At 50.0% G+C, this 72,089-nt stretch overlaps 1 protein-coding gene across 1 annotated transcript; it reads right to left on the bottom strand.

Annotated features, from left to right (window-relative positions):
* Positions 1-4,070: 4,070 nt before the first annotated feature.
* Positions 4,071-57,695, bottom strand: LOC147984498 (uncharacterized). Its single transcript, XM_087541127.1, has 9 exons — positions 57,573-57,695; positions 57,304-57,418; positions 7,388-7,497; positions 6,875-7,174; positions 6,313-6,348; positions 5,954-6,195; positions 5,430-5,880; positions 4,798-5,074; positions 4,071-4,714 (listed from the first exon to the last, which is right to left on the bottom strand). The coding sequence occupies exons 1-9, from the start codon at positions 57,693-57,695 to the stop codon at positions 4,071-4,073; spliced, it is 2,298 nt and encodes a 765-aa protein (XP_087397253.1).
* Between the last annotated feature and the right edge of the window lie 14,394 nt (positions 57,696-72,089).

Here is a 72,089-nt window from a genome sequence, read left to right on the forward strand (position 1 = left end):
CGATGAGATCGCCCGGGCCAGGGAAACCTTAGCAGCTGAAGATACTAGATTAGCCACAGAGCGGGCGGCTTTGGACATACGGGCGCAGCAACTTCAGGCAGAGGCCTTTCAGCTCACGTTGAGCTTGAACGCATCTAATGAGGTAATGAGGAGGAGGCATCAGAAAACTCAGTCCCGTTTAACTCAGATTTATGATCCTCGGAATCTCTTTGCTACACCCGGGGCCGGCCCAAGTAACCCGCTAGGTGCAAATCAGTTTATGAGATCCGGAGTGGGAGGTCCAGTCCAGCCTCCGGTAACGGCGCCTCTTCACGGCAATATGGCACCGCCCCATTACGTACCAATACCACAGGGTCACTTCTCCAACCCCATGGAGAACTTAATCGCAGCATCAACACGTTTGGCGGCTCTCCCAGTAGATGGTGATGATCCGACAGCGGTGGAAACCCGGAGGATTAGGGAACTTGTCCAAACAGCCCTGGCTCAGCAAGAGACCTACTCCTATAGCCGGGACATGATTCACTCAACTCCTCCACCCTGGTTAGCTCCGCCTCGTCAAAACCGGAGACTGAGTTACAGTAGACACATGGAGTTAGAGGCCTTGTCAAGTAGCGCTCAGCGCCGGAACCAGCCCGGCGGGTATAACCCGGTTCAGGATCGGATACATCAGGAGGACGAGCGGGCGGCTCAGCTAGCAGCCCAACAAGACTCACCGGCTTATCCAACGACTTCCGTTGAGGCGGGTGTTGCTACTAGAACCGGAGGAGTTCCTTGTCTGGTACTGGCTCTACGTAATGTACGTCTGCCCAAGGATTTCAAGGGACCTCGAAAGGTGCCGAATTATACGGCCGATTTGCAGCCTGGGGCGTGGATTGAAAGTTACGAGATGGCCATGGAGCTGCTGGAGGTTAGTGATGAAGCGATGGCTAAATACTTCACCATGATGTTGGACGGAACGACCCGTTCTTGGTTAAAGGGTTTGCCACCCAATTCCATTGGTTCATGGGCGGAGCTAAAGGCCCGTTTCATCCAGAACTTCAAGGACACTTGCAAGCAGTCTATGTCGATTGTGGACCTGACAAATTGTAAGCAGGAGGAAGGTGAATCTACGACTCATTGGGTGCGCCGGGTCAAAGGTATAATACATTCGTCTGACAAGATGGATGCCGGCTCAGCAGTTCTCATGCTGGAGAAAAATTGCCGCTTTGAGCCTCTGAGACAGAAACTGGGGCGCCTTAAGCGTGATTGCAACGATATGGGGACGCTGATGGCGGCTTTAGTCAAGTATGCCGATTCTGATAGTACCAAGGATCCCGCGTCTGATGAGGAAAAGACAGTTGGAAGGCTCGGGGCTGGAGTCGTGTTAACTTCCCCTCGAGGTGACACATTTTGTTATGTGCTCCAGCTTATGTTTCCTTGTACTAACAATGCAGCTGAGTACGAGGCCCTACTCCATGGTCTCCGGATGGCCAAGGAGATGAACTTGAGCCGGGTAAGATGCTTGGGAGACTCAGACCTTGTGGCTCAACAGGTGTCAGGCAAGTGGGACTCTAAAGATCCCCTTATGGCGGCTTACCGTCGTGAAGTCGATGCTGTGGCTGGACATTTCAAGGGTTATGTGGTGGAACACATTGATCGAAGGAAGAACGAGGCGGCTGATGCCTTAAGCCGGCTGGGGTCTCAGCGTAAGCCGGTGCCGCCTAACACCTTTCTGGATGTTTTGCATAATCCTTCTGTTAAGTTACCTACAGAGGAAGATCTAGCAATACCAGACCCGGAGGCACAGCTGGTGGCGGCTCTCCACGTTATCCCGGATTGGACAGTGCCTTATTTGGCTTACATGACCCAGGGAGAGTTGCCTGAAGATGAGACCTTGGCAAGACAAATCGTCCGGCGGTCCAAGTCCATGACAATTGTCAATGGCGAGTTACATCACTGCAGCGTCACTGGAGCATTTCAATGCTGTGTGTCACCTACAGAGGGTCAGGAGATCCTTCGTGAGATTCATGAAGGAGATTGTGGTCATCATGCCGGCTCAAAATCTCTTGTGGCCAAAGCTTTTCGTCATGGGTTTTATTGGCTGACGGCTCATGCTGATGCAGAAGACCTGGTCAGTAAATGTGACGGATGTCAGAAATTCTCATGACGAGCCCATGTGTCGGCTCAAGAATTGAGGATGATTCCAATTACTTGGCCGTTTGCAGTCTAGGGGCTTGATATGGTCGGGCCTTTCAAAAGGTCTAAGGATAAAAGGACGCACCTCTTGGTGGCGGTTGACAAGTTCACAAAGTGGGTGGAGGCGGAGCCAGTCAGTAAGTGTGATGCAGCCACGGCGGTCCAGTTTATGAAAAAGGTGGTTTTTCGCTTTGGTTTTCCACACAACATTATAACTGATAATGGCACTAACCTTTCCAAAGGAGCTATGGAAGAGTTCTGTCAACGAGAGCATATCCGGCTTGACGTTTCAGCTGTGGCTCACCCTCAATCCAATGGTCAAGCAAAACGAGCTAATCAAGAAATCTTGAGGGGTATCAAGCCCCGACTCTTGGTCCCCTTGCAGCGGACGCCGGGTTGTTGGGTGGAGGAGTTACCTTCTGTACTTTGGAGCATCAATACTACACCTAACAGATCTACGGGTTACACGCCTTTCTTTATGGTGTATGGAGCAGAGGCGGTCCTGCCAAGTGACATCCGTCATGACTCACCCCGTGTGTCGGCTTATGTTGAGGAAGACAATGAAAAAGCTCGGCAAGACACACTTGACCTGTTGGATGAAGAGCGAGACTTGGCAATAGCCCGCTCGGCGATTTACCAGCAAGACCTGCGCCGCTACCACAACCGCCGGGTTAGGTCCAGAACCTTTCAGGAAGGCGACTTAGTGCTCCGACTCATCCAGGATCAATCTGACATGCACAAGCTATCCCCTCCTTGGGAAGGACCCTTTGTGGTCAGCAAGAATCTGAACAACGGATCATACTACCTTATCGACGTTCGGGAGCATAAAGACTCACGTAAGTTAGAGGAGGAGACCCGTCGGCCATGGAATATCGCTCATCTTCGGCCTTATTATACTTGAGCCATCGGCTCTAATGTGTATATACTTATACTATGTATATTACATAAAGCAATAAAGCAGGACCTCTATCCTTTTTTCCACTTCCAAAAAAGGTTTATGTGTTTTCTTTGTCAGGTGGTGGAGATAACCAAGGAGAAGCGGATCATATCTGAATCCGGCTTTCCTTTGGTCTGGCTTATGATCATATCTGAATCCAGCCGTGATCACTTGGGGGCTTCCTGTTCAAACATAGGTCGTATTCGAACCAAAGAGAACATAGCTGTCGATACCCACTTGATCGGCATACTGCCAAACCCACTTGGGGGCTTCTTGATCATATTTGAATCATAGCTTAACCCCTTTGGGTCTGACATGGATCGTATTCGAATCAGCGTCATTAAACAACTCTTATGGTCACTTGGGGGCTTCCTGTTCAAACATAGGTCGTATTCGAACCAAAGAGAACATAGCTGTCGATACCCACTTGATCGGCATCGCCACAGCCACTGGGGGCTAACAGATCGTATCCGAATCTTAGCTCAACCCCTTTGGGACGGTTCACTGATCGTATTCGAATCAGAAACCCTTGAATTTTGTTCATCATATTTTACAAGTATCAACATTGGATATCTTGCGACCCTCTTGAAAATACAATGGAATACATTGCAATCCTCCAGGATTAATATTGGTTACATCAGGTTGTTAAGTACAAGGTGAGCTTTTATGTGCCAATTTTCAGGAGTTAAACTTACCCTCAGGGGTTGGTTTATATAAGCCGGAAAAGCATCCGTAAGCATCCTAGAGCAATGCAAGACATTTCTACAAAGGACATAACAGATTCATATAAACTACAAAGTGCATAGTGACGGCGGCTTATGCAAGTATTAAGGGCCATAAGCATGCGCAAAGGCATAGCAAAACTCAAAGTATTTTCTACTCTGTTACAAGACTCCCCGAGTCTGAATGATGCGGCATTGTTTTTCTACAACGACATAAGCAGGTGGCGCCTGGCAATCTACTCTTGGGGTTGACTTGAAGCCTCCAGGTTATCCTTCTCTGCCTCTCCGCCGGCTGCTTTGTCCTGGAAGGATGATGAGGCCCAGTCAATGCCACTCAAGGCCTCAAACTCAGCTTCATCATCTATTAACCCGGTCGGGTCGACTTCAGGGGCAAAGGTGTGCTTACGGATTGGAGGGATCAAGCTGACATCATCATAATGCGGCGTGGGGATTCTCCGATTCTCCTTGTCATAACCCGGCTGACACTTGGTGAGGTCAGTGTCGTTCCCAATTTGAGTGGCCACAGGGCGTATATCCCTCACGTAGGTGGTGAAATCCTTTTCATCAAATGGAGTACCATCCTCCTTTAAACTTGGATACCCAAGAGCGATGTCGGCCGGGTCTAGCTCTGGCAACCAGGCTTTGGCCCGACTCAAAGCGGCTATTGCTCCGGCTCTTGCTTGGGCCCGTCTCAACTCTTGAATTCGCTGAGGAAGTACAGCAAGCCATTGTAACACATCTTGCAAGAGGTGGGGCACATCATTTGATAAGGCTATAACGGCCAAGGCACGTTGTGACCCGATGTACAGTTGCTCTACTAGAGTATACACCGCCTTCAGTTTGATGAGCATATTCTGCTTGAGGTTTGTGCTCCTGGGGCCTGTATTGGTAAGTATAAGGTAAACCTCAGGTAACAATTGAAGGAATATTTATAATATTTAATGCTTGCTTAAGATAACTTACCAAAGATCACTGAGACCATCCGAGATATCTGGCATTGTAAGCCGGTCAGTTCGGCTGTTACGTTTGCCAGCGACGCCTCTGCTGTCTCGGCCCGGGTCACCAGTCCGGCCTTTTCGTCAGTCCAAATTTTCTTCTCCGACTCAAAATTTTTCTTCAGCTTCTCTTGTTCAGAGACGCTGAATTCAAATTTGGAGTTGGCCTTTTGAAGTTCAATCTCCTGGGCTGCCAGGCGGTTCTTCAAGTCAGCGATCTCCGATTCAAATTGACTTATGGTGGCCTGCATTGCACCGGATAGTAGTCAAGATTACGGTAAATAATATTAAGTCCCAAGCACTTTGCAAGCAAAGATACTTAACGCTTGGGGGCTAATGCATAGAGAAGCTTTCTAAATTATTAAGCCGGTCCTGGATATTAAGTCCCAAATACTTTGCAAGCAAAGATACTTGGCACTTGGGGGCTAATGTGTATCGCAAGTTAAAGGTATTGTGTTACATCCAGTTTAAATATTTTTCTTTAAGCCAGACAAGCAGCTCTAACAATTTTTCTAAGTCTACAGCATATTTATTCATAAGCAATAGACTTGGGGGCTGGTACAGTAAGTATGATTGAAAGTAAAGAAGCATAAGTCATACCTCAGATTTTTGCTGTATTTGCTTCACCATGTCAACTTCCAGGTCACGGCTGCTTTGCACCTGGTTGATATAGCCTGAGACGATCTCTCCAATACTCAAATGAGTATAGTCGGTGATATCCATCTTGGCTTTACGGCGTTCTAGCAGCTCCTCTTTAGCCGAGCATTTGGCAAGGACGGTGGGCCTGGCCGGCTCAACGAATTGAGCCTTGAGAAATTCCACTTTTGGGTCAGCCGTTTTGACTAGGCTAGGTGCCTCCGGGTTAACAGAATCATCAGGAATATCTTCAGCAGGCGAGTCAGAAGTTGGTGCTGCAATGTCTTGAGCCGGCTCAGGCGGCGGTTGATGTGTGGAGGAGTCGAGAGTAGCTATACCCTGTTCCGGTTCAGTCACCACAGGGGTTTGGGCCGGTTTATCCTTCTTGGTTTTCTTCCTGGGCTTAACCTGCACGCTGTGGGCAAAGCAAAGAAATAAGTAAAGAAACATGAAGAAAGAAAAACATAAGGTGAATAAATTGATATTACCCAGGGGCAGTCTTAAAAGCCGGCATGTTTGATTGCATCGACTCGCCGGATGAAGGAGAGGTATCCTGGTAATTGGAGTCAGAGGAATTGAGAGGTTGACGGATTAGACCCGCCAAAGGTAAAAAAGGGTCTAAGTTGGAGATAACCTCAGTCCGACGCTTCCGGGTTGTGTCAGGCAAGCCGGAGGATAGCTCTGCATCCTTGCTGGTCCGGGTCTGCCTCCGGTTTTCAAATTGTTGTTGCTTCAAAAGAAAGTCAGGATCTTGGTAAGCCAAAGGGTGTGAAAATCTTACTTTCTGGGTTACTCTTCGAATTTTCTGACGTGGCTGAAGCTCGGAGTCGGAGGAGATTATAATTACCTCTTCCTCGATGGGTTGGCTGTTGCCCGTGTCTTCCTGAAAGAAGGTTAATATCAGTAAGGTAGTGATAAAGGAGAAAGGGAAATTAAAAAGTTACCTCTTCCTCGTTATCATCAGTATCATCAAGCTGAAACAGCTCAGAAGCGCTTGGCTTCCTTTTCCTTGAAGTGGTGGGCTTGGCGGGTTTCCTTTCGGCTCTCTTGGCCGCCCTGGCTTTCTTGGCCGCCTCATGATCATATTGGATTTTCCAGAAGTTATCATTTGTGTGCAAAAGGTTATAAAGGGTTATGCATAAGAATACAGTATAACATGATAAAAAATAACTGGACGGCTGGAAACTTACTGCAGGGGCCGGGTTCTTCTTGCAAAAACGTAGTAAGCCGAAAGCGTTACTATTCACTGTGCCCTCTTTCAACAAAGTCTGAGTTGTAGCTTCCACTACGTCATCTGGTAAGTCGTCAGGACTATGACGCTGAGGGTCATCTTTCTCGCCTGAATAATCACACATTAAGCTGGGGCGGCGGCTTAACGGAATTATTCTCCAAGCAACCCAGACTCGGACCAGGTCAATGCCATCTAAGCTGTTCCCTAAAAGAGCTTTAATCTTCTTGATCTTGGGGGTGAGTGGCAGACGTTCAACAGCAGTCAATTTATCCGGCAGCGGGTGAGTAGGTTCAAGGCGCAATGCACGGAAGCCGGGCAGTGGGTTTTCACCGGCCGAAGAAGTATCTTGGCAGTAGAACCATGTCTGGTTCCAGTCCTTTGGATGACTCGGCAATTCAGCATAAGGGAACAGGCAGTCTCTCCGCCTTTGAATCGATATGCCACCAAGCTCCAGACTGGGCCCGTTGGCCCGCTCATTCTGTCGGTTTAAATAGAACAATTCCCTGAACAAAGGTAGGCTGGGTTCTTCTCCAAGGTAGACCTCACAGAAAACTTGGAAATTGCAGATATTTGACACGGAATTGGGCCCGATGTCTTGAGGTCTTAAGTTAAAGAAGTGCAAAACGTCTCTAAAGAATTTTGAATCGGGAGGAGCAAATCCCCGGCTCATGTGATCGGTAAAAATGATCACCTCCCCTTCCTTGGGTTGAGGTTTCTCTTCAGATGGGTCAGGAGCATGATAAGACATGACATCCTTCTTGGGCAGATGGCCAGACTTTACAAACTCGGACAGTTTTCTCTCTGTAACAATGGATGGGACCCAGTTGCAGGTAACCGGAGGTTTAACAGCTTTGGGTGCCATTGGGTAAATTGAAGCCTACAAAAAGATAAAGGAAATTCTCTGGTTTATTATAACCCGGAGAATAAACATTATTGGGTTATTTAAGATGGCGGCTTAAGAAGGGGCCTAATGACATACAGGTAACTATGTGATAATGTTTAACAGCTGCAGGTATTAAAGATGATTAAGGTTTTCTTAAGTCACCAGAGGCAAGCGGTGCTGACAGCCGGTATTATCTTAAACCGGTTGCACGGACTACTATGGCTGAAACAGAGTCAACAGACACAGTTTTTGGCTAAGTGTGGAGCAATCAGGTTTCACAAATTGCAATTATTATTTTGGATCAAACGATGCTCTGGAAAGGAAAAATTTCTAGACCTAAAACAGTACAGGGAAGTTCATATGCTCAAGGAGGGTTTCCAAAACAAGGAAATGAGATCTGTTTTCATACGGAATAAGCACACAACATCCTCCGCAACAGTTCTATGTGGTTTTTATGATTTGAACAAGGTATTAGAGGTAAGAACTAATGGAGGTTGCGTCGGGCGACAATGAACGTTGACGAACTCAAGACAGTACTAATGCAAATTTGAGAAAGGGGGGAAAGAAAACTCACCGATGTGGAAGAACTGCGGAGGGTTGCCGTTGTTTCTCTGGTAAAAAATAGGGTGATGCAGCGGCCTGAGTCGGTGAAGACGAGGTTTCCGACGGTGGCGGCGGCGGAGCTCAAGCGGCAGAAGAGGGAGTGCGAGGAAGAAGACGACCGGAGGAAATGGAAAAGACCTAGGTCGCGCCTATTTATAAGGAGGACCGACTGAGACGGCGTGAGAAACAAGGAGACCAAGACATCATTATCCAGCGGCCCCGACGCCTCGATTTTCGGGAGGATCAGTAAAGGCAAAGATCCGTTGGAGATATGATGGATTAAAATATAAGTTTTATTGAAAATGACGTCACGATGATTTAACCCGGAGCCAGAGGATGACGTCACGGCGGGTTACAATTTTCATGCAAGACAGAAGACTAAAGGCCAGTTCATAAGGTTTTCAAAGATTGACATGAACCGGTTCAAATCAATCTAGGGCCTAATGTTGGGGATATGAATATTTGTGTAAGCCATCCAGGAGGGGCCGGGTTACGCAAATAGAGGTTCATCAGAAGCCCAAGACCAAGGCATGAAGATGGCGGTTCACTAAAAGGCTTAAAGGCCCACATGCGACTCTGAGGCCCGTAAAGATAAACCGCCATGATGGTATAACTTGTACTGTAAGGTAGAAGTAACTAGTCGCCGAGCCAGACACTGTTTATGAGCCGGCCGGGACTTTGTATGCCGCAGGGCGTCAACCCGTGTATATAAGGGGACGACCCGCCAGCGGCTTAGGGTAGAAAACAACTAATCGAGAGCCAGGCATAGCGTATCTCGCTCCCTGGTCATCGAAACCTCAAGCAATTCCAACCCAACTAGACGTAGGCCTTCCTTCACCGTAAGGGGCTGAACTAGTATAAACCTCATGTGTCCTTGTCCCGATTAACCCCTTTAAGCTTCCTAGTTGCGATGGCTCCATGACTAAGTCCTTGCAAAAGGACATCTGCCATGACAATTCCACGACACAAAGTGTTCCTCCGGTAATCGGCAGTTGCATAATCTCATAGTCATAGGAACATGTATAAGTCATGAAGAAAGCAATAGCAGTATACTAAAACAATCAAGTGCTAAGCTAACGGAATGGGTCAAGTCAATCACATCATTCTCCTAATGATGTGATCCCGTTTATCAAATGACAACTCATGTCTATGGTTAGGAAACATAACCATCTTTGACCAACAAGCTAGTCAAGTAGAGGCATACTAGTGACACTTTGTTTGTCTAGCTATTCACACATGTACTAAGTTTCCGGTTAATACAATTCTAGCATGAATAATAAACATTTATCATGATATAAGGAAATAAATAATAACTTTATTATTGCCTCTAGGGCATATTTCCTTCAAGTAGGAGGGTTGATGTTGTATTTGTGCGGCACCTTAGATGGGAGGTCGCAGTGATGATGTGGGCTTCAGGTGTGAGGGTTCATGATGAATCCTTAGAGAGGTCTGGGTGAGAGACCAGAGCTGGGGTTGTACATGCGGGCTCCGGAGCATGCTCAAGAGCCGTGTCAAATGCTCGTAGAAGTGGTGGGACGTGAAGGCGGATGTTTTTTGTCGAGGTCGATGATGAACTCGAGGCTTCCGAAGAAGAGGGTTCGGAAGGGGGTGGGCAGCGGGCTGATATAGAGATGACTCGCCTAGTCTGTGAGGAGGTTGAGGGAGCCAAAGGTGAAACTTTGGCTCAGTTCGAAGATTTTGTCTTGAAGTCGATATCCGATCTGGGTTAGATCTTCAATCGGCCTAGCCCCTGCCTAGTGCGCCAACTAACGGTACTGAAAACCATCGGTAGTCCTGATATGGTAGTGTGTAGGACCAAAAGTACCCGAGGGAATAACGCGTGGGAAGTGTACCCAAGTTCAGGCCCTCATAATGGAGATAATACCCTACTCCTACTTTGTATTTAATTGATGGGGGAAAATGCCTGATATGAAGGGGGGGGGGTTACAATGTATGTGGCGATAATGCTATCAAGACTATGATGATGATGCCAGATGGCTTGAACTACCCCATGGCCTCGCCCCATAAAGGAGGATGAGGCCTAGGGTTACATGTTTTGCTAACTGACCTAGAGTTCAGATCGGGCGAGGGGGGGGGGGGCTTCTTGACTTGCACACCAAGATGAGAGTCTTCTGAAAGGATGCCTTCTTGCGGGGCGAGGGGCCTTGGACTTTTGGGCCATGAGGCTATCCTAGTGACTGACTTCCTAGCTGATATGTCGCCCCCGGCATAGTACTCCGTTAATCATGGGCCACAATGCCCCTTCTTAGGATTGTATCGGCTACTCTTTGGATGAGCGTCTTCATCATTTGATGGATTGATGTTGTTCATACCAGACCCAGGGGATCCCTCTCTGGGGTTGGATAAGGTTGACATTTGAGTCGGCCCGATCTCGTGACGAGAGTGTGTCCTTCGCTTGTTGATTGTTTCTTCTCCCTAGGATCCAACTTCTTCTCTATAGGGATTCTTTAACTACAAGGTGGGCTTGTTCTTTCTCTTTCGAATATGTGCTTTTTTATTGATGTTTGTAGTTGTTTTATTAGCACCATGTACCTTCTCATCTGTTTGGGGCTTTGTTAATTTGAAGCCAAGCATTTATGCATTTTGCCTATGAAAAATATGTGTAGCAATGTTGCCTCCTTCACCTTCTGCAATGATGGTGCCGGGAATAGAAACCCTAGAGAAATCATGACTAATCTCCTCTTCTTATTGGCACAAGATATTGGTTAGAGATGACGGCAACAACGAAACCTCTAACGGAAATGGTGGTAGACATAGTGATCACTAGTAGGCCCTAAAGAGGGTCTTTGTGCGAGAGGTGGAGATGCATGTTAATCGTTTGTTATTGATGGTGATGAACTGATTATTATTGCATGCCACGGTTTGATGATGAATATTACTGAAACATGAGAAAATTTTACCCTACTCTAGTTTTTATGTCCGTTTTTTCCGAGAAAGAGGATAACCCACGGCCTCTGCATTGAGCGATGCATACAACCATATTTATTATATTATTCAACAAAGTCTTACAAAATAAATACATTAATTGACCCAAATCCACCTTTCTGGCGACCATTGTCGCCCTACCTATAAAGTTGATGATGTGTTCTGACCTCTTTCCAACACACACCATGAGAACCGGTGGCCTCACCAGCCCGCCCGCTGGCTAGCCGGGAGCACCAACCGGTGAAGTAGACCTCAGCGCCCACCGCCTGTGCATGCTCTAGAATCCGTCGTCGCCACCTTCCGATGTCCCATCTTCAGGCGTGATCCATGCATTGATCTTGCCAGACCCTTATACCGTACCACCACGGCACCAGACAGCGTCACCCTCCTGCGCGCGCCCATGAAACGGTGTCTAGCGACATGACCGCGTTGCACCATGCTGCCCAGACTCGCTGTCGTCGATATCGTAGATGCCACGCCGCTCCACCTTGGTCACTGCACTAGACACGTGAAGACCTGCGCCCAGCCACCGAAGCCAAACACTTGTCCCTCCAGTCGATGCATGGCTCCAAAGATGATGCCCCCATGGGGGTGACGAAGCAGGAACATCGCCATCATCCGATCTGCAAAACCAGATCTGGGGTTTCCCTTGGAGCACACTGAAGGAAATATGCCCTAGAAGCAATAATAAAGTTGTTATTTATATTTCCTTATATCATGATAAATGTTTATTATTCATGCTAGAATTGTATTAACCGGAAACTTGGTACATGTGTGAATACATACACAAACAGAGTGTCCCTAGTATGCCTCTACTTGACTAGCTCGTTAATCAAAGATGGTTAAGTTTCCTAGCCATGGACATGTGTTATCATTTGATGAATGGGATCACATCATTAGAGAATGATGTGATGGACAAGACCCATCCATTAGCTTAGCATAATGATCGTTCAGATTTATTGCTACTGCTTTCTTCATGACTTATACATGTTCCTTTGACTATGAGATTATGCAAATACCAGAGGAACACCTAGTGTGCTATCAAACGTCACAACGTAACTGGGTGATTATAAAGATGCTCTACAGGTGTCTCCAATGGTGTTTGTTGAGTTGGCATAGATTGAGATTAGGATTTGTCACTCCGTCTATCGGAGAGGTATCTCTGGGCCCTCTCGGTAAAGCACATCACGCCTTGCAAGCAATGTGACTAATGAGTTAGTTGCAGGATGATGCATTACGGAACGAGTAAAGAGACTTGCTGGTAACGAGATTGAACTAGGTATTGAGATATCGATGATCGAATCTCGGGCAAGTAACATACCAATGACAAAGGGAACAACGTATGTTGTTATGCAGTTTGACCGATAAAGATCTTCGTAGAATATGTAGGAGCCAATATGAGCATCCGGGTCCTCTATTGGTTATTGACCGGAGATGTATTTCGGTTATGTCTACATAGTTCTCAAACCCGTAGGGTCCGCACGCTTAACATTCGATGATGATTTGTATTACGAGTTATGTGATTTGATGCACCGAAGGTTGTTCGGAGTCTCGGATGAGATCACGGACATGAAGAGGAGTCTCGAAATGGTCAAGACGTAAAGATCGATATATTGGAAGGCTATATTCCGACATCGTAAAGGTTCCGAGTGATTCGGGTATTTTTCGGAGTACCGGAGAGTTACGAGAATTCGCCGGGGAAGTAATGGGCCTTAATGGGCCATACGGGAAAGGAGAGAAGGGCCTCAAGGGGTGGCTGCACGCCCCCCCATGGGCTGGTCCGAATTGGACTAGGGAGGGGGCGGCGCCCCCTCTTTCCTTCTCTCCCTCTTCCCCTTCCTTCTTCTCCTACTCCAACTAGGTAAGGGGGGAAACCTACTCCTACTAGGAGTAGGAATCCCCCTTGGAGCGCGCCATAGAGAGGGCCGACCCTCCCCCTCCTCCACTCCTTTATATACGGGGGAGGGGGACACCCCATGGACACACAAGTTGATCATTGATCTCTTAGCCATGTGCGGTGCCCCCCTCCACCATAATCCACCTTGGTCATATCGTCGTAGTGCTTAGGTGAAGCCCTGCGCCGGTAGCTTCATCATCACCATCATCACGCCGTCGTGCTGACGAAGCTCTCCCTCGACACTCAGCTGGATCAAGAGTTCATGGGACGTCATCGAGCCGAACGTGTGCAGATCGCGCAGGTGCCGTACTTTTGGTACTAGGATCGGTCGGATCGTGAAGACGTACGACTACATCAATCGCGTTGTCATAATGCTTCCGCTTATGGTCTACGAGGGTACGTGGACAACACTCATCACCATGATAGATCTTGCGTGTGCGTAGGAATTTTTTGGAATATTACTACGTTCCCCAATAGTGGCATACGAGCCAGGTCTATGCATAAATGTTATATGCACGAGTAGAACACAAAGGAGTTGTGGGCGTGGGTATATACATATTGCTTGCCGTCACTGTTGGGGATCGTAGCAGAAATTTAAAATTTTCTACGCATCACCAAGATCAATCTATGGAGTCATCTAGCACCGAGAGAGAGGAGTGCATCTACATACCCTTGTAGATCGCGAGCGGAAGCGTTCAAGAGAACGGGGTTGATGGAGTCGTACTCGTCGTGATCCAAATCACCGATGATCCTAGCGCCGAACGGACGGCACCTCCGCGTTCAACACACGTACGGAGCGGAGACGTCTCCTCCTTCTTGATCCAGCAAGGGGGGAGGAGAAGTTGATGGAGATCTAGCAGCATGACGACGTGGTGGTGGAAGTAGAGGGATTCCAGCAGGGCTTCGCCAAGCGCTACTGGAGGAGGAAGAGGTGTCACGGGAGGGAGAGGGAGGCGCCAGGGCTTAGGGTGCGGCTGCCCTCCCTCCTCTCCACTATATATAGGGGCTAGGGGGCGCATGCCCCCCTTGGAGATCCCATCTAGAGGGAGGGGGCCTCGGGGGGCAACGGCCCCCTTAGGGTTTCCAACCAGGGGGCGCATGCCCCCTCGGGGGGGGGCAACGGCCCCCTAGGGCTTCCAACCCTAGGCGCCTTGGGCCCTTGGGTGGGGCGCACCAGCCCACGAGGGGCTGGTTCCCATGCTACTTCAGCCCATGGGGCCTGAGGGAGTCCTGGATTAGGGGGTCTCCGGACAGCCGGACTATATCCTTTGGCCAAACTGTTGGACTATGAAGATACAAGATTGAAGACTTCGTCTCGTGTCCGGATGGGACTCTACTTGGCGTGGAAGGCAAGCTAGGCAGTACGGATATGGATATCTCCTTCTTTGTAACCGACCTTGTGTAACCCTAACCCCCTCCGGTGTCTATATAAACCGGAGGGTTTTAGTCCGTAGGACAACATACAATCATACCATAGGCTAGCTTCTAGGGTTTAGCCTCTCCGATCTCGTGGTAGATCAACTCTTGTAATACTCATATCATCAAGAATAAATCAAGCAGGGCGTAGGGTTTTACCTCCATCAAGAGGGCCCGAACCTGGGTAAAACATCGTGTCCCCTGCCTCCTGTTACCATCCGCCTTAGACGCACAGTTCAGGACCCCCTACCCGAGATCCGCCGGTTTTGACACCGACATTGGTGCTTTCATTGAGAGCTCCTCTGTGTCGTCGCTGTTAGGCTTGATGGCTCCTACGATCATCAATAGCGATGTAGTCCAGGGTGAGACTTTTCTCCCCGGACAGATCTTTGTGTTTGGCGGCTTCGCACTACGGGCCAACTCGCTTGGCCATCTGGAGCAGATCGAAAGTTACGCCCCTGGCCACCAGGTCAGGTTTGGAAGCTTAAACTACACGACCGATATCCGCGGAGACTTGATCTTCGACGAATTCGAGCCCCTGCCTTGTGCGCCACGCGGTCATGATGAGTACGATTTAGCTCTACCATCGGACCGTATTTAGGAGATCGCACCGGCAGCCGCCCCGAGCCTCAATTCGGAGCCAATCGCGCCATCCATGGACGGGTGGATAGACCCCGTCACGGAGGCCGTATCCTCAGCGGCGATCGAGCCGAATATCGACCTTACCCTTCACGAGAGCCGTGTTGCCAAACTGCCGGATCCTTCTCCGGCCACGGACTCCGAACCGCCTGCGCCCGTTCCTATCGAATCCGATTGGGCACCGATCATGGAGTTTACCTCCGCGGATATTTTTCAGCACTCGCCCTTCGGCGACATACTGAACTCATTAAGGTCTCTCTCCTTGTCAGGAGGATCCTGGCCGAACTATGTCCGGCAGGATTGGGATGCGGATGACGAAGAAATTCACCGCCCACCCACCACCCACTTAGTAGCCACTGTTGACGACTTAACCGACATGCTCGACTTCGACTCCGAAGACATCTATGGTATGGACGAAGATGCGGGAGACGAAGAGGAACCACTGCCCATAGGGCACTGGACAGCCACCTCATCATACGATATATACATGGTGGACACACCCAAAGAAGGCAATGGCGACGAGACAACGGAGGATGACCCCTCCAAGAAGCAACCCAAGCGCCGGCGTCAGCGGCGCCGCTCTAAGTCCCGCCAAGGCAAAAATGGTGATACCGGCACAGGAGATAATGGCACTCTGGACAGTGCCGAAGACGGCAACAATCCCCTCCAGCAAGATTTAGGGAGGGAGGATGGAGAAGCCAGCCCTCCAGAGAGAGCGGCAGATGGAGAGGCGGAGGATGATAATTACATGCCTCCCTCCGAAGACGAGGCAAGCCTCGACGATGACGAATTCGTCGTGCCTGAGGATCCCGTCGAACAAGAGCGCTTCAAGCGCCGACTTATAGCCACGGCAAATAGCCTTAAGAAAAAGCAGCAGCAGCTTCAAGCTGATCAAGATTTGCTAGCTGACAGATGGACTGAAGTCCTGGCGGCCGAGGAATATAAACTCGAACGCCCCTCCAAGATTTACCCAAAGTGCAGGTTGCTACCCCGACTGGAGGAGGAAGCACCGAAACCTACATCCCCGGCGTATGACGCGGCTGATCGGCCACCTCGTGGCCACGACAGAAAGACATTCTAGCCAAAAGCTTAGCCCGCACCCCGATGCCATTCAAATAAAAAGGCATGGGGAAATACGCCAGACCTACGAGACGTATTGGAGGACAAAGAAAAACATGCAAGATCGATCTACGGATCACGAGGGCGCACCACTATGCGAGACGATAATCGTCACGCCGGATATAGTAAAAGTAAGTCCGGCCGAGCCGAACACAGCGGGCAGGACTCATTCGAGCTGCGTCACGACATAGCCCAGTACAGAGGCGCCGCACACCCCTTATGCTTCACAGATGAAGTAATGGATCATCAAATCCCAGAGGGTTTCAAACCCGTAAATATAGAATCATATGACGGCACAACAGATCCTGCGGTATGGATCGAGGGTTTCCTCCTGCACATCCACATGGCCTGCGGTGATGACCTACATGCCATAAAATACCTCCCACTCAAACTCAAAGGACTAGATCGGCATTGGCTCAACAGCTTGCCAGCAGAGTCCATTGGTTGTTGGGAAGATCTGGAAGCCACATTCCTCGACAACTTCCAGGGCACTTACGTGCGACCCCCAGATGTCGATGACTTGAGCCACATAATTCAGCAGCCAGAGGAATCGGCCAGGCAATTCTGGACACAGTTCCTAACAAAGAAAAATCAAATCGTCGATTGTCCGGATGCAGAGTCCCTAGCAGCTTTTAAGCACAACATCCGCGACGAGTGGCTCGCCCGGCACCTTGGCCAGGAAAAGCTGAAATCTATGGCAGCCCTCATGACACTCATGACCCGCTTTTGTGCGGGAGAAGATAGCTGGCTGGCTCGCAGCAATAACATATCAAATAACCATGGTACTTCGGATACCAAGGATGGCAATGGCAGGTCACGTCGCAACAAACATAAGTGCCGAATTAATAGCGACAATACTGAGGATACGACAGTCAATGCCGGATTCAAAGGCTCTAAACCCGGTCAGCGGAAAAAGCCATTCAAAAGAAGCACTCAGGGCCCGTCTAGTTTGGACCGTATACTCGATCGCTTGTGCCAAATACACGGCACCCCCGACAAGCCATCCAACCACACCAACAGGGATTGTTGGGTGTTCAAGTAGGACGGCAAGTTAAATGCCGAAAAAAAGATAAGGGGCCACATAGCGATGACGAGGAGGAGCCCCGGCAGCCGAACACCGGAGGACAGAAGAGGTTCCCCCCACAAGTGCGGACGGTGAACATGATATACGCAACCCACATCCCCAAGAGGGAGCGGAAGCGTGCGCTAAGGGACGTATATGCGTTGGAGCCAGTCCCCCCAAAGTTCAACCCATGGTCCTCCTGTCCGATCACCTTCGATCGCAGGGACCACCCCACTAGTATCCGTCATGGCGGATTCGCCGCACTGGTCCTAGACCCAATCATTGACGGATTTCACCTCACTCGAGTCCTAATGGATGTCCGCAGCAGCCTGAACCTGCTTTATCAGGACACAGTGTGCAAAATGGGTATAGACCCCTCAAGGATCAAACCCACAAAAACGACCTTTAAAGGTGTCATACCAGGTGTAGAGGCCCATTGCACAGGCTCAGTCACACTGGAAGTGGTCTTCGGATCCCCGGATAACTTCCGAAGCGAAGAGTTAATCTTCGACATAGTCCCGTTCCACAGTGGCTACCATGCACTGTCGGGCGAACCGCATTCGCGAGATTCAATGCGGTACCGCATTATGCATATCTCAAGCTCAAGATGCCAGGACCTCGGGGGGTCATAACAGACAATGGAAACATAGAGCGCTCTCTCCGCACGGAGGAGCACACTGCGGCCCTCGCAGCAGAAGCGCAAAGCAGCCTCTTAAGGCAATCCACTAGTTCGGCGACTAAGGACCCAGACACCTTCAAGCGCGCCCGGAGTAATCGGCAACAGGACCGCCTGGCACGTTCCGAGCTCGCATAGCAATGCGGCTCCACCCCGGTCCCAGCCAAACGGCGAAATCCGTGCCACGCGTACATAATTACGCATTAAAAATACCATGGTCACAGGTGGGGAGGGGGGCACAACTACGGCACGCCCCAAGACGCGGCTTAAACCGCACTGGGGGCTTCCCGCTTTGTTATTTTTCTCTTTCAGGACTTTAATATCTGGAAACCCTATTCGACAGCATGATTGCCGAACACATGATGCAGCAACCAAGGAGGCAGAGAGCTACGTCACACCACGGAACTCCCAGGTGGATTACGATAACGAGTGAAATACTTGCTTTAATATTGTTCCTCAGCTCGCCCTTGGAAGGGACATGTCAAATAGTCCTACTTTTTTGCTTATTGCACTACTTCTATCATTCTGCTTTAACGCACCTTTTTGAATAAACAATGCATATCATTAAGACTATTATTGCATTCTTCCTTTCTATATATATGTGTTCATTCATGACATCTAACCCCCGTACACTCTGGTACGACCAATACGCCAGGGGCTTAAGCATACCCCATAATGCACGTGAGAAGTCCGAACACTTTCGACAGTGCGGCACCCCGAACTTATAGCATTATATGCATCAGCTCCGAATCATGTCTTGGGTCAATAGTTGGGTTTGCCCGGCTCCCATGTTTTGGTACCTTACGTTCCGCTATATCGGCTAAGGTAGCAGTGGGAGAACTACTGCGATTGTGCCCCGGTTCTGCTGGGCTAAGCACCTCAGTAGAGAAAGCTAAAACTGACTGTCATGATAAGGCGAGAGACTGGTCGCTGTTCGAGAGGTTTCGAGTCCCTAAAGACTTATGCCGCTTAGAGCGAGGAGTCAGCCCTGTCCGGCTTAAGGCATGTATAGCGCCCCGAATTTGGCCTTCCGAATACTAGGGGCTTTGCCGAAATTTAAAATTATAGAATTCTATGGCTAAGTGAGAGTGATAACGCATTATAGTCCAATTACCTTGTTCGTTGTGCTGAGCACCTCCCTCGAAGGACCCAAAAATAGGAACAAGAGTGCTCAGGTTTATCCCGAACACCCCAGCACTCGTGGCGTGGGGCAGAAGCCGACAACTAGCCATCTCTCAGATTTGATAAATAGCCGAACAAAAGGCAATATTTTAAATTCAAACAAGCATTGCATAGCACATATGAACAAGTTTTCATACTACAGGATTACACAAGCAAGTTTACTCAAATATTACATCTTTCGTACACTCGTCCGCTACGAGACGGGCACCCTTCAGGACACCCTCATAGTACATCTCGGGGTGGCGATGCTCCTTGCCCTGCGGCGGCCCCTCCTTCACCAGCTTCACAGCGTCCATCTTAGCCCAGTGCACCTTCGCACGGGCGAAAGCCCGGCGTGCACCTTCGATGCAGACGGACCGCTTGATGACTTCCAGCCGTGGGCAGGCATCCACAGGCCGCCTCACCAGGCCGAAGTAGCTGTTGGGAAGGGCGTCGCCAGGCTACATCTGGACTATAAAGCCCTTCATGGCCTGTTCGGCCGCCTTGTGCAGCTCGACCAGTTGCTTCAGCTTGTCGCTCAGAGGCATCGGGTGTTCGGTCCCAGTATACTGAGACTAGAACAGCTTCTCCATTGAGCTTCCCTCCTCGGCCTGGTAAAATTGTGCGGCATCCGGCACGCTACGAGGCAATTCTGCGAATGCTCCTGGAGAGCTCCGGACTCGGGTAAGTAACAAGTAATTTACTTTCACATGCTTGCTTTGCATATTGAATGCCTTACGCGCAGCTATCTTCTTCATCGCATCAATCTCCTGGAGGGCCTTTTGGGCCTCAGCCTTGGCATTCTTTGCACTCTCGAGGGCCGCGGCAAGCTCGGACTCTCGCGTCTTCAAGTCAAGCTCCAACGCCTCGTGCTTCGTCATGAGAGCGTGGAGCTCTTGCTGCACCTCGCCCACCTGTGCCTCATGCCTTTCCCGCTTGGTGCGCTCCTTGGCCGCTTTGTTTTCGGCCTCGGATAGCGCTTGCTTCAGGGTCGCCACCTCGGTCGTGGCCCCTGGCAAATTTATGATGATCCTATCATTTTGCAATCGCATTCTTTTTATATATATATATCCATAGACTAGGTATTACTTACCTTTGTTCTCCTCGAGCTGCCTCTTGGCAAGGCCGAGCTCTTTCTTGGACCCTTTGAGGTCCTGCTTCAGTGCGGCGACCTCCGCAGTCAGTGCGGCAGAGGCCAGCAGCGAAGCCTGCATACGCATATAGACATACTTATATTAGACTCCTGCCATATTGTTTGATCCTCTATTCGGCTTTTCTTTGTGAACACCGAACAGAGCATCAGAGGCTACTGTCTATGCATTAATATTTTTCCTATATTTCAAATACTTACCTCAAAGCCTGTTAGAAGGCTGGCATAGGCTTCAGTCAATCCGCTCTTGGTGGACTGAACCTTCTGGATCGCCGCACTCATAATAGTGCGGTGCTCTTCGTCGATGGAAGCGCTGCGAAGCGCTCCCAGCAGATTGTCCGGTGCCTCTGGATGGACAGAGGTCACCGGAACAGGCGTCTTGCCCCTTTTGGAAGGAGGCCGCCTGCCTGAGTCCGGAACCACTGGAGGTTCCGGCGCGGTGTTCGGCTGAAGGCCGAACTCGGAGCCCTCGGGAGCCTCCCTCCCTTTGCTTCTGGAGTCTGGAAGGTCACCTTGAGGCGCCCCCAGGATTGTCTCCCCTCGACCTGGTGCCTCTTGAGACAATACCTCGGCATTGTCCGTAGGGCAAGGGGAGGTGGCGGTCGGAAGTGGATCGCTATCCATATCCGACGAGTCCAAGGAGCCACCCGACGAAGATACGTCGATACGGGCTTGGGGCGGTCTGCATAATCATATTCGACGTTAGGAGAAGCAGTGCGTCAAAGGTATGCTATGAGTTACTCTGGTATCCGAATACTTACGACTTCGCCAGGGGCTTGGCCTTGAGCAGCCACTCGTCCTCGTCTTCGGCGGCGGTGGTGGAGCAGTTCGGAAGGAGAGTCCTTCCCTTCTTGGACTCTTCGCCCCCACGGTTGGGGCGGCCTTCCTTTTCTTGTCTCCCCTGGCTGAAGGGGGACCATCTTCATCTTCCTCCTCGTCTTCGGGGGAGGAGTGCGTCGCGGAGTCATTGGACGATGAGCCTGATAACACCTGGCGCCGGGAACTCTTTCGGGTTCCCTTGGCCTTCTTGGTCTTCTCCGGCACCTTGTAAGGAGCTGGAGTCAGCATCTCTGTCAGGAGAGCGTCCGCAGTGTCTTCGGGCAGAGGGGCCGGACAGTTAATCTGCCCCGACGTCCCCACCCAGTCCTGTCAAAGGCATGGAGCTCAGACCCCACACATGGTTAAGCTAGGGGAAATAAATATCCTACCGGATGTATAGAACTCACCGAATGCACTAGGCGCTTCACGCTTAGCCCGCGGTCCTCGGTGAGAGAGGGAGGGACCTCGGCGCCCTTGAACAACACCCTCCAGACGTCCTTGTGCGTCGTGTCGAAGAGCTCGCTCAGAGTCTGGTGCTGGGCCGGGTCGAACTCCCACAAGTTGAAATCCTGTTGTTGACACGGGAGGATCCGGCGGATGAGCATGACCTGGACTATGTTGACAAGCTTGGGCTTCTTGCTTGCCATATTCTGGATACATTTCTAGAGTCCGTCCAGCTCCACTGATGAACCCCAAGATAGGCCCTTCTCTTTCCAGGAGGTGAGCCGTGTGGGGATTCCAGATCGAAACTCGGGGGCCACCACCCAGTTGGTGTCGCGCGGCTCGGTGATGTAGACCCACGCCGATTGCCACCCCTTTATGGTCTCCACGAAGGAGCCTTCAAGCCATGTAACATTGGGCATCTTGCCCACCATGGCTCCGCCGCATTCCGCTTGTTGGCCTCCCACCACCTTTGGCTTGATATTGAAGGTCTTTAACCACAAGCCGAAGTAGGGCCGGATGCGGAGGAAAGCCTCACACACGACGATGAACGCCGAAATGTTGAGGATGAAGTTCGGGGCCAGATCATGGAAGTCCAGCCCGTAGTAGAACATGAGACCGTAGACGAATGGATGGAGGGGAAACTCCAGTCCGCGGAGGAAGTGGTGGAGGAAAACTACCCTCTCGTGAGGTTCCGGGGTAGGAACGATCTGCCCCGTAGTGGGCAGCCGATGCGCGATATTCGCGGCTAAGTATCCGGCTCCGCGCAGCTTCTTGATGTGTCCCTCCGTAACGGAGGAAGCCATCCATTTGCCTCCCGCTCCGGACATGTTTGGAGAAGGCTGAGGGGAAGGATGTGGACTTGGGCGTTGGAGCTCGAGTGCGCAAGAATGGATGAGCAAGGAGGAAGAAGGCGTGGGTAGAAAAAGGTTAAACCTTATCCCCTTATAAGGGCGGCCGAAACTATGCGCCCCCACTAGCCTGGTAAAACTCGCTTATCCCCCAAGCGCCGTAATTGATGGCGCGGTTGGGTTACCCACACCTGTATTGATGAGAATCCCGTAATAAGGGGGACACAATCTCTGCTTTGACAAGACGTGTCAAGAAACTGCCTCACGTTATGTGCGGGGCTAGTTAAAGGAAACGGTTCGAATAATCACCGGGTCATGGCATAATGTCATGTTGCCAAAACATGTCAGCAGATTAGATTTGTGGAAATATCATTCTCTCTGCGGTGGTATGTGGAACTTATTTTGCAGGGTCGGACACTATCCTTTTATTCAAACTCTTCTGTGGTGAATCCGGAGGAGGAACCCGTCTTGCAATGCCGAAGACAACACTGCGCGCCGGACTCATCGTCATTGAAGCCTGGTTCAGGGGCTACTGACGGAGTCCTGGATTAGGGGGTCTCCGGACAGCCGGACTATATCCTTTGGCCGGACTGTTGGGCTATGAAAATACAAGATTGAAGACTTCATATCATGTCCGGATGGGACTCTACTTGGCGTGGAAGGCAAGCTAGGCAGTACGGATATGGATATCTCCTCCTTTGTAACCGACCTTGTGTAACCCTAACCCCCTCCGGTGTCTATATAAACCAGAGGGTTTTAGTCCATAGGACAACATACAATCATACCATAGGCTAGCTTCTAGGGTTTAGCCTCTCCGATCTCGTGGTAGATCAACTCTTGTAATACTCATATCATCAAGAATAAATCAAGCAGGACGTAGGGTTTTACCTCCATCAAGAGGGCCCGAACCTGGGTAAAACATCGTGTCCCCTGCCTCCTGTTACCATCCACCTTAGACGCACAGTTCAGGACCCCCTACCCGAGATCCGCCGGTTTTGACACCAACAGGGCCCTCCAGGATAGGTGGCCCCACCCAGTGGACCCCCCGGACCCTTTCGGTGGTCCCGGTACAATACCGATGACCCCCGAAACTCTCCCGGTGGCCGAAAGTGGACTTCCTATATATAAATATTTACCTTCGGACCATTCCGGAACTCCTCGTGACGTCCGGGATCTCATCCTGGACTCCGAACAACTTTCGGTTAACCGCATACTAATATCTCTACAACTCTAGCGTCACCGAACCTTAAGTGTGTAGAACCTACGGGTTCGGGAGACACGTAGACATGACCGAGACAACTCTTCGGTCAATAACCAACAACGGGATCTGGATACCCATGTTGGCTCCCACATGCTCCACGATAATCTCATTGGATGAACCACGATGTCGAGGATTCAATCAATCCCGTATACAATTCCCTTTGTCTATCGGTACGATACTTGCCCGAGATTCGATTGTCGGTATACCGATACCTTGTTCAATCTCGTTACGGCAAGTCTCTTTACTCGTTCCCGTAACACACCATCCCGTGAACAACTCCTTGATCACATTGAGCTCATTATGATGATGTCCTACCGAGTGGGCCCAGAGATATCTCTCTGTCATACGGAGTGACAAATCCCAGTCTCGATTCGTGCCAACCCAACAGATACTTTCGGGGATACCCGTAGTGTACCTTTATAGCCACCCAGTTACGTTGTGACGTTTGGCACACCCAAAGTACCCTTACGGTATCCGGGAGTTGCACAATCTCATGGTCTAAGGAAAGGATACTCGACATTAGAAAAGCTTTAGCAGATGAACTACACGATCTTGTGCTATGCTTAGGATTGGGTCTTGTCCATCACATCATTATCCTAATGATGTGATCCCATTATCAATGACATCCTATGTCCATGGTTAGGAAACCGTAACCATCTATTGATCAATGAGCTAGTCAACTAGAGGCTCACTAGGGACATGTTGTGGTCTATGTATTCACACATGTATTACGATTTCTGGATAACACAATTATAGCATGAACAATAGACATTATCATGAACAAGGAAATATAATAATAATCATTTTATTATTGCCTCTAGGGCATATTTCCAATAGTCACTAGTTGATTCTTGATTCGACGGTATTGTTGGATGAAGCGGCTCAGACCGACATTACGCGTACGCTTACGCGAGTCTGGTTCTACTGACGTGCTTCGCATATAGGTGGCTAGTGGGTTTCTGTTTCTCCAACTTTAGTTGAATCGGATTCAATGAACATGGTTCTTTCTGAAGATCAAAAAGCAATCACTACACCGCGTTGTGGTTTTTTTGATGCGTAGGTAAGAACGGTTCTTGCTCAGCCCGTAGCAGCCACGTAAAACTTGCAACAACAAAGTAGAGGACGTCTAACTTGTTTTTGCAGGGCATGTTGTGATGTGATATGGTCAAGACGTGATGAGATATAAATTGTTGTATGATGATCATGTTTTTTTAAGTTATCGGCAACTGGCAGGAGCCTTATGGTTGTCTCTTTATTGCATAAGATGCAAGCGCCATATAATTGCTTTACTTTATCGCTATGCGATTGTAATAATTGCAAAAGCAATAGTTGGTGAGACGACCATCTAACGACACATTGATAGAGATCAAGATGATGGAGATCATGGCGTCATGCCAGTGACGATAGAGATCATGACGGTGTTTTGGAGATGGATATCAAAGGCACAAGATGATGATGGCTATATCATGTCACATATTTTTATTGCATGTGATGTTTATCCTCTATGTATCTTATTTTGCTTAGTTCGGCGGTAGCATTATAATATGATCTCTCACTAAATTTCAAGGTATAAGTGTTCTCCCTGAGTATGCACCGTTGAGACAGTTCGTCGTGTCGAGACACCACGTGATGATCGAGTGTGATAAGCTCTACGTTCACATACAACGGGTGCAAGCCAGTTTTGCACACGCGGAATACTCGGGTTAAACTTGACGAGCCTAGCATATGCAGATACGACCTCGGAACACAGGAGACCGAAAGGTCGAGTGTGAATCATATAGTAGATTTGATCAACATAGTGATGTTCACCATTGAAAACTACTCCATCTCACATGATGATCGGACATGGTTTAGTTGATTTGGATCACGTGATCATTTAGATGACTAGAGGGATGTCTATCTAAGTGGGAGTTCTTAAGTAATATGATTAATTGAACTTTATTTATCATGAACTTAGTCCTGATAGTATTTGCATAACTATGTTGTAGATCAATAGCTTGCGATGTAGCTCCCCGTTTATTTTTGATATGTTCCTAGAGAAAAACTATGTTGAAAGATGATAGTAGTAATGATGCATACTAGGTCCGTGATCTGAGGATTATCCTTATTGTTGCACAGAAGAATTATGTCCTTGATGCACCGCTAGGTGACGAACCTATTGCAGGAGCAGATACAGACGTTATGAACGTTTGGTAAAGCTCGGTATGATGACTACTTGATAGTTTAGTGCACCATGCTTTACGGCTTAGAACCAGGACTTCAAAAACATTTTGAATGCCACAGAGCATATAAGATGTTCTAAGAGTTGAAATTGGTATTTCATACTCATGCCCGTGTCGAGAGGTAGAAGACCTCTGACAATACTTTGCCTACAAGATGGAGGAGAATAGCTCAACTAATGAGCATGTGCTCAGATTGTCTGGATACTACAATTGCTTGAATCAAGTGGGAGTTAATCTTCGAGATAAGATAGTAATTGGGAAAGTTCTCTAGTCACTATTGTAAGGGCATATTTATCCCTAAGGTGTTTTGGTGATTGATGACAATGCTTTTATGGACTAATCGTGTGCCTTGAGTATTTCAGATATTTCATTACTAGGCACAAGACGGTTTGGTGCCCCTCGAACATTATTGAAGATGGTGTTTTTCTACGTTCCTTTTTCGGTGGAATTGAGTCATAGGAAAGCCGTACTATTAAGAGGGGGTCCGCTTTGAAAAGGTTTGGGTGGAATCGTCACGTACACGTTTACTCCTCTTTGCACCGCCTTTCCCTTAGCACTATGGAGCATCCTCCGTTTCTTCATGTTTTTTGCAAAAAGAAGAATTCCTAGTGTTGCTATTCTGGGGCATGCGGTAGTACTGCTCTTCGGAGCGGTAGTACCACAGGCCCCTATGGTAGTACCACAGGCCATTGCGGTAGTACCGCAGGTGATCACGGTAGTACCGCTCCTTGGGAGCTGTAGTACTGTGAGTCCTGGCCCGGCACAACACCATAAGCAGAAGTAGGGGCGGATGTAAATTTTTACATCCGCTCCCTGTGCGGTAGTACCGCTTGCCTTGTGCGGTAGTACCGTGTTGGATTTTTGCACTGTTTGAAAGTCAGCGGAAGTTGCCACGGACATTTTTGTATTTGTCCGCGCCCTTGCCAGGCTAGTCCAATCCTGCCTTGAGGTAGTACCGCAAGGGGGTGCGGTAGTACCACGCGAGCGGCAGTACCGCCCCCAGCTTCTTTGCTACAGGCCTAGGCTAGCTCCTGCCGTGGCCACGGTAGTAGTGCGGATCGCCGCGGTAGTACCATGAGCCCTTGCGGTAGTACTGCGGGTTTGGTGTGGCAGTACCGCAGGTCGCGTGCTGGTTAAGTGGATAACGGTTGGATTTGTCTCTCCACTATATAAGGGGTGTCTTCTTCTCCGAGTTGACCACCTCTTCCAACCCTAAGCTCCATTGTTGCTCCAAGCTTCATTTTCGCCCGATCTCTCTCCCTAGCCAATCAAACTTGTTGATTTTCTAGGGATTGGTTGAGAAGGCCTCGTTCTACACTTCCACCAAGAGAGATTCGATTCCCCCCACTAATCCCTTGCAGATCTTGTTACTCTTGGGTGTGTGATCACCCTAGACGGTTGAGGTCACCGCGGAGCCATATTCCATTGTGGTGAAGCTTCGTGGTGTTGTTGGGAGCCTCCGATTAAGTTGTGGAGATTGCCCAACCTTGTTTGTAAAGGTCCGGTCACTGCCTTCAAGGTCACCAATAGTGGAATCACGGCATCTCGCATTGTGTGAGGGCGTGAGGAGAATATGGTGGCCCTAGTGGTTTCTTGGGGAGCATTGTGCCTCCACACCGCTCCAACGGAGACGTACTTCCCCTCAAAAGGAAGGAACTTCGGTAACACATCCTCGTCTTCACCGGCTCCACTCTTGGTTATCTCGTACCTTTACATGTGCAAGCTTATTTGTGTTATTTCCCTTGCTTGCTTGTGTGCTTGCTGTTGCATCATATAGGTTGCTCACCTAGTTGCATATCTAGACAACCTACTTTGATGCAAAGTTTAATTTGGTAAAGAAAAGCTAAAAATTGTCAGTTGCCTATTCACCCCCTCTAGTCAACTATATCGATCCTTTCAATTGGTATCAGAGCCAGGTTTCTTTACTAAGGACTTTGCCGTTCGAAGAGTATGGTTGACACCGTAGAAAGTGTGGAGGAGCACTCCGATGGGAATCCGATCTTGTCTACGGGCGATGGGGGAACCGCGGTCTCTCGTGTGGAATTCAATGTGTCTTTGGACACATTGAAAACCTCCATGACGACCGAGGTTGAAAGCATGTTTAATAAATTCCTAGAAGGGCTTAAACTATCCACTGCACCGTTGAAAGTGGGTGATCCCACCAACAAGGTGACGGATGCTAACTCCGACAAGGGGGAAGCTATTGGTGAAAAGGCTCCTTCTTCTAGTGGTAAAAATGGCACCGACATCTTTGCCCATGTGGAACCTCCACTTGTTTATGGTGGACCGATTCCTTCCACTCATTTGAATCATGCTGGTCCTCCCCCTACGATTGTGAAAAATGAGGACTTTGATTCTTGGGTCTATTGTTTTAAGCATCATTTAAATCATGTGAATACTAATCTTTGGAGAATCATTGAAGAAGGTTTATATCCGCATGACCGAAGCAACTTCACTCCTAGAGAAGCCGCAGATAATCAATTCAATGAGAATGCTCTCTTCATCATCCAAGATGCAATTCCACTGGAAGATCTTCCTCACCTCTGGACCTTCGCCATGGCCAAAGATGCATGGTCCCAAGTTGTTTCCCTCTACAGGGGAAGCGCAAGCATTCAACGCTCCAACTATGAAGTGGTGCAAGATGAAGCCGATGAGTTTGCAATGAAATAAGATGAAGAACCTCGTGAGCTTTATCGGAGAGTAACCAAACTGGCGGTCTCACTCCGAGATCATGGGAGCAAGGACACAGATGACAATTGGATCAAGCGCAAATTCCTCAAGGCAATGATGCCTTACCACAAGGCCATGTCATCTGTCATTCGTCAAAGGCCGGACTTCCACACCTTGTCCTCAAGTGAAGTGTTAGATGAGTTTGTGGCTATGAGCATCTTGGACAAAACCGTCGACAATGCAGTGCTACGTTCTCAAAGAGCAAAGAAGCCCAACCTTGCATTAAAAGCCAAGGTTAGGGTGGAAGAAGAGGACGAAGAGGAAGAAGAGGAGAGCAACCCCGAAGATACAAAGTATGCCTATCTTGAACACATGGCTCTTGCTTCAAGGCAATTTTGGAGCAAGAAGAACTCAAGGCCCAACTTCAACAAGAACAACTCAAGTGGCGCGAAGGTCAAGCAACATATGAGGACTTGCTATAATTGTGGCAATGTGACTAATTTTTTTGCGGAATGCCCTTATGAGAAGAGGGAAGACAATGGTGGCAAGCTCATCCGAAAGGACAAAGCCAAGTCTTTCCCCAACAAGAGCGACCTCACCAAGAAGACTCCTCCCAAGGCGTTAGTGGTACAAGAAGAGTACAATGAGGATGATGATGATGATGAAGATGGTGAGTCAGTTGCCATGGCCTCCGTTGTCATTGCGACAACTCCATGGGTGTCACTCTTTGACTCACCCAATGAGAACATCACCGCCAAGTGCCTCATGGATAAAGCCACCAACAAGGTAACCCCCAACATCAAAACTACCATCATTAATAATCCTTCTTTGACGGATTGCATTGATGAATATGAGGGATCTAATGTGGAGGAGAATGAGTTTTAGTCCTTTATGGGTAAACTCAAGGGTAAATCCAAGAAGCACTTCGTTGCTCTCTTAGAACAACTTGGTGAAGCCAATGACATGATCGAGGCTCACGAAGATACTATCTCCAAGATGGAGGGGCATAGTCGTGACTATGCCGATGAGATTTCAGATCTTTTCCAATGCTCTTGATAAAGAGCGTGGTCTTCGTTTGGCTCTTGAGGAGTCACACAATGTTGATCACGCTAAGTTAAAGAAAGATTTTGACCATGCTCCTGTTGTTTCTCGTGTGCTAAACTCTGAGAAGGCCAAGCTTGGGGTTGATCTTGCTAGACTCAAAGAGGAGTTTGACTTACTTGACAAGGCTCACAAGGTCTTGAAGGGTGCTCATGCTAGCGTCAAAGAGTCTCATGATCAACTTCAAGTAAAGCTAACCAAGGAGAAAGCCACTTTTCCTCATATGATGTTAATTGATAATGCAAATGCTACTAACCCATGCTGTGAGCATGTGCATCTTGTTGAGGAGAACGCTAAGTTGAAGGAGCAACTTGAGAAAGGTCTTGTGTCTTGCATACAAGGCGAGAAGAACCATAACGACCTTTTGAGCAACCAAAAGGAAGTTGTAGCCAAAGAAGGGATTGGATACGTGCCCAAGTCCAAGAACAAGAAGAATAATGACAAGGCCAAACGACCTCCTCCTCTCAAGCAAACCTTTGTGAAGGAGGGAGAGGGTGCTACTAAGGAGAAGAAGAAGAACACCGTGAGGGGTAGTGATGCCAAGAAGGGCGCTTCCCTTCCCAACAAAGCCGGGGACTTTAACCCTTCTTATGTGTTGTGCCGTGCTAGTGATGGGCATGTTTATGACAAATTTGTTGGTTCTCCTTATGAGTACATTGAATGGTCTATTTGGGTTCCTAAGACCCTTGTTACTAACATCAAAGGACCCATTACAAAATGGGTACCTAAAACCAAGCATTGATCTCTTGTAGGTGTTTGCTTCCGGTGGGGGATCATGGTTGCTCGATAGTGGAGCTACTAATCGTATGACCGGAAGCAAGGACTTGGTGGTGGACATGCAAAAGATTCCATCCATGCCCGCCAACATCGAGTGGGGTGACGCCTCGTCCTCTAAGGTATTGGGACTCGGCAAGGTCGTCATTTCTCATGATCTCACGATCGAGAAGGTCATGCTTGTTGAGTCCCTTGCATACAATTTACTTTCCGTTCGTCAACTTGCACTCATGGGTTTTGTCACCTTCTTTGATGTTGATACCGTGGCCCTCTTGTGGAGCAAGACTCTTAAAGTAGCCTTTGTTGGGCATGTCGAAAACGGTCTCTATGTGATTAACTTTTTCGGAGCGACTCACTAAGACCGCGACATGCCTAATGGCTAAAGTTGACGTGGGATGGCTTTGGCCTCACCGATTAGCCCATGTCAATATGAGATCTTTGCAAAGTCTTCTCAAGGGGGACCATGTCCGTGGACTAACAAATGTTAGTTTTGCCAAAGATCGTGCTTGCACTGCTTGTATCGAAGGAAAGCTACATGAAAAGGTTCACCCTCCCGCGACTATCATTTACTCAAAGAGGCCTTTGGAGCTCCTTCACATGTATCTCTTTGGGCCTCCATCTTTTAATAGTCTTGGGGGTAGGAAGTATTGCTTGGTGATTGTGGATGATTATTCAAGATACACTCGGGTATATTTCTTCAAGAGGAAGAGTGAGACCCAACAAACCGTCATTGACTTTGCAAATGAAGCTCAACGTCAACACAATGCAAAGATCTTGAAAATAAGAAGTGACAACGGCACCGAGTTCAAGAACTACACCTTGGATGAGTTTCTTAGTGATGAGGGGATCAAGCATAAATATTCCACACCTTACACCCCTCAACAAAATGGTGTAGTGGAGAGGAAGAACCGAATGTTGATGGATGCGGAAAGGACCATGATGGCGGAGTTCAAGTGTAGGATCGAAAGTATGTCTAGAGGGGGGTGATTAGACTACTTGACCAAATAAAAACTTAACCTTTTCCCAATTTTAGTTCTTGGCAGATTTTAGCTATTGTAGGACAAGTCAAGCAATCATCACACAATTCAAGCAAGCATGCAAAGAGTATATTGGCAGCGGAAAGTAAAGCATGCAACTTGCAAGAATGTAAAGGGAAGGGTTTGGAGAATTCAAACGCAATTTGAGACATAGATGTTTTTCCCGTGGTTCGGATAGGTGGTGCTATCCTACATCCATGTTGATGGAGACTTCAACCCACAAAGGGTAACGGTTGCGCGAGTCCACGGAGGGCTCCACCCATAAAGGGTAACAGTTGCGCGAGTCCACGAAGGGCTCCACCCACGAAGGGTCCACGAAGAAGCAACCACCCACAAAGGGTCCACGAAGAAGCAACCTTGTCTATCCCACCATGGCCATCACCCACGAAGGACTTGCCTCACTAGCGGTAGATCTTCACGAAGTAGGCGATCTCCTTGCCCTTACAAACTCCTTGGTTCAACTCCACAATCTTGTCGGAGGCTCCCAAGTGACACCTAGCCAATCTAGGAGACACCACTCTCCAAGAAGTAACAAATGGTGTGTAGGTAATGAACTCCTTGCTCTTGTGCTTCAAATGATAGTCTCCCCAACACTCAACTCTCTCTCATAGGATTTGGATTTTGTGGAAAGAAGATTTGAGTGGAAAGCAACTTGGGGAAGGCTAGAGATCAAGATTCATATGGTAGGAATGGAATATCTTGGTCTCAACACATGAGTAGGTGGTTCTCTCTCAAAACATATGAGTTGGAATTGTGTATGTGTTCTGATGGCTCTCTTCCCGAATGAGGAGGAGGTGGAGGGGTATATATAGCCTCCACACAAAATCCAACCGTTACACACAGTTTTCCAATCTCGATGGGACCAAATCAACAAACTCGGTCGGACCGAAAATGTAAACCTAGTGACCGTTAGAGATTTTCGGTGGGACTGACATGCAACTCGGTAGGACCGATATGGTTAGGGTTTGGGCATAAAGTAATCTCGGTGAGACCGATTACACAAACTCGGTGAGACCGAATTTGGTAATTAGCTAACCATAGAGTTGGTCAGGCAAACTCGGTGGGACCGATTTGCTCTTTCGGTGAGACCGAAAAGTTACAAAAAGGAAACACTGAATTTACATTGCAATCTCGGTGGGGCCGATTGCATATCTCGGTGGGACCGAAAATATTGCAATAGGTAACAGAGAGTTTGCAATCCCATCTCGGTGAGACCGAGATCCCTATCGGTAGAACCGAATTGCTAGGGTTTGGCAGTGGCTTATGACAAGTGAAACTCGGTGGCGCCGGATAGAAAGAATCGGTATGACCGAGTTTGGCTTAGGGTTTAGGTCATATGTGGATATGGGAAAGTAGTTGAGGGTTTTGGAGCATATCACTAAGCACATGAAGCAAGAGGCTCATTAAGCAACACCTCATCCCTCCTTGATAGTATTGGCTTTTCCTAAAGACTCAATGTGATCTTGGATCACTAAAATATAAAATGAAGAGTCTTGAGCTATTGAGCTTGAGCCAATCCTTTGTCCTTAGCATTTTGAGGGTTCCACTTTCACATCCATGCCATGCGAATCATTGAGCTTTCCTGAAATAATCATCTTGGAATAGCATTAGCTCAATGAGCTATATGTTGTTATGAATTACCAAAACCACCTAGGGATAGTTGCACTTTCAATCTCCCCCTTTTTGGTAATTGATGACAACATATAGATCAAAGCTTCGACAAATGATAATAAGCATGAAATATATCGTCGGTTTGAGAAGTATGTGATAAGTAAGAGCTCCCCCTAAATTTGTGCATATTTAAAATTTGCTTTGGGCTGCAAATGCACAAGGAGTTAGAGTCATGGGTTACTCTTCCATGTCACATACATCTTGGTGGAGCGCTTAAAATGATAAGAATGAAATACATGCACTCATCACCAAGAATAGTGAATGATCACATAAGATAGATAAGATAACAGCATTCACCAAGCATTAAGTGTAGCTTATGATCGAACACATGATCATCAATGTCTCACAGATAATGACGTAGTATCTCAAGCACTCAAAAGCAAACAAACTTCGAAAAACCACCAAATAAAGCAAGAGAGAAAAAAGCAACACTCTCTCTCTCTCGAAGCCTATGATCTATACATTTTTCTCCCCCTTTGGCAACAAGTTACCAAAAAGTTCCTAGAAAATGCATAGTGCTAGATCAATGCTCAGGCTTGATCTTCTGGTGGTGGTGGAGTCCGGATCACTCCAAGGACGAAGGCTTCTGTAGACGCTGAAGTAGACGCTGGAGTTGGAGCTGAAGTAGAGGCTGGAGCAGGTTGGGCTGGTGCTACGGCTGGAGCTGAGGCAGTTGCTCTTGTGTCAGGAACTGGCACTGCAGACGACCTCGGACCTCGTGGCACTCTGGCAAAGGCATCAGTGGTTGTCTTCCCTTTCCTCTCCTGCATATCATCTTGGAGCTGCTCCACTGCAGTCTGAATCTCTGTCACCTTGACATCCAAGTCATAGAACTTTTGTTCCATGATCCTCTCTAAGTTTGCCTGGTTCTGAGTTAGGGTGGCTAGTCCTTTCTCAATCCGCTGGGTGGATGCAATCAGGTAACCAAGCTGCTCTTGTTTGGTTTTCAAGAAATACTCAGATGCCTCCTCTTGAGTTGGCATCTTGGCAGCTTTCTTCTTCCTTGCCTTCTCCTTCTTTGCTTGTGCTTGTGCAGACGATGGTTCATTCTCAGTCATAACAACTTGATTATCTTCAAAATCTGGACAGATGGGCAGGTGTTCCTTGTCCAATAAGTATATGCCCGTGCCCATCTTGGAGTTGATGAGCTCCTGAATTTGTGGGGCATATCCACAGCTCCTCTTCTGATCAGCTGTTGTCCTCTTAATGGTCTCTACCATGAGGCTCATCACCTTGAACTTCTGTGGCACATCAAAGATATGTAGCAAGTTGATCGCGTGGCCTCTGATCATCTTGTGATCACCTGACTTGGGCAACAAGGTGTGCCTTAATATCCAATTGATGGTTGGCAGCCCTGACAGAAGATAATGCACTGAGCCAAATTTGAAAGTTTCAAGAGCTTCATTTGGAATCTCCTTGTACATGTTGGACATCAAGTTATGATCCATCTTTTTCTTGGCATAGACATCCAAGTCATCTTCATTTTCCTCTGGGGCATTGATCAGCTGAGCCCATTCAGCAACTGTAGATTGGTACCTCGTACCTTTAGACATCCAAGTTATCCTACCATCTGGATAGAAGTGGGCTGTGGAGTAGAACTGCATGATGAGTTCCTCGTTCCACTTTGTGAGCTTCTGCCCAACAAAATCTGCTACTCCACAAGCATTGAAGCTGTCATACACTCCAGGGTAGTGCTCTTCGTTGTCCTTGATGTACTCCCAGTCAACCCATCTCATATCACAGACTATTGGCTTCTTATCAAGTAGCACTGTCTCATAGAAGTCCTGCTGTTCCTTGGTGTGAAATCTGTAGTCAACAGCAGTCCTTCTCCTTGAAGCATACGGGTCTGCTTCTCTCCACTTCCTCAGCCCTGAGTCTCTCCTGAGCTTCATATCCTCAGCCACAGGGTGAGCATCGTTGTGGTCTGGGATCTTGGGCTTGAGTTTTCTGAGAACTTGCTCTTCATCATCTTCTTCAACAACAGTCTCAGGCACTGGGGCCTTGTTCTTCTCAGTTGCAGGTATGCTTCTTGTATTCCTCTTTGGTGCAGACTTAGGCTTGGAGGCAGCTTTGGGTGCTTCTTTGGGCTTAGATGCAGCAGCCCCTGTCCTGATAGCATCACCCATAAGCTTAGGTGCCTTAGGTGCTGGTGCAGCAACCTCTTCTTCTTCCTCTTCTTCCATGATGGAAGCCTTTCCAAGCACTCTGGCTACGGTCTTCTTGACCCTTTCCTTCCTTTTCTTTCCTTCAGCAGCAACTGGCTCTTTGGGTGCAGGCTTTTCAGTTGAAGCTCTGGCCTTTGACATAGGCTGCCTGCCTGCTGGCCTTTTGATTTTCATCCCTGGCTTTGTGCCCTGTGCTGGCTCAACTCTCTTAGATGTGGCTTCCTCTTCTGCCACATAATCTTCATCCTCAGAATCTGAAGTTCTCTTATTCCTCTGTCTGGCGGCAGCTTTTGGCAGATTGCTAGGAGTACTTCTGCTGCCATCATCTGAAGAGCTGGAGGGACTAGTGCCCTCACTCATGTGCACTTGCTGTTCTGACACATTCTGGCTGTCACTCTGGTCTGACATGATGAACAAGCTGACTGCTGACCCTGTGAATAGTTTATAGATGAGGTAGAATAGATGAGCATCACAAAATGCAGAGATTTTTGCAAAAGAATGATCCAAAAACTTAGTTTTAGTTTCCCACTGAAATCATCTCGGATCTACCGATTTTTAAACTCGGTGATACCGAAGCAGTTTTGGAACCTAAACTAGTGAACTCGGTCAGACAGAGTCACAGTTCGGTGGCACCGAGACTGCTAGGGTTTCACAAAGTTCCAAAATCAGTCACACCGATAAGTAATTCTCGGTCAGACCGAGTCTCACTTGTGCAATGGCATGAGCCAAATCGGTGGGACCGAGTTTTTCAACTCGGTGGGTCCGAGATGGTTTCGGCGGAAACCTAACCCTAAATTTTTTGAATCAAACCTAATCTACGAGCGCATTGACTGGATAGGAGTGTTTCAATCGTGGCAAGAATCATGAAGAACACAATGTGCTAGGAATCAGACGGGGAATAGCACTGTGATCGAGTCCATACCCTAGTTCGGCGGAGACTCGCTACGGCAGCAACGGCAGGGTAGAATTCCGTTGACGGCGATGGAGACCAGCGACTGGAGGCGGCTGGCAGTGAGGAGACGATCCGGAGACCAAGTTGGCAGAGCAGGCTATCGCGCGGGCGAAGGGGTTCGGAGAAATTTCCAAATTTTTGCCCGTGACTATATATAGCCCGACCCTGTCGGTGTGACCGAGTGGAACAACTCGGTGGCACCAAGATTCATAACTGCAAGCAGTTACTGAAACTCGGTGTGACCGAAAGGTTCAAATCGGAGTGGCTGTCGGAGTCGGAGCCGGATACCCATTCACCAACATGAGCTTGATGTCTTCGTTTTGTGTAGCTCCTTGATGATTTTTCCTTTCTTTCCGAATCCTTGCTTCTCCGTGAGTATCTTCGTTCATAACGATCATCTCTACTCCTTCTCTCTCTTGGTGGTGATTCTTTGCTTCTTCTTTTTGGAGAATCTTCTCTTCTCTTGTAGGGAGCCGTACACTCATTGGAATAGTGTCCGGGTCTTCCACAACTGTAGCAGTTTCACTCTCGACTAGAAGATCTTTTGTCATTGTAGGACCTTGACTTGAAGCTTCTATCTTTGCTTCTACTCTTGTAGAACTTGTTGAAGTTCTTCACCATTAAGCTCAATTCTTCATTGAAGTTTTGCTTCTCACTTGATGATGTAGGGGCTTCACATGAGGCTTTGTAGGCACCACTTGATTTGTTGTGAAGTTCCTCTTTATCCTTAAGTGACATCTCATGAGCAACAATTCTTCCAATCACCTCCGTTGGCTTGAGATCTTTGTAATTGGGCATCATTTGGATCAATGTGCACACGGTATCATATTTTCCATCCAAGGCTCTTAGAATCTTCTTGATGATGAATCTATCGGTCATCTCTTCACTTCCTAAGCCGGCAATCTCATTTGTGATGAGAGCAAGCCTAGAGTACATTTCAGCGACACCTTCACCATCCTTCATTTTGAACTTGTCAAGTTGACTTTGAAGCACATCCAACTTGGATTCCTTGACGGAGTCGGTACCTTCGTGCATATCAATCAAAGTGGCCCAAATTTCCTTTGCATTCTCAAGACGGCTGATTTTGTTGAATTCTTCGAGGCACAATCCGTTGAAGAGAATATCACAAGCTTGAGCATTGTATTGCAACATCTTCAACTCATCCGCGGTAGCTTCACAGTTTGGTTCTTTCCCATCAAAGAAGTCACCTTGCAAACCAACACACACAATAGCCCAAACGGCGGGGTTATGTCCAAGAATATGCATTTTCATTTTATGCTTCCAACTAGCAAAATTAGTACCATCAAAGTAAGGACCTCTATGGTGATAATTTCCCTCGCTAGACGCCATACTCTCCTAGGTTGTGAAACCAAGGCTATGACCACCAAAAGCTATGGAGATCGAAGCAAATGGAGACCAAAGCTCTGATACCACTTGTAGGATCGAAAGTATGTCTAGAGGGGGGGTGATTAGACTACTTGACCAAATAAAAACTTAACCTTTTCCCAATTTTAGTTCTTGGCAGATTTTAGCTATTGTAGGACAAGTCAAGCAATCATCACACAATTCAAGCAAGCATGCAAAGAGTATATTGTTAGCGGAAAGTAAAGCATGCAACTTGCAAGAATGTAAAGGGAAGGGTTTGGAGAATTCAAACGCAATTGGAGACACGGATGTTTTTCCCGTGGTTCGGATAGGTGGTGCTATCCTACATCCACGTTGATGGAGACTTCAACCCACAAAGGGTAACGGTTGCGCGAGTCCACGAAGGGCTCCACCCACGAAGGGTCCACGAAGAAGCAACCACCCACAAAGGGTCCACGAAGAAGCAACCTTGTCTATCCCACCATGGCCATCGCCCACGAAGGACTTGTCTCACTAGCGGTAGATCTTCACGAAGTAGGCGATCTCCTTGCCCTTACAAACTCCTTGGTTCAACTCCACAATCTTGTCGGAGGCTCCCAAGTGACACCTAGCCAATCTAGGAGACACCACTCTCCAAGAAGTAACAAATGGTGTGTAGGTAATGAACTCCTTGCTCTTGTGCTTCAAATGATAGTCTCCCCAACACTCAACTCTCTCTCATAGGATTTGGATTTTGTGGTAAGAAGATTTGAGTGGAAAGCAACTTGGGGAAGGCTAGAGATCAAGATTCATATGGTAGGAATGGAATATCTTGGTCTCAACACATGAGTAGGTGGTTCTCTCTCAGAACATATGAGTTGGAATTGTGTATGTGTTCTGATGGCTCTCTTCCCGAATGAGGAGGAGGTGGAGGGGTATATATAGCCTCCACACAAAATCCAACCGTTACACACAGTTTTCCAATCTCGGTGGGACCGAATCAACAAACTCGGTCGGACCGAAAATGTAAACCTAGTGACCGTTAGAGATTTTCGGTGGGACTGACATGCAACTCGGTAGGACCGATATGGTTAGGGTTTGGGCATAACGTAATCTCGGTGAGACCGATTACACAAACTCGGTGAGACCGAATTTGGTAATTAGCTAACCAGAGAGTTGGTCAGGCAAACTCGGTGGGACCGATTTGCTCTTTCGGTGAGACCGAAAAGTTACAAAAAGGAAACACTGAATTTACATTGCAATCTCGGTGGGGCCGATTGCATATCTCGGTGGGACCGAAAATATTGCAATAGGTAACAGAGAGTTTGCAATCCCATCTCGGTGAAACCGAGATCCCTATCGGTAGAACCGAATTGCTAGGGTTTGGCAGTGGCTTATGACAAGTGAAACTCGGTGGCGCCGGATAGAAAGAATCGGTATGACCGAGTTTGGCTTAGGGTCTAGGTCATATGTGGATATGGGAAAGTAGTTGAGGGTTTTGGAGCATATCACTAAGCACATGAAGCAAGAGGCTCATTAAGCAACACCTCATCCCTCCTTGATAGTATTGGCTTTTCCTAAAGACTCAATGTGATCTTGGATCACTAAAATATAAAATGAAGAGTCTTGAGCTATTGAGCTTGAGCCAATACTTTGTCCTTAGCATTTTGAGGGTTCCACTTTCACATCCATGCCATGCCAATCATTGAGCTTTCCTGAAATAATCATCTTGGAATAGCATTAGCTCAATGAGCTATATGTTGTTATGAATTACCAAAACCACCTAGGGATAGTTGCACTTTCATCAAGTCTCCATACAACTTTTGGGCCAAAGCCATCAACACCGCGTGTCATGCATCCAATCAGCTCTACCTCCGCAAAGGCTTGAACAAGACTCCATATGAGATACTCACCGGTAACAAGCCCAACCTCAAGTACTTCCGGGTGTTCGGGTGTAAGTGTTTCATTCTCAAGAAAGGTGTTCGTTTGTCTAAATTTGAGACTAGAGCTCATGAGGGCATATTTGTTGGTTAGGCTACAAACTCCCATGCTTACCGTGTCCTCAATAAGTCCACGGGACTTATTGAGGAGACATGTAACGTGGAGTTTGATGAGAATAATGGCTCCCAAGTGGAGCAAAGTGGCACTTGTGATGTAGGTGATGAAATTCCTCCCCAAGCCATAAGAAGAATGGGTGTTGGTTTTATCCTACCCATTGAGGATCCCCTTGTAGCCCAAGGAGAAGGACAATGTTCCACTCACGTGGATCCATCACCAACTCAAGGCCCACACACTTCTGAAGAACAAAGTGAAGGCCCTCAACCTCATGAACAAGACCAAGGGCAAGATCAACCTCAAGATGGTGTTGAATCACCAAGCGATGTGCAAGGTCAAGTTCTATCATCCAAGCAAGTTCAAGATCAAGAGCAAGCTCAAGATCAAGAACGAGCTCAAGTCGATGCTCAAGATGATCAAGATCAAGTGACCGCTCCTCAACTCTCTCCAAAGGAGGAATTAGAGTGTCGTGCCGCCAAGATCGCATCCAAGCTATCCACCAAAGATCATCTCATGAGAAATGTGCTTGGAAGCTTAAGAAAGGGGGTAAGAACTCGTAGACAATTAGCAAACTATTGTGAACATCACGCATTTGTCTCTTGTGTTGAACCCCAAAAGGTCTATGAGGCACTCAAGGATCCGGATCGGCTCAATGCCATGCATGAAGAACTCAACAACTTCGAGCACAACAAGGTGTGGAGATTGGTGCCAAGGCCAACGGGGAACCATAATGTCATTGGAACCAAGTGGATATTCAAGAACAAGCAAGATGTTCATGGGATTATCATTCGCAACAAGGCTCGTTTGGTGGCACAAGGCTACTCCCAAGTTGAGGGTATCGACTACGGTGAAACCTTTGCTCCCCTTGCTCGCCTTGAATCCATTCGCATGTTGATTGCATATGCTTCTCATCATAACTTTAAGTTACAACAAATGGATATGAAGAGTGCTTTTCTTAATGGTCCTATTAATGAGTTGGTATATGTCAAGAAACCCCCCGGGTTCGAGGATCCCTATTTTCCCGATCATGTGTACCAACTCTATAAGGCACTCTATGGCCTTAAGCAAGCCCCACATGCGTGGTATGACCACCTTAAGGAGTTGTTGCAAGATCGTGGTTTTGAAATTGGGAAAATTGACCCCACTCTTTTTACTAAGAAGGTCAAAGGGGAGTTGTTTATGTGCCAACTATATGTTGATGATATTATCTTTGGTTCCCCTAACAAAGCTTTCAATGAGGAATTTGCCACACTCATGACCTCCAAGTTCAAGATGTCCATGATGGGAGAGTTGAAGTTCTTTCTTGGGTTCAAAGTCAAGCAACAAAGAGAAGGAACCTTCATCAACCAAGCCAAATACACTCAAGACATTCTCAAGAGATTCAAGCTAAGTGATGTCAAGCCGGCGTCCACTCCTATGCCCGTCAAATGCCAACTTGACATAGATCCCAATGGTAAAGCGGTGGATCAAAAGGTATATCGCTCCATGATTGGCTCCTTGCTTTACCTTTGTGCATCTAGACCAGATATCATGTTGAGTGTGGGAATTTGTGCACGGTTTCAAGCCGCCCCTAAGGAAAGCCACTATGTGGCGGTTAAGCGAATCTTTTGATATTTGGCTCATACCCCAAACTTTGGCTTATGGTAACCAAGAGGATCTAACTTCAATATTGTGGGCTATTCAGACTCCGATTGGGCGAGAGACAAAGCGGATAGGAAGTCAACTTCTGGAGGGTGCCAATTTCTTGGTTGCTCTTTGGTGACTTGGTCTTCCAAGAAGCAAAGTTGCGTGTCTCTCTCATCCATGGAAGCGGAGTATGTGGCTGCCGGTAGTTGTTGTGCACAACTTTTATGGATGAGGCAAACTTTAAAGGATTACGGTGTCATTTGTGACAAAGTGCCTCTTTAGTGTGACAATGAAAGTGCCATCAAGATCTCTCTCAACCCGGTGCAACACTTCAAGACGAAGCATATTGAGATTCGGTATCACTTCATCCGGGATCATATTAGGCGAGGGGAGATCGAGCTCAACTATGTCAACACTCTTGATAACCTTGCAGATATCTTCATGAAGCCCTTGGATGAAGCAAGATTTCGCGAGTTAAGGCATGAGCTAAATATCATTGATTTGAGCAATGTTGCTTGAACCCGTGCACACCCCACCATACTCAACTTGTTATCTTGTTTAGGTGTAGGCATGGACATAGGGGGAGTGTTGTTCTCTCAATGAACTCTCCCTCCCCCATTATGCATAAATTAATCAACTCTTTCACATTAGCCATTTTTGATGGTACTTGTGCTTCAAAGACGAGTTTTGGTCATGGTCCCAAGGATAATTCTTCATGGTGCCATACCAATTGACTCAAACATAGGTGGCTCCGGCCACCGCCCTCTCTTTAGAGAGGTTGTGTTGAGTGTCTTAGTCCTTGTCGTCTCTTGTCTTCCGTTCGTTGTGTCATTCTTGTTTGAGTTGTCTCGTGTGTCATCCTTTTGGTGTGTCCATTCGCTTGAAGGTTGCCTTGCAAAGGCTTCGTTTTCCCCTTCTTGAAACCTGCATCTTCTTGAGCACACGGTACTACCACGGCCTGCCACGGTACTACCGCGTGAGGAGCGCACGGTACTTCCGCACCCAACGTGGCAGTAATTTTTTACTGCCGCCTGGGAGAGCGGTACTATCGTCCTTTGTGCGGTAGTTCCGCCCGGGCGGTACTACCGCGATGATGTGCGGTACTACCGCGCTGCCGAGGGCGCGTGGGGGTTAAGAGTGGGCAGGGGGAGTTCCAACTCCCCCATACCCATTCGTCCTTTTCTCTCCTCGTGGTCTCTCTCTCTCGCTCAAGAACGACGTCAGAGACCCTTGTCGAATCTCCCTCTCCGGCCGCTCCCCTCGGATTCCGACCGGTGGGATCGTTCCCTAGCACTTCCTCTTGCCATGGAACAAGGTTTCTCCCCAAATCCCTCTCTCTTTTGTTCGTCCTTTCGCTTCTAGGTTTTTGGGGAGATGCATGTTGTTCTTGAGATTTTAGGCCAAATCTTTGCAAGAGTAGGATGTAGGAGAGTAGTGATGCGTAGAAATTGTACTTGATATATTGTCCCGTGGTAGATTTGATCAACCATAGTACCGCCTCGTTGTCGAGGTTGTTCTCAGATTCAGTTGGTTCGGATCTGATGCCGTGTGGTACTACCGCATGTCAGGTGCGGTACTACTGCAACTCAGGCGCGGTACTACCGTGCGAGCCGCAGTACTAAAAGTTCTACTGCCGCTCCGAGCCCCGGTACTACCGTGCCACCGCGCTGTACTACCGCGACTAGGAGCGGCACTAAAATTTTAGTACCGCGCGAACATGCAGTACTACCGCTGCTGTCAAATCTTCTTCATGGCAATTACCAAATGCACTTTCTACTTGTTTCACCTGTTTTGATGTGGTCTTTGCATTGACCCTTCTCGCTTCTCGTGTGTGTTTGTGTTTTGTGTGTGTCATAGGTGGTGGCTCCGGTGTCCCTGCTCGTTGTTCCAATCCAAGCCGTGACACGGGCTCTAAACATCTGCGCAACCAAGAGGATGTTCCAGAGGGCTCCAATGCCCCTAGGCGCAATGTCAAGACCACTGCTAGGAAGTACAAGGAACCATCAAAGGGCATGGATGAGATACCTCTTGCTGAGTTTGTTTCTTGAAGGAAGATCAACCCCTATGCGAATCCCCGTGCAAACTTCAGAGGGAATGAACTGTTCTGGACCAAGCAGCAGAATCTTATTTACCTGGATGTGATCAAGGCCAAGCAGAATATGTATGTGGATGTGCACTGGATTGACATGCATCACATGAGGGATGCTAAGCATCATTGAGGGAGTCCTGGACTAAGGGGTCCTCGGGCGTCCGGCCTGTTATCCATGGGCCGGACTGATGTGCTGTGAAGACATGAAGGCCGAAGACTGTACCTGTGTCCGGATTGGACTCTCCTTGACGTGGAGGGCATGCTTGGTGACCGACTATGAAGATTCCTTCTTATGTAACTGACTCTATGTAAACCCTAGATCCCCTCGGTGTCTATATAAACCAGAGGGGTTAGTCCGGAAAAGATAGATATACTCATTACCATAGTCATACAGGCTAGACTTCTAGGGTTTAGCCATTACGATCTCGTGGTAGATCAACTCTTGTAACACTCATATTCATCAAGATTGTCAGATTTCGGGTTCCGGCAGACCCTTGAGGTTCGAACACTGGGGTGCCCGTGGAGATTTCGCCTCCTACCTACCTGCACCCCTCCGCCTCGCTGAGATCTAAGCTATGGGAAGAACAGCACAAGAGACACAGGGTTTATACTGGTTCGGGCCACCGTTGTGGTGTAATACCCTACTCCAGTGTGTGGTGTGGTGGATTGCCTCTTGGGCTGATGATGATGAGCAATACAAGGAAGAACAGCCTCGCGAGGGTCTGTTCTTGGCTGTGGGGATGAACTGCTAGGAGGAGTTCAGCGACCCTTCTCTCTCTCTCTGTGTGTGATGTTACTCGATCCGATTTTCCCTCTCCGATTTCCGATCCCTTCACCCTGTGGGTGGCTAGTCCTATTTATAGGCAAAGGCCCTGGGCCTCTTCCCAAATATTGAGCGGGAAGGGCGCCAACAATTGGCCATTTTGAAGGGGAACATCGGGTACACTTATCCTGACTAAAGTTGGTCCTCGCCTGCCAAAGGCTCTGGTGGTGACGCTGGCTTGGGCTCCACAATGACTTCCTTCCTGCCGTTGGACTGGTCTTGGTGTCGTTGCACCGAAACGGGTGCCTTTGCTTGATGCTCTCGCCTGCGCTTGCTCCCTTTGCACCAAAGAGGAAAGGAGGACGCTGCGCGGGCTGGCGCCCGCCTGGCGCCTTTGGTCGTCATGGCTTGCGTCACGGGCACCTCGTGAGGTACCCCGCCTTAATCTCTCCGCCTCCTCGCGAGCCAGCCTGATGCGGCCGTGCCTGAGGAAGCTCCGTGTCACCCGCCCCGCAAGGCTTGGCCCCTCGCGAGGGTCTTGGGTCTTCGTCGATGAAGACGGGCCATGCTGGGCCCCCTTTTGAGCCATGCCGCAGGCCGCAGGCAGGCAAGTCTGGGGACCCCCATTCCCAGAACACCGACAGTAGCCCCCGGGCCCAAGGCGCGCCCGGACTTGGCCGTGCAGGGAGGCGAAAGGGCAAGGGCGAAGCGCCGCGGGCCCTAACAGCCTGCGGCCTTTGGCGCCGCGTGGCGGTTGATTGGACGTGGGCGTATCCACTTCCCCATGGCACCTCGGCAACTGCGCGGATTGGACAAGTCCCTGCATGCAAAATTGGGTCATAATTACCTACGATCATGGGGGGGGGGCGACGGTTAGCCGTCGCCGGTTATAACTACGAATCGGCGCGCGCCCTTCCAGTTCATCCCCCTTGCTTCTCCTTCTTCTTCATGGCCCCGTCGAGGAGGTTCTCGGCCGCAGAGAAGGGGAAGGCTCGCCAGTTGAGCCTGCCTCTCCCCCGCCCAAGCGCGGCCGAGGGTGCCCTCGCAAACATCCTGTGGCCACCACGGCAGCTCCCCGCGGCCGCGGTGACGATTTCCAGCATGGTGACGGGCGGACTGCTGCGGCCGGGGGACGCGTTTCGGTCGCGCGTCCCCCTAGTCCGCGCTTTCGCGCGGCAGAGGTGCTGCCGGAGTTCGTTGTGTTGTCGGCGGAGCCGACTAGCACCCGGCTTCTGCTTCCTCGCTTCCTCCTCGGCGAGCTCCCGGCCGGCGCCCAGGGCGGCCTCTGGCTCCAGGCAGACGGCTGCTGCAGCCGGGCCTCATGGGCTTCACTGGAGGTCTCCGCAGCCGGGAGCCTGGCCTTGGCCGCGGTTGGCAGACGTTCGCTCGCGCGCGTGGCCTGAGCCGTTGGTGCACCCTGCACTTCAAGTTTGACGGCGACGCCACCCTCTATGTGAGGGTGTTTGGGGAAGACGGTCGCCGCGCAGGGTGCTGCCCTGAGGACGACAACCGCAGCCGGGAACCCAGCCCCGACGACGATGGAGAAGACAGTGCTCACGTGATTGGCGGCGCTCAGGGTTCCCCAAGCTTCACCAGTTCTTCTTCAGGCGGCGACTCTTCTAGCGGTGGCCGCGGTCAGCCTCCACGTCGTCGTATCTGCTTGGGAGGTGGCAGCGTGTCTGCCTACCGTCGCGCATCGGTGAAGCACGAGAGGGAGTCTGCCTGAGTGCCGGAGGTAGCTCGGGTCTTCCCTGCAGGCCGGTGTGAGGCGAGCTGCGCCTGATTTGTTCTTCCTTTTCCTTTTTCCCGCATAAAAAGACAGTAGTGTGGAGCCCCGCGGGGGCGTGTTTGGGTTATTGCTGTTAATCGTTGCTTTGCTTCCGTTATCGTGCCTTCCGGCTATGTGCCTGCGCATGGGTAGTTCCCGGCCCTAGCCGTGGGGGGGGGGACCGACCCAGGCCCTGTGTTTGTGTCGCGGTGCCCGTGGGGCACGGACTGTAGGGGTGCTCCTGTAATGGACCCAGGTCGCAAAACCTTTGAATGACTAGGACAGGAACTCTCGCGAGGGTGCTCGGCTGCCCCCCCCTCGCGAGGCCTTGCATGAGAGAAATCGAGGCAGGAGAGTGAAAAGTCAAAGAACCACAAGCCAAAGACGGCAACAACTTCAATAAAACTTCGAATGAGAACAAACAAGCCAACTGCGAAAAGCAAATGAAAAAGCCGCGTCCGACACCTAATCTAGTCTTCGACGTCTTCTCACCAGCGCGGAGCTAAGTGCTGCCACTGGGCGTGGGAGGGAGCCCCAGGGCCTGAGGCCGGCGCTCCTGAGACTCCGGGGCATGTACAGCCCCAACTCATTATTACGTGAGAGTGTCACGGGCGGCGAGCTTCACAGGCGTTGGCCTTCTTCACAGGCTCCGGGCCTTTTCCAAAACGCGACAGCTTCACAGGCATTCGCCTTCTTCACAGGCTCCGGGCCTTTTCCAAAACGCGACAGCTTCACAGGCATTCGCCTTCTTCACAGGCTCCGGGCCTTTTCCAAAACGCGACAGCTTCACAGGCTCTGGGCCTTTTCCAAAACGCGACAGCTTCACAGGCATTCGCCTTCTTCACAGGCTCCGGGCCTTTTTAGGGGTAGAACCTCCGGAGGTGCTGGATGTTCCATGCATTCTGGACCGACACCCCCTCCTGAGTCTCCAAGCGCGCGGAGCCGGGCCTGGAAACATGAACAACCTTGAACGGGCCCTCCAACATGGGAGAGAGCTTGTGCAGTCCCTCCCTGGAGAGAACCCGCCTGAGCACGAGGTCTCCTACCTCGAGAGTTCTGGGGCGGATGTTGCGGCAGTGATATCGTCGCAGTGCTTGTTGGTACCTCGCCGCTCGCAGCGCGGCTTCTCGGCGATGTTCCTCCCCCAGCACGAGGTCCATCCCCCGCATGGCGTCCTGCTACGCCTCGTCGAACGCCAGGACCCGCGCGGAGCGACGTCTGACCTCGTGAGGGAGGACCGCTTCGGCTCCGTAGACCAGGAAGAACGGGGTCTCTCCAGTTGGCTTGGTCGCGGTTGTGCGGATGGACCACAACACGGACTGAAGCTTGTCGTACCAACCTCTGCCGCAGGCCTCCAGCTTCTTCTTGAACGTCCTGGTCTTGAGGCTCCTTAGGACCTCTGCGTTGGCTCGCTCGGCCTGGCCGTTGCTTCGGTGGTGCGCCACCGAAGCATAGCATATCTGCGTTCCAAGGTTAGCACAGTATGTTTTGAAGAGGTTACTGGTGAACTGCAAACCATTGTCCGTGATGATGCGGTTCGCACCCCGAACCGGCTCACGATGCCCCTGATGAACTTGATTGTGGAACCCGCGGGGATGGTGCGGACGGCCTCTACTTCAGCCCACTTGGTGAACTTGTCCACGGCGACGTAGAGGTAGCGGTAGCCCCCTTGCGCCCGAGGAAACGGGCCCAGGATGTCCAGCCCCCAGACTGCGAATGGCCACGAAAGGGGTATAGTCTGCAGGCCTCCTGCCGGCTGATGGATCTGCTTGGCGTGGAACTGGCAGGCCTCACAAGCTTTCACTAGTTCGACGGCGTCATTGAGTGCGGTGGGCCAATAAAACCCACTGCGGAACGCCTTGCCGACGAGGGTCCGTGATGATGAATGATGTCCATAGTCTCCGCCGTGTATATCTTCCAGCAGTTCCTTTCCTTGCTCCCTGGAGATGCAGCGCAGGGACACATCGTTTGGTCGCTTCCGGTAGAGCTCTCCATCCTTGATGCAGTATGCCGTGGCCTGCCGTGCCACATGCTCCGCTTCCTCCTCCTTCTCCGGCAGGGTCCCTCGTGTTAAGTAACTCCGAAGCTCCGTGATCCAGCACCCCTCCTGAGGTTCCATTGTCAGGAGCAGGCGTGCTCCTGAGGCCGGGCCACAGACCGGGGCTCCTGAGGCAGGTGGCTAGGGGAGCTCCTCCCGAGGCTGAGCCGTGTTTGATAATGACGGCAAGGCTGAGGGCTTGAAGAGCCGCTCCTCGAAAACGCCAGGCTCCTGAGGTAACCGCCTGGACGCCCGTTTGGCGATGTTGTCGGCCTCCTGATTGGTGCCATGGGGCACATGCTGCAACTCCAACCCCCAGAACTTCTTATCCATCCTGCGGACCTCCGCAAGGTAGGCTTCCATGTGCTCATCTTTCGGCTCGTACACCTTGTTGGAGAAATTGACAAGGAGCTGCGAATCGCCCTTGATGGTGAGGCATTTCACCCCCAGGGCAGCTGCGGCCTTCAAGCCCGCTATTAAACCTTCATACTCCGCTATGTTGTTGGAGACCTTTTCACCTTGCTGGAAACAGAGCTGTACAGCGTAGTAGAGCTTGTCCTGAGTGGGCGATATAAGCACCGCCCCAGCCCCAGCGCCATGCCTGGAGAATGCCCCATCGAAGTACATGACCCAGCCTTCTGGAGCCTCGCTTCCCGGGGAGAGGGACCGATCCTCGTCGGCCTTGAGGCCTGGTGCCTCCGTCCATTCTGCCACAAAATCCGCCAATGTTGCTCCCTTGATGATCCTGGTCGTGCTGAATTCAAGCTGAAACGCTTGTAGTTCTATGTTCCACTCAGTGACCCTTCCAGCTGAGTTAGGGCTCTTGAGGACTCTCTCCAGGGGGTATGACGAGACGACCTTGATGGGGTGACCCTGAAAATAGTGTTGCAGCTTGCGCGAGGCCACCAGTAGCGCGAGGAGGAGCTTCTGAGGCATGGGGTACCGTGCCCTCGCGTCCCACAACACCGTGCTGACGAAGTACACTGGGTGCTCAACGAGGTTGGGTGCGTCAGTCTGGTGGCGCCCTTCGGAGACCATGGCGCCTCCTGAGGCGATGAGGCCTCTTGAGGTTGGCCATCCGGGAGAGGGGCCTCTTCCGCCTCCGGTGCACTCCTCTGCGGCGGCTGATCCTCCTCTGCCGCGGTGGCGGTTTCTGTGGGCCTTCCCTGTTCCTGTTTTGCCTTGTCCCGGGCTGCTGCTGTGGTTTTGATTTGACGCTCCTCTCTAACCGCCACCAGGGCTGCGCTGGCGGAGTAGGGAGTGGCGGCGAGGTAAAGCACCAGGGGCTCTTGAGGGCGCGGAGCCACCATGACCGAAGGGCTGGTCAGGTATCTCTTGAGATCCTGGAATGCCTTGTCGGCCTCTTCGGTCCACTCAAAGGGACCCTTTTTCTTCATTAGCTGGAAGAAGGGCAGCGCTCGCTCCCCCAACTTGGAGATGAAGCGCCCTAGCGCGGTCACGCGCCCAGTGAGCTTCTGCATTTCTCTGAGGGTCTTTGGCAGGCTCATGTCCTCGACCGCCTTGACCTTTTCTGGGTTAGCCTCGATGCCTCGGTGGGACACGAGGAAACCCAAGAGCTTGCCCGAGGGGACTCCGAACACACACTTCTCTGGGTTGAGCCGCAGGTTCACTGCGTTGAGGCTCGCGAAGGTTTCCTCCAGGTCTTGTATCAGGGTCCTGGCCTCCCGAGACTTCACCACAATGTCATCGACGTAAGCCTCAACATTCTTCCCGAGCTGCGGGCCTAAGGTGATGTGCATCAGCCGCTGAAAGGTTGCCCCTGCGTTACGCAGCCCGAAGGGCATGCATATGTAGCAGTACACTCCACACGGGGTTAGGAAGGCTGTCTTTTCGACATCTTCTACCGCCATCTTGATCTGGTGATACCCAGAGAAGGCATCCAAGAAGCATAGCAGGTCCCATTCCGTGGTGGAATCGACGATCTGGTCGATGCGGGGGAGCGGGAACGGATCTTGCGGGCATGCCTTGTTGAGGTTGGTGAAGTTGACACACATGCGCTCCTTCCCTCCCTTCTTTGGCACAACGACAGGGTTGGCCAACCAATCCGGGTATCGGACCTCGCGAATGACCCCAGCGGCTTCTAGTTTGCGGGTCTCTTGGACGATAAAGGCCTGCTTTTCTGTGGACTGCCGCCTTGCCTTCTGCTTCACAGGGCGCACGTTGGGGCACACATTGAGGTGATGCTCGATTACGCTCCTAGGAATCCCCGCCAACTGGTCAGGCTCCCAAGCGAATACCTTCTTGTTTGCGTGCAGGAACCCGACCAGGGCCTCCTCCTGCTCGGGTTCGAGGTTGGCGCCTATGGTGAAAGTGGCGTTGGTGGACCCGTCCTCATCGACGGGTATCTGCTTGGTTTCTGCCTTGTCTTGGGTGAACAACTGTTTCTTCTTGGCGGGTGCAGCCCCCTTGGGCTCGGGGGTCTCTGAGTCGGCGGGCTGTGCCGACGCCGCCGTCTTGAAGGTGAGCTTGAGCACTCACAACACGTCTCCGGTGTCCCCGTGCACGGTGAGGACACCGCTGCTCCCGGGCATCTTCATGAGGTTGTACGCCGGGTGCGTCGCGGCCATGAACTGGGCCAGCGCTGGGTAGCCGAGGATGGCGTTGTAGGGGAGGCCGATGGGGGCGATATCGAAGTCGACCAGCTCCGTGCGGAAGTTGTTGTAGGTGCCGAAGGTTATTGGGAGCCGGATCTGTCCCAAGGAGCTGGACGATCCGCCCCCAATGCCTGAGAAGGGTCGGCTGGGTTGCAGCCGTTCCAGGGGTATGCAGAGGAGGTTGAAGGCCTCAACCGAGATCACGCTGAGGCCCGCACCGCCATCGATGAGAGTTCTGGTGATGGCCACCTGGCAGATGGTGGGTGTGCACAGCATGGGGAGCGCACCCGAGCAGGCCGAGTTGGAGGGGTGGTCCTCCAAGCTGAAGGTCAGGCCGGCCTTGGGCGCCGCCCGGTCTGGGAGAGCCCCCTACCGCATGGAAGCGACGCTGACCCGGCGGATGAACGGCTTGACGTGGTGACTTGTAGGCGGCGCCTGCGAGCCGCCCAAGAGGGCCACGACGACCGGGGGTGCTGGTGTAGCTTGGTGGGTGGGGGAGAGGCCGCGGAGCTCTTCCCAAGAGGCCACGGAGGCTGCCGGCAGGTGGAGCAGCCATGCGCACGGAGCGCCGGTGAGGGCCATGGGGAGCTAGTTGGCCATGACCCTATCGTCACCTCCAGCTTCGAGGATGGCCTCCTCGTACGCCAGCAAGAAGGCTAGCGGATCAGTCGCGCCACCGTAGCGCGGCGGCGTCGTTGGCTTGAACTGGTCCGGCCACCGTACCCGTTGCAGGGCTGGGGCCAGGGCTCGGAGCCCCCTGGCACCCGTGCTGGCGCCGGCGGGCGGATCGGGCGACGCGCTTCTCATCGCGAGGCAGGTCGTGGCGGTGGCGGAAGGGAAAACTCCGGTGCACCCCCTACCCGGCGCGCCAAATGTTGGATTTCGGGTTCCGGTAGACCCTTGAGGTTCGAACACTGGGGTGCGCGTGGAGATTTTGCCTCCTACCTACCTGCACCCCTCCGCCTCGCTGAGATCTAAGCTATGGGAAGAACAACACAAGAGACACAGGGTTTATACTGGTTCGGGCCACCGTTGTGGTGTAATACCCTCCTCCAGTGTGTGGTGTGGTGGATTGCCTCTTGGGCTGATGATGATGAGCAATACAGGGAAGAACAGCCTCGCGAGGGTCTGTTCTTGGCTGTGGGGATGAACTGGTAGGAGGAGTTCAGTCACCCTTCTCTCTCTCTCTCTGTGTGTGATGTTACTCGATCCGATTTTCCCTCTCCGATTTCCGATCCCTTCACCCTGTGGGTGACTAGTCCTATTTATAGGCAAAGGCCCTGGGCCTCTTCCCAAATATTGAGCGGGAAGGGCGCCAACAATTGGCCATTTTGAAGGGGAACATCGGGTACACTTATCCTGACTAAAGTTGGTCCTCGCCTGCCAAAGGCTCTGGTGGTGACGCTGGCTTGGGCTCCACAATGACTTCCTTCCTGCCGTTGGACTGGTCTTGGTGTCGTTGCACCGAAACGGGTGCCTTTGCTTGATGCTCTCGCCTGCGCTTGCTCCCTTTGCACCAAAGAAGAAAGGAGGACGCTGTGCGGGCTGGCGCCCGCCTGGCGCCTTTGGTTGTCATGGCTTGCGTCACGGGCACCTCGTGAGGTACCCCGCCTTAATCTATCCGCCTCCTCGCGAGCCAGCCTGATGCGGCCGTGCCTGAGGAAGCTCCGTGTCGCCCGCCCCGCAAGGCTTGGCCCCTTGCGAGGGTCTTGGGTCTGCGTCGATGAAGACGGGCCGTGCTGGGCCCCCTTTTGAGCCACGCCGCAGGCAGGAAAGTCTGGGGACCCCCATTCCCAGAACGCCGACAAAGATCAATCAATCAGGACATTGGGTATTACCTCCATAGAGATGGCCCGAACTTGGGTAAACATCGTGTCCCCGGTCTCCTGTTACCATCGATCCTAGACGCACAGTTCGGGACCCCCTACCCGAGATCCGCCGGTTTTGACACCGACATTGGTGCTTTCATTGAGAGTTCCACTGTGCCATCAACAAAAGGTTCGATGGCCCCTTCTACCATCTATAGTGACAATGTCCAAGGAGAAACCTTCCTCTCCAGACATATTTTCGTGTTCGGCGTCTTCGTACTACGGGCCAACTCGCTTGGCCATCTGGAGCAGATCGATAGCTATGCCCCTAGCCACCAAGTCTGATTTGGAAGCTTGAACTACATCGTGGATATCCGTGGAGACTTGATCTTCAATGGATTTGAGACCACAACGATCGCTCCCCCCGCCCTGATGAACATGACTTAAATCTGTCATCGGATCACATCCAGGAGATGGTCCCTGTTGCTACAACGACCTTAGAACCAGAGCAGATCATGCCATCCGAGGCCACAGAGTCCGCGGCATTGGAGCCGCACACGGACTCGGCACCCCACAATATTTGCGTCAATGGAACTCCGGACTCGTCTCTGGCTATAAGTTCCGGACCGGGTGCGCCTGCGGACACCGAGCTGGATCGGTTATCGATTTTTGAATTTAGTGCCGCAGACATCTTCTAGCACTCACCTTTGGGTGATGTGCTAAACTCTTTAAAGAACTTGTCCTTGGAGAAGGACTCACAGCTGAACTATGTTCGGTTCAAGCCAGAGGCTAATGATGGGAAATTTCGCTTCCCACCCGCCACCTACTTCATAGCCACTGTCGAGGATTTAACCGACATGCCCGCTTCTTGTTCCGAAGACATTGACGGTATAGAAGACGATGCCGATAAGGAGCAAGGCCAAGACCCGCCAGTCATCAGGCGTGGGACGGCCAGCCCTCCATATGACGTGTACATGATCGATACACCTAAAAAGCCTCGCGACAAGGACAAGGGAGATCCAATTAAAACTCCTGAGACATAGTCTAAGTTCCGGCACCCCAAACGCCGCCCCAAGTCACACCGCAACAATGATGGCACTGGAGAAAATAGTACTCTGGATGGCGCCGAAAGCAATGAAGACCCTGTGGGAGCAATATCCAAGCAGGAGGAACAGGAAAACGGGCAAGCCAGCCCCGATGAACAGGCCCCGCCCAGCGACGGTTCGGAGGACGACAACTACCTTCCTCTCTCCAAAGACGAGGCAAGCCTCGACGAGAAAGACTTCATCGTACCCGAAGAGCCCCTCGAGCAGGAGCGCTTCAAGCACAGGCTGATAGCTATGGCAAGGAGCCTAAAAAAGAAGCAGCAGCAGCTTCAAGCTGACCAAGACCTACTCAATGACAGATGGACCAAAGTCCTGGTCGCCGAAGAATACGGCCTTAGTGGCCTAGCCAAAAGCTACCCAAAGCACAAATCATTATACCAGTCCGATGACGGGGCGTTGGAGCCCATACCATCGTCACACAATGTGGTAGGTCGCCGGCAACTCTGTCCAGATAAAGAGGCAACTCAAACTGAACACCAGACCGCCCCACCTCACTGTAAAGGCAGGAACAACGCTGGTCACGATTACCCAGACGACCTCCAGAGATACTTGGACAATAGAGCAGGACACGCAAGACAGATCTACGGATCGCGAAAGCATGCTTCGAGACGCGACGACGGCTACCTATTCGGACGTGTCAAACCTCGCCACGCCCGAGCCGAAAACCGCAAAGGGACTCCTTCAGAGTTACGTCGCAGTGTGGCCCAGCATAGAGGCGCCGCACACCCGCTTTGTTTCACTGATGAAGTAATGGATCATGAATTCCCCGAAGGATTCAAACCCATCAATATTGAATCATACGACGGGGCAACCGATCCCGCGGTATGGATAGAAGATTTCGTCCTCCACATCCATATGGCCCGTGGGGACGACCTCCATGCCATTAAATACCTCCCACTAAAACTAAAAGGGCCAGCTCGGTACTGGTTAAACAGCCTGCCTGAAAATTCCATAGGTAGCTGAGAGGACCTAGAAGATGCCTTCCTCGACAACTTCTGAGGAACATATGTCCGGCCACCGGATGCCGATGACCTAAGTCAAATTTTCAAACAGCCCGGAGAATCATCCAGGGAGCTTTGGACTCGGTTCTCAGTCAAAAAGAACCAAATGATCGACTGTCCGGACGTGGAAGCCCTTGCGGCTTTCAGACACGGTGTCCGGGATGAATGGCTTGCACGCCACCTCGGCCAAGAAGGACCTAAATCCATGATAGCCCTCACTGCTCTGATGACCCACTTTTGTGCGGGAGAAGACAGTTGTCTCGCTCGTAGAAGCAATAGCGCCAACAACCAGGGCACCTCCGAAATCTGAGATGGCAATGGCAAGCCACGAGGAAGCAAAAACAACAATCACATTGACAACGAAAGATGAGGCGACACGACGGTCAACGCCGGATTCAGCAACCCCAAGCCCGGTCAGCGGAAGAAGCCATTCAAGGCAAATCGAGACGAACCATCCAACCTGGACAGGATATTGGACCGACCCTGCCAGATTCATGGCCACCCCGATAAACCAGCTAATCACACCAACAGAAACTGCTGGGTCTTTAAACAGGCCGGCAAACTCAACGCCGAACACAGGGGGACGAGGCCGCCAAGCGACAGGGATGACGGAAAGGTTCACCAACGAAATACCGGGGGTCAGAAGCAGTCTCCACCCGAGGATCAACTACTCCTAGAACGGAAATAGCAACCCGGCTTCCGCCGCCCACTCCGTACACCTACAAAGTTTGTACCGCGCATACATCATTACGCACTCAAGATACCATGGGCACTCGCGGAAGCACAATACGGACAAGCCTGCAAGCACTCCAGTAAATTTTTTTATTATTTATTTTCTTTTTATTTCTTCCTTCGCTATCCTTTAAAAATAGGTGATGAACAGGATAAACATCGGAAACTGGCTCTATCGGAGTCCGGATCCGTACATTCACCTAAGGGGCTATTTCCATCAAGGATTCCCCCCACCGAGGACTGGCGGCGCAGACATGCGACAGGAGGTCCAAAATAACTTTTTGTAGACCGCACTCTCTATTTCTCGAGCCTGTACTATGTCTGTTCCTCCGCCTCCAACCCCGAGCATGTCAAATAGCCGGGAGGATGGCTTATATATATCTATCATAAGTAATCATTGGCATATCGCTTAGTTCCCATTAAACAATATCCGAACTAATCATCCACATTGTTTCCCCAACAAATATGGCTCCTACGGTTATTTCACAGAAATACCTTGGCATAACCTGCCAGGGGCTTGGTGTGGGAACAAATGAGTTGCTAGTAAAAGGCCGAACAGCTCTATAGCATACTTCGGCGTCACAAGTTTGGCCTTATATGCATCAGCTCCGAATCATTGTCTTGGGTCAATAGTTGGATTGCCCGGCTCCTGTGCTTGCTACCCAACGTTCCGGTCTATCGGCTAGGGTAGTAAAGGGAGAACTACTGCGATTGTGCCCTGGTCTAAACCGGACGAGCACCTCAGTAGAGAAAGCCGAAAACTAACTATCATGATGCGGCGTGAGCTAGTCAACCACTTGACGACTTCTTGGAATCTTTAGCGAATCTCCGTGTCACACGAGAGATCTTTTCTAGATCAGATATGTAAGGCACCATACGCCGCATACATACCAGGGGCTATGTCGTAGCCCCACCATAAAACTCCTATGGCTAAGGGAAAGTATTAACGCCTTATAGTCCGATTGCCTGGTTCGCCGCATTATCACCTCCTTCATGGACCAAGATGTTGGATAAAGAGTGATTAAATGCCTTTCCGAACACCCCCGTACTTCCTACGAGGGGGCTGAAGCCGACGACTAGAAAACTTTTAGATTATATCAAAACGGCCGCATAGGAGGCATTCAAGCTTTCAAGCAAAACATAAATAGATTAACTATAAAATTGTCTTTTACAATTTTCATACACCTCACTCGAACATTATGTCTTTTGAGCACTGACGCTCTATAAAGCGGGCGACCTCTAGGGCGTCTTCAAAATAATGCTCTGGTTCCGGACGGTCCTTGCCTTTGGGTGGACCCTTCGTTGCAACATCGATGGCCTTCATCTTCCCCCAGAACGTCTTGACTCGGGCAAAAGCCATCCATGCACCCTCAATGCACGTTGACTGCTTCACAGCGTTGATACGCCGCACCGCATCAACAAGCCTTTGCACCAAACCGAAATAGCTATTCGGAACAGGCTCGGTTGGCCACAACCGGATTACAACATCCTTCATGGCAGCACCGGATATCCTATGAAGTTCGGCCCATTGGGACATCTGTTCATTGAGCAACAAAGGGCGCTTTGATGCGCCAAACTGCAACCAGAAAAGCTTCTTCGTTGCATATCCATCTCGCACTTGGTAATACTGTGCCGCATCGGCAGAACTCTTCGGCAGGTCTAAGAACTCGTCCGGAGAACTCCATACTTGGTTAAGTTGGGCATAGTTCGGGTCACCGAACTTAGTTTGCAGCAGAAAGGGTTTTCCAGCCGCAATCTCCCTCGCCTGTCGAACCTCCTCATGGGCTGCTCTGCATTCCGATCGCGCTTCTCTTGACTCTTGTAAGGCCTTGTCTAGATCAGCTGTTAAGGCTTTACTCTCCTTCTCTAGAAATTCACAGCGGCCGATAGCATTCTCCAGTTCGAGTGTCATCGTGGATATCTTCTCCTCATCTTGGCGCCGTGCAGCTTGTTCGGCTTTTAATTCAGCCGATGCCTTTTCGGCAGCAGCATTGCTATGTCGGGCCTGCTCCTTGGCCCGGGCCTGCTCCTTGGCCCGGGCCAGCTCCGCTCGAAGAACTTCAACGACGGCAGCACCATATGCAGCCAAATCTCAGCATCATGCTTATACCCCAAAAATGCATGAGGATTGCCCCGAATACATACCTTGCAACTCGTCCAGACGCATATTGATTAAAGCAAGATCATCCCCTACCACATGAAGCTTCCGCTGCAAATCAGCAATCTCCATAGTCCAGGAAGTGGCGAAGGGGGAAGCAGCCTGCGTTCAAAGTTCATCAGGTTAGTCCTCAAATGATCCTTTTCGATCCTCTGTTTGCTTCCCAGTGGAAGCCAACCCGAGTATCAGGGGCCACTACCTATACACAGGCGCATCTTTGTAAATGAAACATAGCTGAAAACATTATGTCACAAACCTCGAAGCCCTTCAGTAGGCTCATGAAGGCTTCATTTAATCTGCTCTTCGCGGACGAAATCTTCTCAATCACTATACCCATCAAGGTACGCTGTTCCCCCGAGACAGATGCTTTCCGCAACATGTTCCGCAATATATACGGAGTCTCCGGGTCTCCGGAAGTTGCTCCAAAAGCACAATCATCCTTTGAAGGAATCTGCTCGCCCGTCTCCAAAATCGCTGTCGGCTATGAACCAGACATTCCGGGGCCTTTGTTACCATCAGCCCCGGAATCCCAGATGATCGGAGGTCCACCTTTGGGTACTGCCTCTTCTGTCCCCTATTCTAAAGGGACCCTCCGCGATGACACTTCAGAGTCATCCGCCTTATTGGGCGAGGAGGTCGGAGGAGGCTTCTTGCTCTCCATCATCTCTGGGAGGAGACTCCCTGAAGAAGAGGATCGCCCAGAAAAATTCTGTGCCGACCTGTAAAAATGCATAAATGCGTTATGTGTATCTTCGACAACAATAATGGAGCGGGACGCTATCAAAGTACTCCGGATTCTCTTACGGTTTGGCTGTGGGCTTGTCCCCCTGTTGGAGCTGCTCAACGGCATCACTTTCCAAACCCAAGCCAATCGACGGTGGCATCTTGCCCTTCTTGGAAGACCGCCCCTCCCAATCTTCGGAGGCGGTCCTTTTTCTCCTATTTGGAGAAGGAACACTGGGTCCTTTCCCGCCTCCGTCTTCGGGCGAGGAAAGGTCAATTTCTCCGGACTCAGTGTCCGACTTGCCTCCGGAACCAAGGTCATCTTGGTTCTTCTCGCCCTCCCATGCTGATGCCTGGTATGGCGCCGAGGCCAGCATCCTTGTTAACACAGGAGTAGCTGAGTCTTCGGGAAGGGGAGCCGGACACCTAATCAATTCCACCTTCTTTATCCATCCCTGGAAAAGGATGATACTGTTGGTTTCTTGCCACTGGGTATCTGACAATAAGGTATTCGATAAACGTGTACTTACCGGCATGTCTGAATGGTTACAGTCTAGGCCGACATCTTCGGTGGTGTTCAGCCTTTGCCTTCGTTTCCCGAAGAATAATATCCACATTCCTTCGTGTGTTGTGCCGAAGAAGTGCTGAAGAGTCCGCGACCCTTCTGGATTGAACTCCCATAGGCTAAGAGGCCGTCGCTGGCACGACAGGGTCCGGCGAACTAACATTACATGAACGACGTTGGCTATGTCGATGTCCCTCTCAATGAGGCTTCAGATGTGACTTTGCAGAGTTCGCACATCATTCGTTGATCCCCAATCCAGCCCCTTGTTAATCCACGATGCAAGCTGAGTTTGGGGGCTGGATCAGAATGTGGGCGCAGTTGCCCACTTGGATCTGCGGGGCTCGGTGATATAGAACCACCCCTTCTGCCACATATCGGAAGATTTGGCGAAGGATCCTTTTAGCCAAACGGTGCTAGCAAGCTTGCTCACTGTAGCGCCGCCACACTCGGCCTGCTCCCCCTCTACCACTTGCGGCTTCACATCGAAGGTCTTGAGCCACAAGCCGAAGTGCGGAGGAGTTCGGAGGAGGGCTTCGCATGTGACGATAAACGCCGAGATAATAAGAAAAGAGTCTGGGGCCAAATCGTGAAAGTCTAGCCCGTAATAGAACATGAGCCCTCGGACGAAGGGGTTAAGTGCAAACCCCAACCCGCGAAGGAAGTGGGACATGAACACGACCCTCTCGCCGGATCTGGGGGTGGGAATAACCTGCCCCTCGGCAGGAAGCCGATGATGGATTTCAGCGGTCAGATACCTCGCCGCCCGAAGCTTTGCAATGTCTTCCTCTGTAACAGAAGAAGCTACCCACCGGCCTTGACGGCTGGATCCGGACATGATTGGGGCTGGTGGCGACCGAAACCCGGGTGTTGGAACCTGGGGTAGCAGGGATTGAGGAAGAGGCAAGCGTGGATGAAAAAGACGGGTCTGTACCCCTATTTAAAGGCTGCAGATATCAAACGTCTCCTCTTGGGCCTCAGAAACTTGCTTGTTTCCAAGGAGTTATCCACCAGCGACGGTTGGGTTACCCATGTCCGGGTTGATAGGAATCCCTTAAAAAAGGGAGGCGCGATCTCCGTTTGGATAAGACACGCCAATAGGACCACGTCTTGGGACGTGGGGCGACGGGCTGGCTAAAACGGTTCGCAAGTTGTGGCTGGGCAGGCGTGGTGTCGTGTTACCAAAAAGTGATCAGTGGATTGAACTCATGAAATATTATGTCCTCCGCGGTTGCGCATACAAGTGTAGATACAATCATTACATCTGAAGATCAACTAGGAGTTCGAAAGGGGGAACCCGCCTTGCAATGCCGAAGACAATCTGCGCGCCAAACTCCTCGTCATTGAAGCCAGGTTCAGGGGCTACTGAGGGAGTCCTGGACTACGGGGTCCTCGGGCGTCCGGCCTGTTATCCATGGGCCGGACTGATGGGCTGTGAAGACATGATGGCCGAAGACTGTACCTGTGTCCGGATTGGACTCTCCTTGACGTGGAGGGCATGCTTGGTGACCGACTATGAAAATTCCTTCTTATGTAACCGACTCTATGTAAACCCTAGATCCCCTCGGTGTCTATATAAACCAGAGGGGTTAGTCCGGAAAAGATAGATATACTCATTACCATAGTCATACAGGCTAGACTTATAGGGTTTAGCCATTACGATATCGTGGTAGATCAACTCTTGTAACACTCATATTCATCAAGATAAATCAAGCAGGACGTAGGGTATTACCTCCATAGAGAGGGTCCGAACCTGGGTAAACATCGTGTCCCCCGTCTCCTGTTACCATCGATCCTAGACACACAGTTAGGGACCCCCTACCCGAGATCCGCCGGTTTTGACACCGACAATCGTGACTACTTTGGCGAGGCCTTGGATCTCGTGGAGCAGTTTGCCATTGAGGATGCGATCTCTTTCCACCTGGACTTTTATCCTAAGCTGGTGGCCAAGTTCTTTGCTTCGGTCCACTTCCATACTAGTGAGGATCGGAGGATGACCTGGATGACCAATGGACGTCAGTTGACTGCTACCTGGAAGGAGTTTATGGATTTGCTCAAAGTACCTGATGAGGGGCTCCACACGCCTGTTGGTGTTCGCCCTCATGCCAACGCCGAGTCAGCTAGCAAGGACAAGCTTCAACCATTCTATGTTGAGAAGAAACTGGCCAATGACAAGACGACATGGGTGCTCAACCCGTTCCTTGACATCATGCACCGGATCTTCCGCCACTCCCTCTTTCCACGCATTGGGGACAAGGACAAGGTGCATTCCTATCTTGTGGACATGTTGCTCATTTGTGAGGAGGTGCGTGTTTCTCAGACACAACCACTTGATGTCTCACATATCATGTGGTGCGAGCTTCGGTTCGCGGTGTTCACTCGCAAGGTACCCATCTATGGTCCATATATTTTCCTCCCTATATTGAAGACTTGGGAGAAGCTCTATCCCACAGAGGAGTTTTTGGCCCCTGTCTGGATCTGTCATGACCCCATCAGACTCCGCATCAAGCCCCAGTGGGCTAACACTACTACTAGTGCCGAAGCTGAGGCTGCTAAGAGGGCTGTTGATGAGGAGGAGATTGAGGAGGAGAATGTAGCTGAGGACAGCTCTGCTGGATATGAACCTCCCTCCATTGAGCCCTTATGGGCTAAGAAGCCGAAGGCCAAGATGAAGGCTTGTTCTGCATGCAGGCCAAGGGGCAGTACCAGACTCACGTTGCCTCCAAGGAGAGTCTCCGCCGCGACAAGAAGATCATGAGGGTTTTTGGAGAGGATGTTTCTGGCAGCTCCAAGGAGCACATCACTCCAGAGGCCGAATGGATGGCAAAACAAGGCTACAAGTGGACTGATTTTGAGGAGGAGCCCATCCCCGCTGCCGAGTCCGATGAAGAGCGTGCGAGCGACTACTCCGCTTGAGCCACCACTTGTGTTGTAGGTGTCCTCTCTGCCTTTTTGGCATCTCGATGCCAAAGGGGGAGAGAGTGTAGGGATTTGCGTGTCGTGTCGTGTTTGTGTTTGCTCTGCTTGCATCTGTTCCGTTGAACCTTGTTTGCTTTGGTTTGGTTTGAGCTTGTGAGACTTATCTATCATATGGTGTAAGACATATGCACTCTATCTATCGCACCTTATTGAGCTTATGATATATTGTGCTACTTATATTATGCTCTTATTTACTATCTTGCTTAGTGTTAGCATTATTATTGCAAGATATGCCATGTCTATAAAATATAGGAGGAGTGTTGATCCTAGTATGTGTGCCGTGCAGTCCAAAGCACTTATCTAAATAGCACACATCTAGGGGATGTGTGGTGTGCTCATGTTCTATATTTTCTCCCTTGTGCAAATCCCGTATTGTCATCAATCCACCAAAAAGGGGGAGATTGTAAGGGCATATTTATCCTAAGGTGTTTTGGTGATTGATGACAATGCTTTTGCGGACTAATCGTGTGCCTTGAGTATTTCAGATATTTCATTACTAGGCACAAGGCGGTTTGGTGCCCCTCGAAGATTATTGAAGACGGCGTTTTTCTACGTTCCTTTTTCGGTGGAATTGAGTCGTAGGAAAGCCATACTATTAAGAGGGGGTCTGCTTTGGAAAGGTTTGGGTGGAATCGTCACATACACGTTTACTCCTCTTTGCACCGCCTTTCCCTTAGCACTATGGAGCATCCTCCGTTTCTTCGTGTTTTTGCAAAAAGAAGAATTCCTAGTGTTGCTGTTCTCGGGCATGCGGTAGTACTGCTCTTCGGAGCGGTAGTACCGCGGGCCATTGCGGTAGTACCGCAGGTGATCATGGTAGTACCACTCCTTGGGAGCCCTTGTATCACGAGTCCTGGCCCGGCACAAAACCATAAGCGGAAGTAGGGGCGGATGTAATTTTTTACATCCGCTCCTTGCGCGGTAGTACCTCTTGCCTTGTGCGGTAGTACCGTGTCGGATTTTTGCACTGTTTGAAAGTCAGCGAAAGTTTCCACTGACGTTTTTGTATTTGTCCACGCCCTTCCTAGGCTAGTCCAATCCTACCTTGCGGTAGTACCGCAAGGGGGTGCGGCAGTACCGCGCGAGCGGCAGTACCGCCCCAGCTTCTTTGCTACAGGTGTTGGGGATATTACTACTGAGTATAAACTGGCCAGGAGGGGCCGGGTTATACCCATAACAAGTTATTCATATGGAAGCCCATGAAGACAAAGGGATATGACGCTTTATGGAGCAGATCTGACATAAATGCCCAGGGTCCAACGGCGGATTAGGGCCCGTAGACATAAACCGCCATATGATATGTAACTTGTATTGTAAGATAGGAAGGGTAGAAACCGAGCCGGACACGTTTATGAGCCAGACGAGATTCTGTGAACCGTCGAGCGTCAACTTGTATATATAAAGGGAGGACCCAGCGGCGGTTTAAGGACAGACAACAACAACTCGAGAGCCAGGCAAAGCAGATTCGCTCCCTGGTCATCGAAACCCTAGCAATTCCATCACAACTGGAGTAGGCTTTTACCTTCACCGTAAGGGGCCGAACCAGTATAATTCCTTGCGTCCCTTGTTGCACTTTAACCCCTCTAAGCTACTATGTTGCGATGGCTCCACGACTAAGTCCTTACGCTAGGACATCTGCCGTGACAAACCCATGACAGTTGGCGCGCACTATGGGGCCTCCGCATGATGGTTTCGAGTTCTTAGAGGGCAACTTCAAAGGACTCAAGGGATACGCTATGGGCCGGATGACCAAGAGTCGTCGCGGCAAGCTCTACATCGACGATGCAGGCTGGGGCCCCGAGGCCGGCTCGATTGAGTACGGGTACCGGGTCCCCTTTGGCAGAATACACGTCTTCATTGTCAAGATCGGCGAACCGGGCCCTGAGCCGGACATCTGCACCGACATCGTCGAGACGGCTCAGCATGCAAGACCTACCTGGGTTTAGCCTGCCGTAAAACATGCCTTCGTGGGAGTCATCCACGGGGCGGAATTTGAGGATAGATCGGTATCTGGTGGCGGAACCGTCGTTTACTCTGATGATGAGTCTTCAACCAGAGAGACCGAGTCACTGTATCAGCTGCACGATGGCCGGATGGGTGGCGGTTCCGATGGCGACAGTATTCCAGACCCCTTTGATCCACCGAGCCGAGTTGCAATTTTCATGGCTGGTACACAGTCGGTGCAGCATTCTTCTACCGCAGCAGCAATGATTTCCGGTTCAGTAGCTGCAACACCAGCTGGGGCAGGAGGCCTTGCGCCACCACCGGTTCAGGTTTTGTTCGATTTATTCGACACTTGGCAACATTGCTGGCAGCTGAGGTTAATCCGGCAGATCAGGATCAGCATAACGCAGAAATTGCAAAGGTGAAGGATCAGATAGCTCAAGCTAAGGTAGATCTGGCAGCATAGAACACCAGGATGGCCACAGAGCGGGCCGAGTTAGAGGCACAGGCTTACCGGCTTATGCTGGATCAGAGCGCATCAAACGATATCATGAGGAGAAGGTACCGGTCTCACCTACCTCTAGTTTACGAGGCAAGGAATCTCTTTAAGACGCCAGGGGTAGGAACCAGTAACCAGCCAGTGGTAAACCGGGTGGAGGCACCTGGAACGGGGCACCGGCTCAACCATGCACGATGGATCCGCCTCGTCAAAACAATGTCCTGTCACAACACGTCTCAACGCCTCCGGGTCATTATTCTAACCCGTTGGATAACATCGTTGCCGCCGCTTCACGATTGGCAGCTCTCCCGATCGAAGGCGAGTCTCCAGTAGCAGTTGAAACACGACGGGATAGAGAGCTCCTCCAGACAACTTTAACCCAACAACAGGCCTATTCGTACAGTCACGAGAGGATTCATTTCACCCCCCACCCAAGTCAGGGCTACATTAGGCATATTGATGAGTCGTCTGTGTCAAGCAGTGCACGAAACCGTAACCCGCCGCGAGGGCATAACCCGGCGGGCGGCGGTGCTAATGCCCACGATGTGGTGGATCATGGTAGAGCACATCGAGAAGCCGAGTTAGCAGCGCAATACGTGGCCCGTCAGCTTACTCTGGTTCGTCCAACCACTTCAGTGGAACCAGGTGTGGTTTTCAGTTCTTTGAGGGTGCCATGTCTCACCCCAGCCTTACGTAACATGCGGTTGCCCAAGGATTTCAAGGGTCCTCGTAAGGTGCCCAATTACACTGCCAATTTACCCCCGAATCATGGGTCGAGAGCTATGAGATGGCGATGGAGATGCTGGACGTGGATGATGCGGCATGTGCTAAGTACTTCACCATGATGTTGGAAGGAACAACTCGTACCTGGCTGAAAAGTTTACCAGCTAACTCCGTTGGGTCATGGGCTGAGTTAAAAAGCCGGTTTATCCAGAATTTCAAAGATACGTGCAAGCAACCCATGTCGATTGTGGACCTAGCCACCTGTTCAAGAGGAAGGGGAGTCTATAACCCATTGGGTGAAGCGAGTCTCGGCTATTCTGTATTCATCAGACCGCATCAATGCTGATATGGCGGTCTTAACATTGGAAGGCAATTGCCGGTTTACTCCTTTGAAGCTGAAGTTGGGAAGACTCAAGCGTCACTGCAATGACATGGCAACGCTTATGGCAGCTCTGGTTAAGTATGCCGACTCAGATGGTACCAAGGACCCTGAGTCTGATGATGAAAAACCGGGGAAGGGAAAGAAGAATGGTAGTACCAAGGGGCAGCAGCATAACCTGGCGGGTCATGGGAACAACGGTAAGCGCAAGGCCGATAACAGTTTGGATTTTGTGGCGAACACCAACACGCAAGATAATGGTCAGCGTCGTAAGGTAAACTGCCCCTGTGGAGTGGAGGATCAGGTCCCAATCTTGAGCGCCTGTTAAACCAGCCTTGCCCAAAGCATGGGTCACGAGAAAGGCCAGCTACGCACCTTTGGAAGGATTGCTTTATTATGCAGGAGTTCAAAAATTCGAATCTTTTCCAATACGACCATGGACCGCCCGACGGTTCTGGAGGCGGTTCTCATGGGCCGGGTTATGGTGGAGGCAGCTTCGGTTCATGATTTCAAGGCAACCAAACCAGACATGGCAATCAAGGCAGTCAGGGCAACCAGGGCGGTTATAATCATCAGGGGAGTCAGCAGCAGCAACAATCAGGTTATCAAAGTAATCCGAAGCAGTTGAATAGTGGGCAATACCATGTCTTCACCACTAGCTTGTGTAAGCGCGATCAGAAGCTTCATAAAAGGGCAGTAAACTCCGTTGAATTGGTAGTGCCCTGTTATTTGCGCTGTTCTAAACAACCCATTTTGTGGAGTCGAGAGGATCATCCACCCCGGGTTGATAATCCGGGTCATCTGGCATTAGTGGTGGCACCTCAGGTTGGGGGGTATAAGTTCACCAAGGTACTCATGGATGGAGGGAGCAGTATCAATATCCTTTATTATGAAACCTTCCGTTGCATGGGGTTGACAGGTAAAAATCTTAAACTATCGAACACCATTTTTCATGGTGTGGTGCCTGGTAAATCGGCATACCCAGTTGGTTAGATAGCTCTAGAGGTTGCTTTTGGAGATGATCATGATTCAAGATCAGAGACATTGACTTTTGAAGTGGTGAAAATCAAGAGCCCGTATCATGCCCTGTTTGGACGGCCGGCTTATGCTAAGTTCATGGCAAGGCCCTGTTATGTTTATCTACAGCTTAAGATGCCAGGTCATAAGGGGACCATCATAGGGCATGGGAGCCGGAAGATTGCTTTGGAATGTGAAGAAGGTGATGCGGCCTATGCTGAGTCGGTTTGTGCAGCAGAGGAGTTGAAGTTCTACAAGGACAATGTTGATCCAGCAGGTATGACTTCTCTGAAAAAGCCAACTACAGAGCATGATCCAGCTTTGAAGTTTAAATCGGCTGAGGACACTAAGCTGGTTGACTTTGTTCCTGGCGAGTCATCCAGGCAGTTCAGCATCAGCGCCAACCTGGATTCGAAATAGGAAAGCGCGCTCATCGAGTTCATCCGTGAGAACCAGGACATCTTTGCATGGAAACCTTCTGATATGCCAGGTGTACCGAGGGAACTCACTGAGCACACTCTTAATATAGATCCTAAGTTTAAACCGGCCAGGCAGTTTCTCCGCCGCTTCAATGAAGAAAGGCGCAAGGCTATTGGTGAGGAGGTAGCCCGGCTCTTGGCAGCAGGGTTTATTGTGGAGGTTTTCTCACCCTGAGTGGCTAGCTAATCCGGTGCTGGTACTTAAGAAGAACGACACTTGGCGTATGTGTGTGAACTACACAGATTTGAACAAGGCTTGTCCAGCTGATCCCTTTGCTCTCCCTCGTATTGATCAAATCATTGATGCTACGACGGGTTGTGACCGTTTGTGTTTTCTGGACGCTTATTTTGGTTATCATCAGATCAAAATGGCAGTTAAAGACCAGGAGAAGACAACTTTTATAACTCCCTTTGGAGCCTTCTGCTATGTATCTATGCCTTTTGGGCTCAAGAGTGCCCAGGCGACTTATCAGCGTTGTGTGCAGAATTTTTTTCATAATCAGATCGGGCACAATGTTCATGCTTATGTAGATGATATTGTGGTGAAGTCTAGAAAAGAGGAGACATTAATAGATGACTTAAAGGAAACCTTTGATAATATCCGGGTCTATAAGATGATGCTTAATCCGGTCAAGTGTGTTTTTGGTGTTCCGACAGGCAAGCTCTTGGGTTTTCTGGTGTCTAACAGGGGCATTGAAGCTAATCTGGAAAATATCAAAGCTATTACGTCTCTGGCTAAACCGGCGTGTATTAACGATGTTTAGCGTCTGGCGGGTCGTGTTGCAGCATTGAGCCAGTTTATCAGCCGTTTGGGAGAAAAAGCAATCCCTCTGTATCAGATGATGAAGAAGACAGACAATTTTGTCTGGAGTGATGATGCTAATGCGGCATTTGAGGACTTGAATAAACAGTTAGCCGAGCCACCTGTCCTTGTGGCTCCGGTCGATAAAGAACCACTTTTGTTATATGTGGCTGCTAATGCCCGGGCTGTTAGTGTGGCCATTGTGGTGGAGCGCAAGGAGGCTGGGAAGGAGTATCCGGTTCAACGGCCGGTTTATTATATCAGTGAGGTGCTTATTGAATCCAAACAAAGGTACCCACATTGGCAGAAACTGGTGTATGGAGTTTTCATGGCAAGCCGGAAGCTCAGGCAGTATTTTCAGGGTCATCCTATCACTATGGTTAGTTCTGCCTCCTTGGGGGATATCATTCAAAACAGGGAAGCAACTGGCCGGGTTGCCAAATGGGCCATTGAGCTTGGACCTCACGGGTTAAAATATATGCCTCGCATGGCGATCAAGTCCCAAGCACTTGTGGATTTCATCAATGACTGGACAGAGTTGCAGGCACCGGAGGAAAAGCCAGATAACACTTATTGGACTATTCATTTTGATGGGTCCAGACAATTGGAGGGCTCGGGGGCTGGAGTCGTATTAACTTCCCCACGAGGTGATAAGTTTTGTTATGTTCTCCGTTTAATGTTCCCTTGCACTAACAATGCAGCTGAATATGAGGCCTTGCTCCATGGTCTTCGAATGGCTAAGGAGATGAATTTAAGCTGGGTTAAGTGCTTTGGTGACTCGGACCTGGTAGCTCAACAAGTGTCTGGCACTTGGGATTCCAAGGATCCACTCGTGGAGGCGTATCGATTAGAGGTGGACATGGTGGCTGGTCATTTCAAGGGTTATCTGGTCGACCATGTAGACCGGCGAAAGAATGAAGCAGCATACGCTTTAAGTCGTTTGGGCTCTCAACGTAAACCGGTACCACCTAATGTTTTTGGATGTTTTGCATAACCTGTCGGTCAAGCTACCTACAGAGGAGGATTTGGCTTTTCCTGACCCGGAAGCTCAATTGGTGGCGGCTCTTCATGTTATCCCAGATTGGACAGTCCCATATTTGGCGTATATGAACCGGGGCGAGTTACCGGAGGATGAAACCTTGGCCAGGCAGATAATCTGGTGGTCCAAGTCAATGACTATTGTCAATGGGGAATTGCATCATTGCAGTGTAACAGGGGCATTTCAGCGTTGCGTATCTCCTAAAGAAGGCTGTGAGATTTTGCGTGAGATCCACGAAGGAGATTGTGGTCACCACGCCAGTTCAAAATCCTTGGTAGCCAAAGCTTTTCTTCATGGCTTCTATTGGTTGACGGCTCATGCTGACGCTGAGGACTTGGTGAAAAGGTGCGATGGTTGTCAGAAATTTTCACGCCGAGCCCATGTTCCGGCTCAAGAGTTGAGGATGATTCCAATCACTTGGCCGTTTGCAACTTGGGGGCTGGATATCGTTGGGCCCTTTAAGAGGTCCAAGGACAAGAAGTCCCACCTTCTGGTGGCGGTTGATGAATTCACCAAGTGGGTGGAGGCAGAGCCAGTCAGTAAGTGTGATGCAGCTACGGTGGTTCAATTCATCAAAAAGGTGATCTTCCGTTTTGGTTTTTCACACAACATCATAACCGATAATGGTACTAATCTGTCCAAGGGTGCTATGGAAGAATTTTGTCAACGTGAGCACATCCGGCTTGACGTGTCATCACTGGCTCACCCCCAATCTAATGGTCAAGCAGAGAGAGCCAATCAAGAGATTTTGAGAGGCATCAAGCCCCGGCTTATGGTTCCTTTAAAGCAGATGCCGAGTTGTTGGGTGGAGGAGTTACCTTCTGTGTTATGGAGCATCAATACCACACCGAAAAGATCTACGGGTTACACACCTTTCTTCATGGTTTACGGAACATAGGCGGTTCTCCCTAGTGACATCCGTCATGACTCGCCCCGTGTGGCGGCTTATGTTGAAGCTGATAATGAGAAAGCACATCAGGATTCACTCGACCTGTTAGATGTGGAGCGTGATATTGCAGTGGCTCGTTCGGCGATTTACCAGCAAGACCTGCGTCATTATCATAGCCGCCGGGTTAAAACCAGAACTTTTCAAGAAGGTGATCTGGTGCTCCGGCTCATCCAGGATCAGACTGATATGCACAAGTTGTCCCCACCTTGGGAAGGACCTTTTGTGGTCAGCAAAAATCTGCACAACGGATCATACTACCTTATCGATGTTCGAGAGCACAAAGACTCACGTAAATCGGAGGAGGAGACCCAACGGTCGTGGAATATAGATCATCTTCGGCCTTACTATACTTGAGCCACAAGCTCTTCTTATGTACATAGTTATGACAATGTATATATTATGATCAATATAATAAACCGGAGCCTCAGCTAAAGCGGGGTCTCTGTTGTTTTTCTGACATCATGTGTGATTACATGGGGGCTTCTGTTTATAAAGCGGAGTTCTATTTACCCATTGATCCGGCTTATAAAGCCATATATAAAAAAAATCACTTTGGGGCCTGGTCGTATTTGAACCATAGCTACACCTCTTGACCGGCTTAAATCCAAAAGGAAATCACGTGGGGGCCAAAGAGAGTGTTGCAAAAGCACAACTCAAACATAGGCACCCACTGAGCACAACTCAAAATATTGCTTGGGGGCTCTTTGCTTTTCAAAGAACAAAGAGTCTACACCCTTGTAATAGGCTATCAAGCCAGGCTTGGAAGCCAGATGTATTCACCTAAAACACCGGGTTATCCTGCCTTTTTAAGTAAGCCACTCCATCCAGGTAATCCTGGTATGACCCACCGAATGTTTGACAAGTCAATCTCATAGACCCTGAACTTGTCAAAGTTAAAACAACGATTGGTTAATGTGAGGTCCATCTTAAAAGGCTTTGTAAAATGGTTTAACTCAGTGGCCTGACAGCCCATGAAAAGCCTCGATTTGGGCCTGGCAACCCATGAAAAGCCTCGCATGTTCTTTTTATGTTTTTATTTGCCAAGTTTTTTCTCCTTTGATGAAGTTTATAATATCTTATGATAAACCGGTGTTTATTGACCCGGCTTGGCTTTCAACTATAAGTTGTCAGTTCATGATCAGTTATAATCCGGTGCTTATTGACCCGGCCTGGCTGTTGACTATAAGTTGGCCGAACAAATCGAGAATATTGCTGGTATCTATTAACCCAGCTTGGCTGTCGATTATAAATCGTCAGTTTACAATCAGATGTAAACCGGTGTTGATTGACTCGGTTTGGCTTTGACTACAAGTCGCTAGTATGATATACGAATAATCCGGTGTTTATTACAACCCGACATGGTTTTATTATAAGCCAGCAAAGTAAGGAGGAGTTATCAGTACTCAAGATTTGGGTTATCACCCTTACTACAGAACGTTGGTAAGCCAATGATGTGATTCAATATCACAGGGCACTTTATACTTGTCATATGCAGAAACAGATTCAATAAAGCTACTAAGGATCATAAGCAGACATAACATAAATCATGGCGGATTCACAATATCAGGAAAAAGTGAATATGCACGATGGCATAGAGACCAAGTGTTTAAACTAGCCTATTACAAGGCGCTTTGATGCCCAAAAGGATAACTATTTTTTTTTCAAGCAAAGGATTGCAGTATGCAGAGGGCTAAACCGGCCTTCAGATCATGATTCTTCAGGCTGACTTGACGGCTGCGGGTCATCCTATGCCGGTTCATCCTCCTCCTCTCTACTCAGCAGCTGGAAGTCAATGGTTGCCCAGGTGATTCCAGTTAGGGCCTTGAATATAGCTTCATCGCTTATAAGGGTGGAGGGGTCAACATCAGGGGCATAGGTATGCTTACGGATTGGCGGGATAAGATCTTCCACATCATGAGTTAGCCCAGGAAGTCGTGTGTTGTCAATATCATAAACCGCCTGATAATGCGAAATATCTGTTTCTTCAGCCAATTTGCTCGCTAAGGAGCGCATTTCCTTTGTCAACCTTCGAAGATCATCATTGTTAAACTCTGAACCATCTTCCTTTAGGCTCGGATAGCCGCTTCCTATATCTGCTGAGTCAAGATCTGGTACCCAAGCTTTAGCCCGGATTAGCGCAGTAAGAGCACCCGACCTTGCAGCTGATCTTTTTATCTCATCCAACTGGGCAGGCAGCATTGACAGCTTCTCAAGTGTTTCCTTGATCAAGGTTGGGGGCGGTTTGCTATGATCAGCGGTGCAAATGGCCCGTTGGGCGCCGGAATATAATTGCTCTATAAGAGTATAGGCAACCTTTAGCTTCTTCTACATAACAGAGCCTAGGTGGGTAATGCGGGATCCTGCGTCATTGAACATATTGATAAACCGGTAGTTTATGGGATAATACATATTGAAGCTTATCATAAAGTTACTTACCAAATACAGCAGTGGTCATGGCATTGATTTGCCGCTTCAAGCCAGTCAATTCTTCTGCTACCGGTTTAAGAGATGTTTCAGCGTCCTCCGCCCGTTTTAGCGGAGCTGCTTTTTCATTATCCCATCCTGCCCGTTTGCTTTTGATGCTTTCCTTCAGTTGTTCCATAGCAGTTAAAGTGCCAGTCATCTCCTCTTTAGCCTTGGAGGTTTCAGCTTGCTGGGACTTAATATTTTCCTGAAGG

Source organism: Triticum urartu, chromosome 2A (assembly GCF_056163025.1).
Source record: "Triticum urartu cultivar PI428250 chromosome 2A, HENAU_Tu73, whole genome shotgun sequence".
NCBI classification, from domain to species: domain Eukaryota; kingdom Viridiplantae; phylum Streptophyta; class Magnoliopsida; order Poales; family Poaceae; genus Triticum; species Triticum urartu.

Excerpts from the sequence above, each read along its gene's own strand:
- LOC147984498 (XM_087541127.1), bottom strand. The coding sequence starts at position 57,695 with ATGTTGCGGAAAGCATCTGTCTCGGGGGAACAGCGTACCTTGATGGGT. Across the intron at positions 6,349-6,874 it reads GCTTAGATGGCATTGACCTG|GAAGACACGGGCAACAGCCA; the intron begins GTCCGAGTCTGG and ends ACCTTCTTTCAG. Across the intron at positions 6,196-6,312 it reads GCCAACCCATCGAGGAAGAG|CAACAACAATTTGAAAACCG; the intron begins GTAATTATAATC and ends TTTCTTTTGAAG.